The sequence below is a fragment of the Lactuca saligna genome, chromosome 2 (assembly GCF_052625555.1).
Source record: "Lactuca saligna cultivar CGN05327 chromosome 2, ASM5262555v1, whole genome shotgun sequence".
Lineage (NCBI taxonomy): Eukaryota > Viridiplantae > Streptophyta > Magnoliopsida > Asterales > Asteraceae > Lactuca > Lactuca saligna.
This window is the reverse complement of record NC_136418.1, coordinates 140,324,840-140,396,928: the sequence shown is the minus strand read 5'-3', so window position 1 is coordinate 140,396,928 and position 72,089 is coordinate 140,324,840. Positions and strand designations below refer to the sequence as shown.

The following is a 72,089-nucleotide window of genomic DNA, read 5'->3' as shown; positions in this document are numbered from 1 at the left end:
AGAATGATGTAGTCTCCGAATTGGACGAATTTTGCACAGTGTATTTAGATGATAAAACTATACATCATTTCATCATCACCAGCGATTTTATTTTGGCCATTAGGGACTTTTTAGGATGTCAAAATGACATTTTTCGATTTTCGGGAAGCGCGCGAACTTTTCAAGTAGAATGATGTAGTCTCCGAGTTGGACGAATGTCGCACAGTGTATTTATATGCTAAAACTATACGTTACTTGGTGATCACCTGCAATGTTATTTCATCCATTCGATACTATTTACGGGGTCAAAATGGCATTTTTCGGTTTTTGGGTGGCACATAAAGTTTTCGAGTAGAATGATGCAGTCTCTTAATTGGACAAGTTTTGCACAGTGCATTTAGATGATAAAACTATACATCACTTTGTGATCACCAACGATGTTATGTCTGCCGTTCGTGACTTTTTAGGGGGTCAAAATGGCATTTTTCGGTTTTCGGGTGGCCCACAAACTTTTTGAATAGAATGAGGCAGTCTCCGAATTGGACGATTTTCACATAGTGGATTTAGATGATAAAACTATACATCACTTTCTGATCACCTGCGACCATTCGGGACTATTTAGGGGATCAAAATGTCGTTTTTCGGTTTTGGGCTGGCGTGCGAACTTTTCGAGTGGAATAAAGCAGTCTCCGAATTGGACGAATTTCGCACATCTTATTTATATGATAAAACTATAAATCACTTTGTGATCACCAACAATGTTATTTCGACCATTCGGGACTGTTTAGTGGCTCAAAATGTCATTTTTTGATTTTGGCTAGCGCGAACTTTTCGAGTGCAATGATGCAGTTTACGAATTGGAAGAAATTCGCACATGTTGTGTATGTTCTAAAACTATAAATCACTTTGTGATCACCGACAATGTTGTTTCGATCATTCGGGACTATTTAGGGGCTCAAAATGTCGTTTATTAGTTTTGGGATGGCGCGCGAACTTTTCGAGTGGAATGATGCAGTCTCCGAATTGGACAAAATTCGCACATCTTTTTTATGCGATAATACTATAAATCACTTAGTGATCACTGACGATGTTATTTCGGCCATTCGGGACTGTTTAGTGGTTCAAAATGTCGTTTTTTGGTTTTCGGGTTGCGCGCGAACTTTTCGAGTGGAATGATGCAGTCTACGAATTGGATGAAATTCGCACATCTTGTGTCTATGCTAAAACTATAAATCACTTCTTGATCACCGACGATGTTATTTCGGCCATTCGGGACTGTTTAGGGGCTCAAAATATCGTTTTTCGGTTTTGGGCTAACGCGCGAACTTTTAGAGTGAAATGATGCAGTCTCCGAATTGGATGAAATTTACACATCTTATTTATATTCTAAAACTATATAACACTTTGTGTTCACCGACGATGTTATTTCGGCGATTCGGGATTGTTTAGGGGCTAAAAATGTTGTTTTTCGGATTTGCGCTGGCACGCGAACTTTTAGAGTGGAATGATGCAGTCTCCGAATTGGAAGAAATTCGCACATCTTATTTATATGCTAAAACTATAAATCACTTCGTGATCACCGACGAAATATTTCGGCCATTTGTGACTGTTTAGTGGCTCAAAATGTCATTTTTCGATTTTGTGCTGGCCCGCGAACTTTTCGAGTGGAATGATGCAGTCTACGAATTGGACGAAATCCGTACATCTTGTGTATATGCTAAAACTATAAATCACTTTGTGATCACCGACGATGTTGTTTCGACCATTCGGGACTGTTTAGGGGCTCAAAATGTTGTTTTTCTGTTTTAGGCTGGCGTGCGAACTGTTCGAGTGGCATGATGCATTCTACGAATTGTATGAAATTCACACATCATAATTATATGATAAAACTGTAAATCACTTTGTGATCACCGAAGATGTTATTTCGGCCATTCGAGACTGTTTACGGAATCAAAATGTCGTTTTCCGGCTTTGGGCTGGCGCACGAACTTTTAGTGTGGAATGATGCAGTCTCCGAATAGGACGAAATTCGCACATATTATTTATATGCTAAAACTATAAATCACATAGAGATCATCTACGATGTTATTTCGACCGTTCGGAACTGTTTAGTGGCTCAAAATGTCGTTTTTCGGTTTTGGGCTGGCGCGCGAACTTTTAGAGTGGAATGATGCAGTCTCCGAATTGGACGAAATTCGCACATCTTATTTATATGCTAAAACTGTAAATTACTTTGTGATCACCGACGATGTTATTTCGGCAATTCAGGACTGTTTAGGACATCAAAATGTCGTTTTTCGGTTTTGGGCTCGCGTACGAAATTTTAGTGTGGAATGATGCAGTCTACGAATTGGACCAAATTCGCACATATTGTGTATATTCTAAAATTATAAATCACTTCATGATCACTGATGATGTTATTTCGACCATTCGGGACTGTTTACGGGCTCAAAATATCGTTTTTCGGTTTTGGGCTGGCGCGCGAACTTTTCGAGTGAAATGATGCAGTCTCTGAATTGGACAAAATTCACACGTCTTATTTAGATGATAAAACAATGAATCACTTTGTGATCACCGACGATGTTATTTCGACCATTCAGGACTTTTTAGTGGCTCAAAATGTCATTTTTCGGTTTTGGGCTGGCGCTCGAACTTTTCAAGTGGAATGATGCGGTCTACGAATTAGACGAAATTCGCACATCTTGTGTATATGCTAAAACTATAAATCACTTCATGAGCACCGACGATGTTATTTCGACCATTCAGAACTGTTTAGGGGCTCAAAATGTCGTTTTTCGGTTTTGGGCTGGCGCTCGAACTTTTTGAGTGGAATGATGCAGTCTCCGAATTGGATGAAATTCACACATATTGTGTACATCCTAAACCTATAAATCACTTTGTGATCACCGATGATTTTATTTTGACCATTTGGGACTGTTTAGGGGCTCAAAATGTCGTTTTTCGGTTTTGGGCTGGCGCGTGAACATTTCGAGTGGAATGATGCAGTCTCCGAATTAGACGAAATTCGCACATCTTATTTATATGTTACAACTATAAATCACTTTGTCATCACTGACGATGTTATTTCGACCATTCGGGACTGTTTAGGGGCTCACAATGTCATTTTTCGATTTTGGGCTGGCGCGCGAACTTTTCGAGTGGAATGATGCAGTCTACGAATTTGACGAAATTCGCACATCTTGTGTATATGCTAAAACTAAAAATCACTTTGTGATCACCGACGATGTTATTTCGATCATTCGGGACTATTTAGGGGATCAAAATGTCGTTTTTCGGTTTTGGGCTGTCGTGCGAACTTTTCGAGTGGAATGATGCAGTCTCCGAATTGGAAGAAATTCGCACATCTTATTTATATGCTAAAACTATAAATCACTTCGTGATCACCGATAAATATTTTGGCCATTCGTGACTGTTTAGTGGCTCAAAATGTCATATTTCGGTTTTGTGCTGGCGCGCGAACTTTTCGATTGGAATGATGCAGTTTACGAATTGGACGAAATTCGTACATCTTGTGTATATGATAAAACTATAAATCACTTTGTGATCACCGGTGATGTTGTTTCGACCATTCGGGGCTGTTTAGGGGCTCAAAATGTCGTTTTTCGGTTATGGGCTGGCGTGCGAACTTTTCGAGTGGGATGATGCAGCCTACAAATTGGATGAAATTCGCACATCTTATTTATATGATAAAACTATAAATCAGTTCTTGATCACCGACGATGTTATTTCGGCCATTCGGGACTGTTTAGGGGCTCAAAATGTCGTTTTTCGGTTTTGGGCTGCGCACGAACTTTTAGAGTGGAATGATGCAGTCCCCGAATTGGACGAAATTCGCACATCTTATTTATATGCTAAAACTATATATCACTTTGTGATCACCGTCGATGTTATTTTGACCATTCGGGACTGTTTAGGGGCTCAAAATATCGTTTTACGGTTTTGAGCTGGCACGCGAACTTTTCGAGTGGGATGATGCAGTTTTCGAATTGGTTGAAATACGCACATCTTATTTATATGCTAAAACTAAAAATCACTCTGTGATCACCGACAAAATATTTCCGCCATTATGGACTGTTTAGGGTCTCAAAATGTTTTTTTCGGTTTTGGGCTGGGGACCGAACTTTTAGAGTAGAATGATGCAGTCTCCGAATTGGACGAAATTCGCACATCTTATTTATATGCTAAAACTATAAATCACTATGTGATCACTGACGATGTTATTTCGACCATTCGGGACTGTTTAGGGGATCAAAATGTCGTTTTTCGGTTTTAGGCTGGCGCACGAACTTTTAGAGTGGAATGATGCAGTCTCCGAATTGGACCAAATTTGCATATCTTGTGTATATGCTAAAACTATAAATCACTTCATGAGCACTGACGATGTTATTTCGACCATTCGGGACTGTTTAGGGGCTCAAAATGTCGTTTTTCGGTTTTGGGTTGGTGCGCGAACTTTTCGAGTGGAATGATGCAATCTGCCAATTGGACAAAATTCACAAATCTTATTTATATGATAAAACTATAAATCACTTTGGGATCACCGACGATGTTATTTCGACCATTCGGGACTGTTTAGTGGCTAAAAATATCATTTTTCTATTTTGGACATCCGCGCGAACTTTTCAAGTGGAATGATGCAGTCTACGAATTGGACGACATTCGCACATATTGTGTATATGTTGAAGCTATAAATCACTTCATGATCATCGACGATGTTATTTCGACCATTCAGGACTGTTTAGGGGCTCAAAATGTCGTTTTTCGATGTTATTTCGACCATTCAAGACTGTTTAGAGGGTCAAAATGGAATTTTTCGGTTCTCGGATGACGCGCAAACTTTTATCGTAGAACGATGCAGTCTCCGAATTCGACAAATGTCGCATAGTGAATTTAGATGATAAAAGTATACATTACTTCGTGATCACCTGCGATGTTATTTCGAGCATTTGGGACTTTTAAGGGGGTCAAAATGACATTTTTCCGTTTTCGGGTGGCGCGCGAAGTTTTTGAGTATGATGATGCAGTCTCCGAATTGGACGAACTTCGCACAGTGTATTTAGATGCTAAAAGTATACATCATTTTGTGATCTCCTGCGATGTTATTTCGGCCATTCAGGACTTTTTAGGGGGTCAAAATGACATTTTTCGGTTTACAGGTGGTACGCGAACTTTTCGAGTAGAATGATCCAATCTCCGAATTCAATTAATTTCGCACAATGTATTTAGATGATAAAACTATACATTAATTCATGATCACCTGCGATGTTATTTCGGCCATTTGAGCCTTCTAGGTGTGTCAAAATGACATTTTTCGGTTTTCGGGTAACGCTCGAACTTTTCGAGTAGAATGACGCAGTCTCCGAATTGGACGAATTTTGCGTAGTGTATTTAGATGGTAAAATTATACATCACGTTGTGATCACCTGCGATGTTATTTCGGCTATTTGGGACTTTTAAGTGGGTCAAAATAACATTTTTCGGTTTTCGGGTGGCACACAAACTTTTTTTCGTAAAATGATGTCGCCTCCGAATTGGACGAATATGGCATAGTGAATTTAGATGATAAAACTATACATTACTTTGTGATCACCTGCGATGTTATTTCGGGTATTTGGGACTTTTCAGTGGGTCAAAATGACCTTTTTCGATTTTCGGGTGGCGCGCGAAGTTTTCGAGTAGAATGATGCAGTCTCTTAATTGGACGAATTCCGCACAGTGCATTTAGTTGCTAAACTATGCATCACTTCGTGATCACATGAGATGTTATTTCGCCATTCGAGACTTTTTAGGGAGTTAAAATGATATTTTTCGGTTTTCAAGGGGCACACGAACTTTTAAAGTAGAATGATGCAGTCTCCGAATTAGAAAAATTTCGCACAATTTATTTAGATGATAAAACTGTACATTATTTCGTGATCACCTGCGATGTTATTTCGACCATTTGTGACTTTTAAGTGGGTCAAAATGACCTTTTTCGGTTTTCGGGTCGCGCACGTAGTTTTTGAGTAGAATGATGCAGTCTCTTAATTGGACGAATTTCGCACAATTGCATTTAGATGCTAAAACTATGCATCACTTCGTGATCACATGAGATGTTATTTTGGCCATTCGGGACATTTTAGGATGATGTCCCAAATTTGTTTTCGTAGAATGATGCCGTCTCCGAATTGGACAAATATGGCATAGTGAATTTAGATGATAAAACTATACATTACTTTGTGATCACCTGCGATGTTTTTTCCGACAATGCATTTAGGTAGTTAAAATGACATTCTTCGGTTTTCAAGTGGCGCGCGAACTTTTAGAGTAGAATGATGCAGTTTCTGAATTAGAAGAATTTCGCACAATTTATTTAGATGAAAAAACTGTACATTATTTCGTGAATACCTGCGATGTTATTTCGACCATTTGGGACTTTTACGTGGGTCAAAATGACATTTTTCGGTTTTCGGTTAGCTCACGTACTTTTCGAGTAGAATGATGCAGCTTCCGAATTGGACTAATTTTGCAAAGTGTAATTAGATGCTAAAACTATACATGAATTTGTGATCAGTTGCGATGTTATTTCGGCCATTCGGGACATTTTAGGAGGTCAAAATGGCATTTTTCGGTTTTCGGGTGGCGCACAAACTTTTCGAGTTGAATGATGCAGTCTACGAATCGGATGAATTTCACATAGTGAATTTAGATGATAAAACTATACATTACTTCATGATCACCTGTGATGTTATTTCAACCATTTAGGACTTTTAAGGGGGTCAAAATGACATTTTTCGATTTTCGGTTGGCGCACGAAGTTTTCGAGTATAATGATGCATTCTCAGAATTGGACGAATTTCGCTCAGTGTATTTAGAAGCTAAAACTATACACCAAATCGTGATCACCTGCGATATTATTTCGGCCATTCGGGACTTTTTGGGGGGTCAAAATGGCATTTTTCGGTTTAGGGGTAGTGCACGAACTTTTCAAGTAGAATGATGCAGTCTCTGAATTGGACGAATTTCGCATAGTGTATTTAGATGGTAAAACTAAACATCACTTTGTGATCACCTGGGATGTTATTTTGGCCATTCGGGACTTTTTAGATAGTCAAAATGTTGTTTTTCGGTTTTCGGGTGGCGCACGAACTTTTCGAGTAAAATGATGCAGTCTCGGAATTGGACGAATTTCGCACAATGTATTTAGATGATAAAAGTATACATCACTTCGTGATCACCTGCGATGTTATTTCGGCAAAATGATCTTTTTCGGTGTTCGGGTGGCGCACGGTTAAAGTAAAACGGGCAAATAAACAAGACTCGTAGCTCTACCATGAGATGTTGCGTTTTTTGGCATTCGGGACTATTTAGGGGGACAAAATGGCATTTTTTTGGTATTCGGGTGGCACGCGAACTTATCTCATAGAATAATGCAGTCTCCGAATTGGGCGAATTTCGCACAATGAATTTAGATGATAAAACTATACATTACTTCGTGATCACATGCGATGTTATTTCAACCATTTGAGACTTTTAAGGGGGTCAAAATGATATTTATCAGTTTTCAGGTGGCGAGCTAAGTTTTCGAGTATGATGATGCAGTCTCCGAATTGGATGAATTTCGCATAGTGTATTTAGATGCTAAGACTATACATCACTTTGTGATCACTTGCAATGTTATTTTGGCCATTCGGGACTTTTTAGGGAGTCAAAATGCCATTTTTCGGTTTACGTGTGGTGAGCGAACTTTTCGAGTAGAATGATGCAGTCTCCGAATTGCACGAATTTCGCATAATCTATTTAGACGATAAAACTATACATTAATTCGTGATCACCTGCGATGTTATTTCAGCCTTTCGGGACTTTTAAGTGGGTTAAAATGACACTTTTCGGTTTTCGAGTGGCCTACAAACTTTTCGAGTAGAATGACGCAGTCTCCGAATTGGACGAATTTCGCACAGTGTATTTAGATGGTAAAACAATACAGAACTTTGTGATCACCTGCAATGTTATTTCGGCCATTCGGGACTTTTTAGAGGGTCAAAATGTCAATTTTTGGTTTACGGGTAGCGCACAAACTTTTCGAGTAGAATGATGCAGTCTCTGAATTGGATGAATTCCGTACAGTGTATTTAGATGATAAAAGTATACATCACTTCGTGATCACCTACGATGTTATTTCAGCCATTTGAGACTTTTAAGTGGGTCAAAAAGATATTTTTCAGTTTCCAGGTAGCAAGCGCAATTTTCGAGTAGAATGATGTAGTCTCTGAACCGGACGAGTTTCGTAAAGTATATTTAGATGCTAATACTATGCTTCACTTTTTGATCACCTGCGATGTTATTTCGGTCATTCAGGACTTTTTAGGGGGTCAAAATGACTTTTTCATTTTTGGCGTGGCGAGCGAAATTTTCGAGTAGAATGACGCAGTTTCTGAATTGGATGAAATTCGCACGATTAAAGTAAAACGGGCAAATAAACAAGACTCATAGCGTGACCATGGGCTGTTGCGTTTTTTGGCCATTCGGGACTGTTTAGGGGGTCAAAGTGGAATTTTTTAGTATTCGGGTGGCGCGCGAACTTTTCTCGTAGAACGATGCTGTCTCCGAGTTGGAAAAATTTCGCACAGTGAATTTAGATGATAAAACTATAGATTACTTCGTGACCACCCGCGATGTTATTTTGACCATTTGGGACTTTTAAGGGGGTCAAAATGATTTTTTTTCCGTTTTCGCGTGTCGCGCAAAGTTTTCGAGTATAATGATGCAGTCTCCGAATTACATGAATTTCGTACAGTGTATTTAAATGCTAAAACTATACATCACTATGTGATCTCTGGCAATGTTATTTCAGCCATTCAAGACTTTTTAGGGGGTCAAAATGGCATTTTTCGGTTTACCGGTGATGAGCGAATTTTTCGAGTAGAATGATGCAATCTCCGAATTCCATTAATTTTGCACAGTGTATTTAGATGATAAAACTATACATTAATTCATGATCACATGCGATGTTATTTCGGCCATTTGAAACTTCTATGTGTGTCAAAATGACATTTTTCGGTTTTCGGGTAGCGCTCGAACTTTTCGAGTACAATGTTGCAGTCTCCGAATTGCACGAATTCGCAAAGTGTATTTAGAAGGTATAACTATACATCACGTTGTGATCACCTGCGATGTTATTTCGGCTATTTGGGAGTTTTAAGTGGGTTAAAATGACATTTTTCGGTTTTCGGGTGGCACACGATTTTTCTCGTAAAATGATGCCGTCTCCGAATGGGACGAATATCACATAGTGAATTTAGATGATAAAACTATACATTACTTTGTGATCACATGCGATGTTATTTCGGCCATTCGAGACTTTTTAGAGGGTCAAAATGTCAATTTTCGGTTTTCGGGTGGCATACGAACTTTTCTAGTCGAATGATGCAGTCTCTGAAGTGGACGAATTTCGCATAGTGTATTTTGATGGTAAAACTATACATCACTTTGTGAACACATGCGATGTTATTTCGCCATTCGAGATTTTTTAGGGGGTTAAAATGACATTTTTCGGTTTTCATGTGGCGCACGAACTTTTAGAGTAGAATGATGCAGTCTCTGAATTAGAAGAATTTCGCACAGCGTATTTAGATGGTAAAACTGTACATTATTTTGTGATCACCTGCGATGTTATTTTGACCATTTGGCACTTTTAAGTGGGTCAAAATGACATTTTTCGGTTTTTGGGTAACGCAAGTACTTTTCGAGTAGAATGATGCAGTTTCTGAATTGGACGAATTTCGCATAGCGTATTTAAATGGTAAAACTAGACATCACTTTGTGATCACCTGCGATGTTATTTTGGCCATTCGGGACTTTTTAGATGGTCAAAATGTTGTTTTTCGGTTTTCGGGTGGCGCACGAACTTTTCGAGTAGAATGATGCAGTCTCTGAATTGGACGAATTTCGCATAGTGTATTTAGATGATAAAAGTATTCACTACTTCGTGATCACCTGCGATGTTATTTCGGCCATTTGGGACTTTTAAGTGGGTCAATATAACTTTTTTCGGTTTTCGGGTGGCACGCGAACTATTCGAGTACAATGATGCATTCTACGAATTGGAAGAATTTAGCATGTTGTATTTAGATGCTGAAACTATAAATCACATCGTGATCACCTGCGATGTTATTTCGGCTTTTCGGGACTTTTTAGGGGGTCAAAATGGCATTTTTCGATTTTCAGGTGGCGCATGAATTTTTCGAGTAGAATGACGCGGTCTCCGAATTGGACGAATTTCGCACAGTGTAATTAGATGATAAAACTATACATTAGTTTGTGATCACATGTGATGTTATTTCGGCCATTTGGAACTTTTAAGGAGGTCAAAATGACATTTTTCGGTTTCGGGTGGCGCGCAAACTTTTCGAGTATAATGATGCAGTCCTCAAATTGGACGAATTTCGCACAGTGTATTTAGATGCAAAAATTGGGGATCACTTTGTAATTACCTACGATGTTATTTCGTTCATTCGGGACCTTTTAGGGTGTCAAAATGACATTTTTAAGTTTTGGGGTGGCACTGAAATTTTCGAGTAGAATGATGTCGTCTCCAAATTGGACGAAATTTAGACTGTTAAAGTAAAAAAGGCTAATAAACAAGGCTCATCGTCCCCACCATGAGCTGTTACGTTTTTTGGCCATTCGGGACTGTTAAAGGGATCAAATTGGCATTTTTCACTATTCGGGTGGTGCGCGAACTATTCTCGTAGAATGATGCAGTCTCCGAATTGAACGAATTTCGCACAATGAAATTAGATGATAAAACTCTGCATTACTTCGTTATCACCTGTCATGTTATTTCGACCATTTAGGACTTTTAAGGGGGTCAAAATGATATTTTTCAGTTTTCGGGTGGCGCGCGAACTTTTCGAGTAGAATAATGCAGTTCCCAAATTGCACGAATTTCGCACAGTGTATTTAGATGCTAAAATTATACATCACTTCGTGTTCACCTGCGATGTTATTTCGGCCATTCAAGACTTTTTAGGGGGTCAAAATGGCATTTTTTGGTTTACGGGTGGCATGCGAACGTTTCTCTTAGAATGATGCAGCCTCCGAATTGGACGAATTTCGCACAGTGAATTTGGAAGATAAAACTATAAATAACTTTGGGATCACCTGCGATGTTATTTCGACCATTTGGGACTTTTAAGGGGGTCAAAATGACATTTTTCGATTTTTGGGTAGCGCGCGAACTTTTCGAGTAGAATGAAGCAATCTGCGAATTGAACGAATTTCGCATAGTGTAATTAGATGATAAAACTATACATCACTTTGTGATCACCTGCGATGTTTTTTCGGCCATTCGGGACTTTGTAGGGGTTAAAATGGCATTTTTCGGTTTACGGGTGGCGCACGAACTTTTCGAGTAGAACGATGCAGTCTCCGAATTACACAAATTTCGCACAGTATATTTAGATGATAAAAACTATACATCACTTTGTGATCACCTGCGATGTTATTTCGGTCATTTCGGACTTTTAAGTGGGTCAAAATGACATTTTTCAGTTTTTGGGTGGCGTGCGAACTTTTCGAGTAGAATGATGATGTCTCCGAGTTGGATGAATTTCGCACAGTGAATTTAGTTGATAAAACTATACATTACTTCGTGGTCACCTGCGATGTTATTTCGACCATTTGGGACTTTTAAGGGGGTCAAAATGATTTTTTCCGTTTCTGGGTGTCGCGCGAAGTTTTCGAGTGTAATGATGCAGTCTCCGAATTGGACGAATTTCGCACAGTGTATTTAGATGCTAAAACTATACATCACTTTGTGATCTCCTGCGATGTTATTTCGGTCATTCGGGACTTTTTAAGGGGTCAAATTGACATTTTTCGGTTTACCGGTGGTGCGCGAAATTTTCAAGTAGAAGGATGCAATTTCCGAATTCCATTAATTTTGCACAGTGTATTTAGATGATAAAACTATACATTAATTCATGATCACCTGCTATGTTATTTCGGCCATTTGAAACTTCTAAGTGTGTCAAAATGACATTTTTCGGTTTTCGGGTAGCGCGCGAACTTTTCGAGTAGAATGTTGCAGTCTCCGAATTGGACGAATTCGCACAGTGTATTTAGAAGGTATAACTATACATCACATTGTGATCACCTGCGATGTTATTTCGGCTATTTGGGAGTTTTAAGTGGATCAAAATGACATTTTTTTGGTTTTCGGGTGGCGCACGAACTTTTCTCGTAAAATGATGCCGTCTCCGAATGGGACGAATATCGCATAGTGAATTTAGATGATAAAACTATATATCACTTTGTGATCACATGAGATGTAATTTCGGCCATTTAGGACTTTTAAGTGGGTCAAAATGACCTTTTTTCGGTTTCGGGTGGTGCACGAACTTTTCGAGTAGAATGATGCAATGTCCGAATTGGACGAATTCCGCACAGTGCATTTAGATGCTAAATCTATGCATCACTTCGTGATCACATGCGATGTTATTTCGCCATTCGAGATTTTTTAGGGGGTTAAATGACATTTTTCGGTTTTCATGTGGCGCGCGAACTTTTAGAGTAGAATGATGCAGTCTCCGAATTAAAAGAATTTCTCACAACATATTTAGATGGTGAAACTGTACATTATTTTGTCGGTCAAAATGACATTTTTCGGTTTTTGGGTAATGCACGTACTTCTCGAGTAGAATTATGCAGTTTCCGAATTTGACTAATTTTGCACAGTGTAATTAGATGCTAACACTATACATGAATTTGTGATCACCTGCGATGTTATTTCGGCCACTGGGGACTTTTTAGGAGGTCAAAATGGCTTTTTTGGTTTTCAGGTGACGCACAAACTTTTCGAGTAGAATGATGCTGTCTCCGAATCGGACGAATTTCACACAGTGAATTTAGATGATAAAACTATACATTACTTCATGATCACCTACGACATTATTTCAACCATTTGGGACTTTTAAGGGGGGTCAAAATGACATTTTTCGGTTTTCGGGTGGCGCACGAAGTTTTCGAGTATGATGATCCAGTCTCCGAATTAGATGAATTTCGCACAGTGTATTTAGAAGCTAAAACTATACATCAATTCGTGATCAACTTCGATGTTATTTCGGCCATTTGGGACTTTTTGGGGGGTCGAAATGGCATTTTTTGGTTTAGGGGTGGTGCACGATCTTTTCGAGTAGAATGATGCAGTCTCTAAAATGGATGAGTTTCGAATAGTGTATTTAGATGGTAAAACTATACATCACTTTGTGATCACTTGCGATATTATTTCGGCCATTTAGGACTTTTTAGAGGGTCAAAATGTCATTTAGGACGCACGAACTTGTCGAGTAGAATGATGTCGTCTCTAAATTGGATGAATTTTGCACAGTGTATTTAGATGACAAAAGTATACATCACCTTGTGATCACCTGCGATGTTATTTCGGCCATTTGGGACTTTCAAGTGGGTCAAAATGATCTTTTTCGGTGTTCAGGTGGCGCGCGGTTAAAGGAAAACGGGAAAATAAACAAGACTCGTAGCTCGACCAAGAGTTGTTGCGTTTTTAGGCCAATCGGGACTGTTTAGGGGGACAAAATGGCATTTTTTTGGTATTCGGGTGGCACGCGAACTTTTCTCGTAGAATAATGAAGTCTCCGAATTGGACGAATTTCGCACAGTGAATTTAGATGATAAAACTATACATTACTTCGTGATCACATGCGATGTTATTTCAACCATTTGGGACTTTCAAGGGGGTCAAAATGACATTTATCGATTTTCGGGTGGCACGCTTAGTTTTCGAGTATGATGATGCAGTCTCCGAATTGGACGAATTTCGCATATTGTATTTGGATGCTAAGACTATACATCACTTTGTGATCACTTGCAATGTTATTTCGGCGATTCGGGACTTTTTAGGGAGTCAAAATGCCAGTTTCAGTTTACGTGTGGTGAGCGAACTTTTCGAGTAGAATAATGCAGTCTCCGAATTGCACGAATTTCGCACAGTCTATTTAGATGATAAAACTATACATCAATTTGTGATCACCTGCGATGTTATTTCGGCCTTTCGGGACTTTTAAGTGGGTCAAAATGACACTTTTTGGTTTTCGGGTGGCCCGCAAACTTTTCGAGTAGAATGACGCAGTCTCCGAATTGGATGAAATTCGCACAGTGTATTTATATGGTAAAACTATACAGAACTTTGTAATCACCGGCGATGTTATTTCGGCCATTCAGGACTTTTTAGAGCGTCAAAGTGTTAATTTTCGGTTATCGGGTGGCGCACGAACTTTTCGAGTAGAATGATGCAGTCTGTGAATTGGACGAATTTCGCACAGTTTATTTAGATGATAAAAGTATACATCACTTCGTGATCACCTACAATGTTATTTCAGCAATTTGAGACTTTTAAGTGGGTCAAAATGACCTTTTTTAGTTTTTAGGTGGCGCGCGAACTTTTCTAGTAGAATGATGCAGTCTTCGAACTGGACGAATTTCGTATAGTGTATTTAGATGATAAAACTATGCAACACTTCGTGAGCACCTGCGATGTTATTTCGGGCATTCGAGACTTTTTAGGGGGTCAAAATGACATTTTTCACTTTTGGGGTGGCGCGCGAAATTTTCGAGTAGAATGATGCAGTCTCCGAATTGGACGAAATTCGCACGATTAAAGTAAAACAGGAAAATAAACAAGACTCATAGCGCGACCATGAGCTGTTGCATTTTTTGGCCATTCGGGACTGTTTAGGGGGTCAAAATGGAATTTTTCGGTATTCAGGTGGCGCGCGAACTTTTCTCGTAGAATGATGCAGTCTCCGAGTTGGACGAATTTCACTCATTGAATTTAGATGATAAAACTATACATTACTTCGTGATCACCTACGATGTTATTTCGACCATTTGGGACTTTTAAAGGGGGTCAACATGACATTTTTCCGTTTTCGGGTGGCGCGCGAAGTTTTCGAGTATGATGATGCAGTCTCCGAATTAGACGAATTTCGCAGGGTGTCTTAGATGCTAAAACTATACATCACCTTTTGATCTCATGCGATGTTATTTCGGCCATTCGGGACTTTTTAGGGGGTCAAAATGGCATTTTTCGGTTTACGGGTGGTGCGCGAACTTTTCGAGTAGAATGATGCAATCCCGAATTACATTAATTTTGCACAGTATATTTAGATGCTAAAACTGTACATCAATACATGATCACCTACGATGTTATTTCGGCCATTTGAGACTTCTAAGTGTGTCAAAATGACATTTTTCGGTTTTCGGGTAGCGCGCGAACTTTTCGAGTAGAATGATGCAGTCTCTGAACAAGACGAATTTCGCATAGTGTATTTAAATGGTAAAACTAGACATCACTTTGTGATCACCTGCGATGTTATTTTGGCTATTCGGGACTTTTTAGAGGGTTAAAATCTTGTTTTTCGGTTTTCGGGTGGCGCACGAACTTTTCGAGTAAAATGATGCAGTCTCTGAATTGGACGAATTTCGCACAGTGTACTTAGATGATAAAAGTATTCATCACTTTGTGATCACCTGCGATGTTATTTCGGCCATTTGGGACTTTTAAGTGGGTCAAAATGACTTTTTTCGGTTTTCGGGTGGCGCGTGAACTATTCGAGTACAATGATGCAGTCTACGAATTGGAAGAATTTAGCACGTTGTATTTAGATGCTAAAACTATAAATCACATCGTGATCACCTGCGATGTTATTTCGACTTTTCGGGACTTTTTAGGGGGTCAAAATGGCATTTTTCGATTTTCAGGGGCACACGAATTTTTCGAGTAGAATGATGCGGTCTCCGAATTAGACGAATTTCGCAAAGTGTAATTAGATGATAAAACTATACATCAGTTTGTGATCACATGTGATGTTATTACAGCCATTTGGAACTTTTAAGGATGTCAAAATGAGATTTTTCGGTTTTCGGGTGGCGCACAAACTTTTCGAGTAGAATGATGCAGTCCTCAAATTAGACGAATTTCGCACAGTGTATTTAGATGCTAAAATTAGGGATCACTTCGTAATCAATTGCGATGTTATTTCATCCATTCGGGACTTTTTAGGGGGTCAAAATGATATTTTTTACTTTTGGGGTGGCGCGTGAAATTTTCGAGTAGAATGATGTCGTCTCCAAATTAGACGAAATTCAGACGGTTAAAGTAAAATGTGCTAATAAACAAGGCTCATCGTCCCCACCATGAGCTGTTGCGTTTTTTGGCCATTCAGGACTGTTTAGGGGATCAAATTGGCATTTTTCAGTATTAAGTTGGCGCGCAAACTTTTCTCGTAGAATGATGTAGTCTCCGAATTGAACGAATTTCGCACAATGAAATTAGATGATAAAACTATGCATTACTTCGTTATCACCTGCGAGGTTATTTCGACCATTTTAGGACTTTTAAGGGGGTCAAAATGACATTTTTCGGTTTTCGGGTGGCGCGCGAACTTTTTGAGTAGAATAATGCATTCCCCAAATTGGACGAATTTTGCACAGTGTATTTAGATGCTAAAATTATACATCACTCCATGTTCACCTGCGATGTTATTTCGGCATTCAGGACTTTTTAGGGGGTCAAAATGGCATTTTTTGGTTTACGGGTGGCATGCGAACTTTTCTCGTAGAATGATGCAGTCTCCGAATTGGACGAATTTCGCACAGTGAATTTAGAAGATAAAACTATAAATAACTTTGTGATCACCTGCGATGTTATTTCGACCATTTGGGACTTTTAAAGGGGGTCAAAATGACATTTTTCGGTTTTTGGGTGGTGCGCGAAGTTTTCGAGTAGAATGAAGCAATCTCTGAATTGAACGAATTTCGCACAGTGTAATTAGATGATAAAACTATACATCACTTTGTGATCACCTGCGATGTTTTTTCGGCCATTCGGGACTTTGTAGGGGTCAAAATGGCATTTTTCGGTTTACGGGTGGCGCACGAACTGTTCGAGTAGAACGATGCAGTCTCCGAATTACACAAATTTAGCATAGTATATTTAGATGATAAAAACCATACATCACTTTGTGATCATCTACGATGTTATTTCGGTCATTTCGGACTTTTAAGTGGGTCAAAATGACATTTTTCGGTTTTCGGGTGGCACGCGAACTATTCGAGTAGAATGATGCTGTCTCCGAATCGGACGAATTTCGCTCAGTGTATTTTGATGGTAAAACTTACGTCACTCTGAGATCAGCTGCGACGTTATTTCGTCCATTCGGGACTTTTTAGGGGGTCAAAATGGCATTTTTCGGTTTTTTGGTGGCGCACGAACTTTTCGAGTAGAATTATGCAGTCTCTGAATTGGAAGAATTTTGCACAGTGTATTTAGATGATAAAAGTATACATCACATCGTGATCACCTGCGATGTTATTTCGGCCATTTGCGACTTTTAAGTGGGTAAAAATGTCCTTTTTCGGTTTTCGGGTGGCTCGCGAACTCTTCGAGTAGAATGATGCAGTCTACGAATTGGACGAATTTAGCACGGTGGATTTAGATGATAAAACTATACAGCACTTCGTGATCAACTACAATGTTATTTCGGCCATTCGGTACTTTTTAGAGGGTCAAAATGGCATTTTTTGATTTTCAGGTGGCGCGCGAACTTTTCGAGTAGAATGATGCAGTCTCCGAATTTGACAAATTTCACATACTGAATTTAGATGATAAAATTATACATCACTTTTTGATCATATGCGATGTTATTTCGGCCATTTGGAACTTTTAAGGCGGTCAAAATGACATTTTTCGTTTTCGGGTGACGCACAAACTTTTCGAGTAGAATGATGCAGTCCCCGAATTGGATGAATTTCGCACAGTTTATTTAAATGCTAAAACTAGGCATCACTTCATGATCACCTGCGATGTTATTTCAGCCATTCACGACTTTTTAGGGGGTCAAAATGACATTTTCACTTTTGGGGTGGCGCTTGAAATTTTCGAGTAGAATGATGCAGTCTCCGAATTGGACGAAATTCGGACGGTTAAAGTAAAACGGGCAAGTAAACAAGACTCATCGCTCCACCATGAGTTGTTGCATTTTTGGCCGTTCGGGACTGTTTAGGAGGTCAAAATGGCATTTTTCGGTATTCAGGTGGCGCGCGAACTTTTCTCGTACAGTGATGCAGTCTCCGAATTGGACGAATTTCGCACAGTGAAATAAGATGATAAAACTATACATTACTTCGTGATCACCTGTGATGTTATTTTGACAATTTGGGACTTTTAAGGGTGTCCAAATAACATTTTTCGGTTTTTGGGTGGCGCACGAACTTTTCGAGTAGAATGATGCAGTGTCCGAATTGGATGAATTTCGCACAGTTTATTTAGATGCTAATACTATACATCACTTTGTGATCACTTGCGATGTTATTTCAGCCATTCGGGACTTTTTAGGGGGTCAAAATGGCATTTTTCGGTTTACGGGTAGCGCACAAACTTTTCTCGTTGAATGGTGCAGTCTCCGAATTGGACGTATTTCGCACAGTAAATTTAGATGATAAAACTATACACAACTTCGTGATCACCTGCGATGTTATTTCGACCACTTGGGACTTTTAAGCGGGTCAAAATGACATTTTTCTGTTGGGTGCACGTGAACTTTACGAGTTGAATGATGCAGTCTCCGAATTGGACGAATTTCGCACAGTGTATTTAGATGCTAAAACTACACATCACTTTTTGATCACCTGCGATGTTATTTTGGCCAGTCGGGACTTTTTAAGGGAACAAAATGCCATTTTTCGGTTTTCGTATGGTGCACGAACTTTTCGAGTAGAATGATGCAGTTTCTGAATTGGACGAATTTCGCATAGTGTATTCAGATGATAAAAGTATACATAACTTCATTATCACATGTGATGTTATTTTGTCCATTTGGGACTTTTTAGGGAGTCAAAATGACAATTTTCCATTTTCGGGTGGCGTGCAAACTTTTCGAGTAGAATGATGTAGTCTCCGAATTGGATGAAATTTGGACGGTTAACGTAAAATGGTGAAATAAGCAAGACTAATTTCTCCACCATGAACTGTTGCGTTTTTTTGGCCATTTAGGAATGTTTAGGGGGTCAAAAAGGCATTTTTCGGTATTCGGGTGGCGCACAAACTTTTCTCGTAGAATGTTGCAGTCTCCGAATTGGACGAAATTCGCACAGTGAATTTAGATGATAAAACTATACATTACTTCGTGATCACTTGCGATGTTATTTCGACCATTTGGGACTTTTAAGGGGATCAAAATGACATTTTTCGGTTTCGGGTGGCGTGCAAACTTTTCGAGTAGAATGATGCAGTCTCTGAATTGGACGAATTTCGCATAGTGTATTTAGTTTCTAAAACTATACATCACTTTGTGATCACCTACAATGTTATTTCTACCATTTCGGACTTTTTAGGGGGTCAAAATGGCATTTTTCGGTTTACGGGTGGCACGCGACCTTTTCGAGTAGAATGATGCAGTTTCCGAATTGCACAAATTTCACACAGTGTATTTAGATGATAAGACTATACATCACTTAGTGATCACCTGCGATGTTATTTCGGTCATTTGGGACATTTAAGTGGCTCAAAATGACATTTTTCGGTTTTCGGGTGGCGTGCGAACGTTTCGAGTAGAATGATGCAGTCTCCAAAATGGACGAATTTCGCACAGAGTATTTAGATGGTAAAACTATACATCACTTTGTGATCACCTGCGATGTTATTTCAACCATTCAGGACTTTTTAGGTGGTTTAAAATGTTGTGTGGCGCACGAAATTTTCTAGTAGAATGATGCAGTCTCTGAATTGGATGAATTTCGCACAGTGTATTTAGATGATAAAAGTATACATCACTTCGTGATCACCTACGATGTTTTAGTGTGCATAAACTCTCTCAAAAGTCATCCTTTGTCTAAGGTGTGTTGTGAACCATTTGAGGTGCAACATTTTGGGGCACTAAGTTCTTAAATGCCAAATACAACAAGTTCTACAAGCTACATAAAGAGGTAAACTCTTAACTATTATTTTATGTTATTTATGTCAATTGCATGCTAGTTGTAGGCTTAATGCTTTGGAAACAATATTGCATTTATATTTAGAGAAAAACATAGATCCAAAGCATTTAGGGTTGTATGTGCACCATTGGATGTTGTAGTATAAGAACCCAAAATCTACAACCATCACAGTTTCATATATACCATTACAAGACAATGCTTCAAAATAAAATATGCCATTATAATAAGCATTAATACTACCAGTCTCAATATTAAATGAAAAGGTAAAACCTTGTTCATACAAACCAGGAAAAGAAATAATATTTCTCACCATATCAGACGAGTAGCAATAATTATTCGATTCTAAATTTAACCCACTACTAAGCAATAAAAATTAAACTCCAATCTTGGTGACAAATGACTTTTTTTCCTATTCATCATGATCAAGTTCATCTTCTCGTGCTCAACATCCACGCTTCTTTTTAGACCCTACAAATCAGAACAAATGTGAAAACCACATCTTGTATCAAGGAACCAAGAATTAGCATGTGATGACTTATTAGACAGAATAGTATAAATACCTACAAAGGTGGGCTTGATCTTCCTTCCTTTTTGTCCTGCAAGTATTTGGGGCAGTTTTATTTTCGGTTCCCTTTTTCATGACAATGGAAACACTCTGCTTCCTTTGGGTTAGGAGAGGGTTTAGTAGAACCAACTTTAGTAACACTATAAGAGGATCCATCAAGGGACTTTCCCCTGTGGATTTTAGAAGGAGCCTTCTTTTTCTTTACCTTCCCATGCCCAATTGCCAAGACAGGGGCAGCAACAGTAGAAGTAGGTACAACAGATTTGCCTTTCAAACTACTTTCAGTAGCTTTCAAAACGCCTTGAAGCTTTCTTAGAGTGACCTCCTCCTTGTTCATTTCATAAGTCATACGAAACTGATCGTAATAATAAGGCACAAAGTGTAGGATAATTCCAATGGCAAACTCTCCATTGAAGTTGATATTCAGCTTCAACAAGCGATCCACAAACCACTTCATCTTTTTCAAGTGGGTCGTGATGGACTATCCATCCTTCATTTTGGTTTTGATCAATGAGGCAATGATTTCATACATTTCCTGCCGAGCACTTTGATGGTACCTTTCCATCAAATCTTGGTGCATTTTATAAGGCCAAAAGTCCTCATAAGACTTTTGAAGCTCAACATTCATGGTAGCAATCATAATACATGACACCTTTGTCGTGTCCCTCTCATGATTCTTATACTCAGCAATCTGTTCGGGAGTAGTAGTGTTTTCCTCAATATCCTTAGCTCTTTATCGATAACATATTCTTTGTCCTCATACCGAATGGCCATTCAAATGTTTCAAATCTAATCATTGAAGTACGATCCATCAAAGATGACCCTCCCACATAGGTTCATGAGGGAGAAAGAGCCGAAAGAGTTTGGGTTTAACGCGGTGTTTGAAGTACACATCCGAAAAGAAAAACAAAGTTTAGATTAGATGAGGATCCTTAATATAACACCCAAATGAAATATTAAGGCTAGGACCTAACACAATATTTCACAATTCAGAAGAAGGATGTCGTAATCCAATTGCAAAATATTTGAAGGTAGGTAAATGATGATTTACCAATTTCCACAATGAAAAACGAAATTGATTATTAAGTTTTAAATGAATTCAAATTCCTAGATTCTTTTGAGATTCATTGAACTTTTCAATGGCATGTTTAAATCTCGATTATGCCCTTCAAGTTTGTGATTGGGATACCGATGATAAAAAAAAACAATGTATGAATAACCATGCAAATGTGCTTGGTACTCTTGATGTTACATATCACCTAATCAATGTGTCGGTTAACCACACATGATCTATCGATCTATAATTAACATTAAGCTACCCTTTTCCACCCTTGTTAGTCCCAAATTAGTGTGTCAGTTAACCACACATGCCCCACTAATGACTTAGCAAAGTGCAAAGTGCAATTTCATGGAATATCACCATTTTCACATTTTTCCTAAAGTAACTAAGATTGAGAATTTATAAAATTTTAGTTACTTTATAATATCATTATACTTATTAATGAGGATTAATGTCCTATCCTACCTGTTTGGCTAACAACCCTCCGCTAGTTAAGAGTACAGTGGATAAGAGTGGATACCTAATGGCGGTCATATTATAGGCTGCTTCCTTAAACACCCCTTATTGACTAGCTTTGTGAATGAGGTTTACTAACGGTAAGACTTACTTGTCTTATACATACATATATATATATATATATATATATATATATATATATATACACACACACACATATATATATATATATATATATACATATATATATATAAGTAATAAACTTTAATATTATAATATTATAGGGTTGAATTTTAAACTTTTAAAATTATAGGGTTGGGAATTAAAGTTTTATACATGAGACTTTTTCAAATCCCAAAACTTGAGGGTAAGTTTTGAAACTCTTAAAAAACTCTTGAGTTTTAGAATTTATGTTACATAAAAGAGACTTTCCAAGTTCCATAACCCGAGGACAAGTTATGAAACTCTTCAAGACTTTTGGAATTCTATAACTTAAAGATTTAATGTTTCATGAATAAGAATTTTCATATTTCATAACTTGCGGACAAGTTATGAAACTCTTCAAGAAACATTTATATCAAATTTAAACTAATATAATTTTCAAATAATATGTCATTTACCAGTTTGGCCTAATTTAGTTCATGTAGCATGACAATTTCTAATTCTACAAATAATAAGATTTTTTACAAAATCAAGTAATTATCTTAAAATTGTCAATCATCATCTTATTGGATGGGATAATCATTACCATATTATTAAAATCAAATTTTATAAACCAAAACAATTTGTGGTAATGATCCTAATCCAAAACAGACCAAAAACTCGAAAATTCTGCCAACAGATGATCCAACTCGTCGAGCCAGGCAATGGACTTGTCGAGTTCATGGACAAATTCATCCAACTCATCGATTCCCTCTTAGGACTCGTCGGATCCATCAGGCAGTGGCCAGAAATGTCATTTTTTCAACTTTGAAAATCAAACAATTGCATCAATATAATTGAAAACAACCATGGCTCTGATACCACTGATGGGTTTTATGTACTCTAACATCCCTATGGTGCACATACAACCCTAATGCTTTTGATCTAATCTTTCTCTAATTATACATGCAATATTGGTTTTCCAAAGCATGAAGCCTAAACTAGCATACAACTTGACATATGAATCATAAAAACTAGTTAGAAGATTACCTCTTGTTGTAGCTTGTTTGTATTTGGCCTTTAAGAGCTTAGCACCCTAAGTGTGTTGCCTCAAATGTTTCACAACACACCAAGAACGAAAGGAGGCGTGTGAAAGAGAAGCTAGGAAGCACAAAATTAACTAGTATTCTTCTTTAGGATGCATGAACCGATTTTAAGGAGTTAGGGGTTACTTTTATAGCTTAGGGTTTCATCCATGCAAACCCTAATTCACCACGAATCTTCACATTTCATAGGCCTTTTGGGCTAAACCTTCATGGACTCTCATAAAGGTTTAGTCCAACCCTAATCAACATGGATCATTGTTTCAAACTATAAGTACTACTGATTTACCAAATCAGTCCCCGTAAATTTAATCAGTCTCTTTTGATCACTAAATTAATTCCAAATTAATTCTTGATCAATACTAATTAAATAATGTGATTTCTTAATTAATATATTACACTTATAATATATTAATAAATCACAAATAACCTCTTTCTCAAATATCCATCCTATCTAATTGTTCCAGTGAATTGCAACCCAAATGTATCATACTACTTTCGGGTCAAGTACATACCAATTATAGTTATGGGCTTAGACACCTAATCCAACACTATAATGCAATCCTGAGCACATCCTTAGCCCTAGTCTAGCATGCAATTCACAGACTCACTATCAAAACATGTATGGGTATTTTTGTTGGGTTTTGGTATAATACAACATCCTATGGTGCACATACAACCCTAAATACCTTGGATCTATGTTTTCACTAATTATACATGCAAATGGTTTCCAAGGCATTAAACCTATAACTAGCATGCATTTGACATAAAACATATAATATACTAGTTAGGGAAACATACCTTCTATGTGGCTTGAAGTCTTGATGTATTTGGCCTTAAGAGCTTAGCACCAATAGTATGAAATGCCTCAAATGGAATCACAACACACCTAGGACAAAGGTGGCTCTTGAGAGAGAATTCCATGCACCAAAACACCTCTATATTTCTCTAAGAAAAGAAGTGGTGATTTTGGCTATGGAGTAACCTATTTATATGTAGGATTCCAAGGGTCATGGGTATAACCCATAATCCATACCCATGGGTTTTATGATCCATGGTTCATGTGGCCCAACTCTTTATGTATCCATACATAAACTTGGTCCAACATGGATCATAAGCCCAACACATATAAATATAACTAATTTTCATAATTAGTCCCCATAGATTTAATTAGTCTCTTTTGATCACTAAATTAATTCCAAATTAATTCTTGATCGATACTAATTAAAACATATGATTTCATATTAATATATTATAACTTATAATATACTAATAAACCATAAATAACCTTCTCTCAAAAGTCCATCCTAACAAATTGTCCTGATGATATGCAACCCAAATGGACCATGCTACTCTCGGGTCAAGTACATACCAATAATAGTTATGGGCTTAGACATCTAATCCAAATCGTAGCTCTTAAAGCCGCTGTCGAACTCTGAACAAATCAATGACGCGTCCATTAGATAAGGGATCATATATTCCTCCATTCTAAATATCATATGGACTGAGACATGGATTATAATCATTCTCTCTGTCCATTTGTTGTTTCCCGATTTCCGATTTATGACGACTGACTAATTGAACAAATCAAATCAGTCCTGGCCCGGCTGAGCACTTCCATTTATCATCATCAAATCATCGAGGGGCCCATAGATATCGCTTTTATCCCGAAGGTAAAAGGAATGGATAAACTTCGACTCATATGGCTTGTTCTACTACTTGTTGAATCATACACAAAGGCACGTTTTATAGCACCGAGTTACCAAATGCGTTTTCATGCAATCAATGTACAACCAACTCATAGTAACAACTCATATCTCTAGGTTTGAAGAATATAAGATATTATCGTCTCATGATCACTCGTGATAAAATCCATGAAGTGATTCCAATGAGCGCGGGTTGAATCCAATACTCAGAACTTATGAGCACTCATGAGTGTTGTAGCCCTTTGTCCAACATCTTAGACCTCTACAAGCCAACCCATGACAGTCTTGATTCATATCTACTTCCAACATATGACCGAATGTGGATGGTTTGAATAACGTAGTCATTCCGGAAGAATAACCTAGTTTATTCTGGAAGTCAAAACATGCAAAATGAAACACAAGAATAATTGAATCCAATATGGTATCAAAACCTATGAACATAAATAAAACACCTTTTATTTATCACCATATGATTACACATTATTCATTGTATACTGTTTCAACTATCAACTTTATTCTTGAATTTAAAACAATAGTTGTCCCATGCTCCAAGCATGTACACTATGTTTTCTAAACACTAGTCATGCCATACACCAAGTATGCATACTATGTTTGTCTATGATCTTTACTTTGTGAAATAGATCAATTAAACATAACTCCAATGATCCTCTTTTCACAGTCCCAAATCTTTACTGCAAATGCAAGAATTCCAAATTCATGCCATTTACTGAAATCTGTTAGATTCTAAACTTATATGCATTGATCCTCTAGTAATGATTATGCACAAAGTCAGAAAGACTTGACAAAAAATATTACAGAGCATTTCAAAGGAGATTAGCTCCTTGGAAACATCCTTCTTGCATTAACTTTCCTAATCTTACACAGATAGAATAATTTCTAACTTTGAAACATTTCCAAATTCCATTTTGACTATCACTTCTGAACAAGAGTTGCCTCCTTACAGATTATGTCAATATTGTCCGTCCAGAATTATCACTATACTTCCAACTGTCCTTGAGCAACCAATCTTTGGAAAACCTTAGATTTTCCTTGACAATTGTTTAATCCTTTTAGTCATATCCAATTCTAGACCTTTTCCCTTCTTAATGCCCCAGGCATTTGGAAAATTTTAGAATGGATGAATATAGCACATGTAATCGATCCTATATTCGAAGCATATGGGACACGATTCATGATGTCTCACATAAAGACTACACCAGTCTTTTGCTATACTATATGCATTTCAATTTGCCAAGTTCTCATAATTCAGATTATGAAAAAGGGATGCCGTAATCATAACCGAATTTTAGAACGCCAATAATGGACCCATATACAGAATTTCCTTATGTTGAGCCATTCCAACATGAAATTCATATATATATCCTTGACTAAATACGATTAAAACCTCAATCTAAGCTTTTAGATTTGAGATGAAGTATAATTTCCTCTCCCTTAATTATAGCAAAACAACTTTTCCCAATTGAAACCTTTTGTTTTCTATAATTAACATTGCTAACTTGCAATACTTATCATAATTATCATGCTCCCACTAACATGATGATTATTTGTCTAACACTTATGCTCCCACTAGCTTTGACATGTACCCAGAAATCAACTGAACTTCTAGAATTCAATACTTTATTGACTTTCTTACCAAAGTTCAGATTTCTGATACTAGATTGCCTTGATAAGACTTTATCAATATCATACACCTATCTTAGATAGCTCACATGTGTGTCTAAATAATTATGAAGAGGGATGCCGTAATCATAATGTTTAGACCTTTTGTCATTCCCACAATTGCTATCTACTCAAAATCTACTTAGTGAAAGAGTTTCCGTACCATCATTTTCACGAAGCGAAGAGCAACCTTATGACACTTAGATTTAATGGTGTATGTGTTCTTATCCATGTGAATTGTCAAAACCATATTCACAAGACAAGGATAATGACAAATCCAAACTCATATGGACTAAACTCAATCTTAACTTCTTGCCACCTAGCAGCTCAAGGGCCTGCCATTGCTTCTAAGTTGTTTTGCAACACATTGAGAACTCTAAGAACTCATATGCAAAGCCAACTTTAACTGGAATGGGCACAGAATATGTCAACACGATAGGTTATAAACCTCAAGTCGTGTGCTAGTGAAGAACTTCAGGTTCTATTCTTGATTAGTTCTTGAGACTTTCAAGACCTTTAAGACTCCTACTGTCCTCTTGACCTATAAGACTCCCTTGTCAAACATCCAAGAGACAGTGTGGATTCTAACCAAGACAAACACTTCACACAATTGGCCTAAGTTGGTCTTTGTTTTATCCAAAACATCACAACTTACCAATTTCAAATGTACAAGAGTATAAAACTTTTACTCTTACATTTGAAAAGTGTTTTAAACCTTCTTTAAGACATGTCACTCAAGTTACAATCTTGGAGTATGACTCTAAGAATTGTTTTTGGAACGAAGTATGAATCATCTTCTTGATTTAACCACTTCAACAATTCATAGTTCCTCTTCTTAGCTATAAGAAAGCACTTAGAGGATGAATTGTGATAAGGTCTCTAAATCATTAAGATGATCATAAAAACTGATACGAAAGTACTCTCCCATCTTTTCAGATTTGAGAAACTTCTATCCTTCTGCCTAATTTGATTCTTCTTATTCGCTCTGCCTTACATTGAGACCTTTTTCCAATGTCTCAAAATTACACTTAAGCTTGTAAGTATAACCATATTTACTGAACTTTAGTAAATTTTGACGAATAATCTTATTGATCTTTTGTGGTGGACTTGACCAATGCATAAGAATGTGTACTCGACCCCTTAGTCCTTTACTTGACTCACACATCCATGTGAACAAGTAATTAGTCTTAATTTTCCAATACTTGAAAGTTCTCATTCATTATGCTATACAACTTACATGATTCCAAATTCCGGTCCAATTGAGACTTGGGTGATGAAAATCTTTCCTTATTTGGTAAATTTAGACATTACCACAAATGAAGGAATCAATTTCATATTTCCACTCTTGCTATTAATGGTATCATATAAGCAACAATTTTTCCTCAAATGCCATTGTAAGGATATTTTAAAATAAATAAAATCAAAAATTTTCTTTTATTTTGAAACTATGCGGAAAAACTTATCCTTACAATCCATATGAAAACTTGTTGTTATCTATTCCTAAGCAATACCGCATAACTCTTAAGAAGTAGCTCAAGAATCCGATCTTCAATGTACGCGATAGAAATCCATCTATGTGATCAGATTCAGCGTATTCTTTCTTTAAGTTTCTTCACTTTTCTTTGATTCTTAAAACATTACCATGTGACCTAGTCACATCATGTATCAGGAATCTCAGAATAGAAACTTAACAGAGTTAGATAGTGGACTTTACCTGAAGTAGAATCAAACTTGTTGACTTTAACCTCCTTAGGTAAATTTGGCAGCTTCGCAACCAATGCCCCTTCCTTTGGAAATATAAACATATGGACCCTTTGATAATGGTACACGGGACTATCACAGACTTAGCTTTTCTCTTTACCATTTGGTCAACCGAGTTGACTATGGCCGATCCCTTTCCATTGGGAAGAGAATGCTTTTTTGGATTTCCTATGTCCCTATTGTCAATGTCCATCTAGTTTTAAGGAATTTGATCTTAACAAATAGGTAAGATCATTAAGGGTCATGTCATAGTCTGTTTCATAGGTGTCCCAAAGGAACTCACTATGTGACTTAGAAAGTGATTGAACCACCAACTTTTTCAAGACTTTGACACCCAACTGTCCCGGCTTGTCAATATGTGACTACATCTCCAAGATGTGACCACACCTAGACCTTGCCTTGCCAATAGGGCTTGAGTGATCTTAAACTTTTCAAGAACTTGTGGGTTAGGGAGAATAATTGGAGGAGGTGCAAGAAGTATGATTTCCAAGGGACATCATCTTCATTAGGAAAGCTTGTTTCAAGAGATTTGGGAAGATCATAAATGTCTAAACTAGACATCTTTTGGGAGATATTCAAGATAGTTGATTTAAAGTCCTTAATATGACACCCAATATGAAATATTAAGGCTAGGACCCAACAAACTATTTTATAACTTAGAAGAGGGATGCCGTAATCCAAGCTATAAAATATTTGAAGGTAGGTGAATGACGATTCACCAATTTCCACCAAGATAAACGAAATATATTATTAGGTTTTAATTGGTTTTTGAAACTCCTAGGTCTTTGAGATTCATTGAACTGTTCAATGGCATGTTTCAATCTCGAGTGTGCCCTTCAGGTTTTGTGACTGGGATGCCGAGGATCACAAAACAAGGTGTGAAGTAACCATGCAAATTACTTGGTACCCTTAATTGTTTACCCCTCTATCGATGTGCCGGTTAACCACACACGCTCCATCGATCCTATGATAAACATTAAGTTACCCTTTGCCTACCTTGTTAAATACGAGTTAGTGTGCCGGTTAACCACACACGCTCCACTAATCGACTTAAACAAAGTGCAAAGTGTAATTTCATGGATTAGCACCTTATTCACATTTTCCTAAGTAACTAAGATTGGGTATTTATAAAAGGTTTAGTTACTTAGTATTTATCATTAATACTTTTAATGAAGGGAGAATTATAGTCCTTGTCCTACCCGTTCGGCTAACGACCCTCCACCAGTCAAGGAAGCGGTGGGTGAGAGTGGACACCCATTAAACTACCATTTTATAGGTTGTAACCTTATACCCCTCTTATAGACCGGCTTCGTGAATGAGGCCTACTAACGGTAAGACTGACTTTACTCTTATACATATATATAAATATTATTAACTTATAATATTATAAAGTATAAGGGTTGAATTTTAACTTTTAAAATTCTAAGGTCTAGTTTGGAATTAAAGTATACATGGGGGGTAACTTTACAAATTCCAAAACTTGAGGACAAGTTTTGAAACCTTTCAAAACTCTTGGATTTTTCATAACTTATGAGTTTAATTAAGGTTTAATGAAAAAAAATCAAGTTCCATAACTTGAGGACAAGTTATGGAATACATTAAATCATTTAATGATGACATTAAAAATAGAGACTCTTCTATTTTCATAACCTATGAGTCTTAATGACACTTTAAAAAGAAAAACTCTTCACTTTCCATAACTTGAGGACAAGTTATGGAGTTCATAAAAAACCATTAAGATCAAATATTCCAATTAACACAATAATTACATAATTTTTCTATGATCAAGATTAAACTCATAAGTAAAGATAATTCATATCAACAATTTTCAAGAAATTAGATAATCATATAAACTAATACAAATCTTGAAACTTTGATAATTATCCTTTGAAGACTCTTGGACTTCATAACCTAAAGAGTTAATAAATGAGACATTTCACATCCATAACTTATGGAAGTTTCAAAACTCTTAAGATCATAACTTTAAAAAAAACTTTTGAGTTCCAAAATTTTATGACAAAATTTGTAACTCCTTAAAACCACTTAGATCAAACCTTTAAAACAAATAAAATAATCATATCATTCTATCTTTTAATAAATTGATCTAATTCAACTCTTGTAGTAAAGTGACTCAAATTTTACAAATTATTAGTTTTTCATAAAATCAAGTAATTATCATAAAATTTGACAAACTTCATGTTTTCTTTTCTTTTTTTTTTCCCATCAACTTGAATAAAAAAATACATTTGCATCAAATATAGTAGAAAACAACCCATGGCTCTGATACCACTGTTGGGTTTTGGTATAATACAACATCCTATGGTGCACATACAACCCTAAATACCTTGGATCTATGTTTTCACTAATTATACGTGCAAATGGTTTCCAAGGCATTAAACCTATAACTAGCATGCATTTGACATAAACCATATAATATACTAGTGAGGGAAACATACCTTCTATGTGGCTTGAAGTCTTGATGTATTTGGCCTTAAGAGCTTAGCACCAATAGTATGAAATGCCTCAAATGGAATCACAACACACCTAGGACAAAGGTGGCTCTTGAGAGAGAATTCCATGCACCAAAACACCTCTATATTTCTCTAAGAAAAGAAGTGGTGATTTTGGCTATGGAGTAACCTATTTATATGTAGGATTCCAAGGGTCATGGGTATAACCCATAATCTACCCATGGGTTTTATGATCCATGGTTCATGTGGCCCAACTCTTTATGTATTCATACATAAACTTGGTCCAACATGGATCATAAGCCCAACACATATAAATATAACTAATTTTCATAATTAGTCCCCATAGATTTAATTAGTCTCTTTTGATCACTAAATTAATTCCAAATTAATTCTTGATCGATACTAATTAAAACATATGATTTCATATTAATATATTATAACTTATAATATACTAATAAACCATAAATAACCTTCTCTCAAAAGTCCATCCTAACAAATTGTCCTGATGATATGCAACCCAAATGGACCATGCTACTCTCGGGTCAAGTACATACCAATAATAGTTATGGGCTTAGACATCTAATCCAACAATTTTGGCAAAAATTACTTGAGCTCAGCCAATTGCATGCACCACAACCCTTTCTTTTATTAGAAAAAACTCTTTTTATAAAATATTTCTTTTTATGAAAAATATTCCAAACCCTCAGTTTGAGTTCAGATATACCCGAGAGTATGTCTGAATCCCTCAAACCAAGGCTCTAATACCAACTTGTAATGTCCCAAAATTTAAAACCCAAAATTTTATTTTCATAATAATAAAACCATCAACCAAAACATGTTCGTAAAACCATAAAGAACAACCAGAGTATGTCAATCAATCATCTCAATACATTAGAGTCAAATAAAATAGAAATTGTGGTGTGCGCGATGCAATCATCCCAAGATCTTCCCATTTGATCTAGATGTAGCTGAAACATAAAGTTAAAATCGTAAGCGCTAAGCTTAATTAGTTCCCCAAAATACTGCATACCATACATATGTAGTAGCTCAGGGTGTCTATTTTAACTCATGCATCGGCCCAAGGCCATACCGGGACTATTTCACCCTCGGGTCTATTTCACCCCTGAGTCTATTTCAACTCATACAGTGATGTGTCAACATAAGGCTATACTGGGTCTATTTCACCCACATACATATAGCAAACAGGCACACATGCATATAACACATACATCAGGAGTCACAAAGACTACAAACACATAACATATCCTAGTTTCCTACTTTATAGTGAGTAAGCTCACCTCAGTCTGTTATCAATCAAACAAATGATTGGGCTGTTGAACCGGAAAATCACCGTAATAATCAATCAAATTAATCCCCACTTTATAATTAGGCGATCAACCATAACTAGCAATCTAGTTCGTTTGTCCAACACCTAGGGTAAAAGACCATTTTACCCTTTCCTCACATGGTGCAATAACCAAGGCCCAACCTAATGGTACCAAAATCCCAATATGGCCCAAATTCCTAAATGATACCAAAACCCATTATGTGTGCAAATCCAAGAAGACTAAAAGCTTAACGATGACTCAAAGTCAGAAAGACTAATAGCCCAACAAGGCTCAAACCCCTAATAGTCCAAATATGGCCCAAACCATAAAAGTCAATAGCTACTGACTACGCCCAGCGAACTCAGACTTACGCCAGGTGTATGACACTTTTTTCCAGTATGCAATGTGTACGATCTGGGTACGTCCATCGTACTCCGCATCAGCCCAAACCCACCATTAAGTGGTTAATTGGTTAAGTCAATTAGTTCACTTCTCAAATCTGATCCTAAATGATGTCTTAACATGTAAAGTTGGAAACTTTACTCCTTTGCATGTCTTAATGGGACCCAATACTTGTTTTTGACCAATAAAACCCATAATAAGAGCCTTAACTCATGCATGGTCCAATATAACAAATCAAGATTGCATTTTCATGCACAAGGAACCTCAAAAATGTTAAGATATACCATCCCTAGCTTTTGGAGTAGCTCATACTCTCAAGCATGACTTAAGGGACCATAAAATGCACAAAAACAAGCCCTAACTAGATCTATCATAATGAACAATCAAGTTAAGACCTTTATACCTCCAAAATCTTTCCAAGTTAGTGATGATTCTGGATCCACAGCTCCAACCACACCAATGCAACTTCCAAGAGCTCTTCATCCTTCAAAATCACCAAAAACACTCTCAAATATCACTTCCAAGCTTAAGATACTAAAATGGCAATTAGGGTTTTGTTATCGGGGTTTGGAGAGGTAGAGGTTGGTCATAAGGTCCAAAAGTAACATAAGGTATTTAAATAGGGCTCAAACCCTAAAAATTAGGGTTTGCCCCAGGTTGTTGTAAGCCCTGCGTACGTGGATGCCTCCACGACTAAGTTTTCGACCCAGTATGCCCAACGTACTCCTAGTGTACGCCCAATGTACTGGCTAGGGATAAAAAATGCAAGGGTTTTAAGTTGAGGGAAAAAAAAGGAAAAATACCTAAAATGCAAATGTTACAATTGAAATATTTTTTGGGAATAGAAGTTGCTTGATCTCAAAAAGGGTTCGTGATTGGTCAACGCAAGTACACACTTGATATTTTGGAGGATTGTGGAATTCAAATAGAATGCCCTAGTGAATTTCCCATGGAATAAAATCTTCGTTTGCACAAAGATGATGATAATCCATAAGTTGATGCTTCATAATATCGTCAGTTGGTAGGAAGATTGTTATATTTGACCGTTATGCGTCCAGACATTTGTTTTTCTATGAACCAACTCAATCAGTTTCTGAGCAAGCCTCGGAAGTCTCACATGGATGTGCATTTAGAGTCATGCGTTACCTAAAAACTACGTTAGGGCAAGGATTATTTTTGCCTTCAAACGGGGATCTTAACCTTATAACTTATTGTGAAGCTAGTTGGTTAAGTTGTCCACAAGATGCTCGTGTATTGGTTACTTCATTAGCTTGGGTGGTGCTCCCGTTTCTTAGAGAGCTAAGAAGCAAAGTGTTGTGGCTCGGTCTTCAACTAAAGTTGAGTATAGGTCCATGGCTAGTACCATGTGTGAAGTATTATGGCTTCCTCAAGACCTATGTGTTATGCAAGAGGGAGCTACACCATTAATGTGTGATAGTGAAGCAGCTCACCATATTGCTGTTAATCTTGTTTATCACAAAAGGACAAAACATGTGGAGATTGATTGTTTTTTTTTTCGTGAAGAGTTAACAATTGTGAAATAAATTCGTGTTCAACTCGTTCTAAATTACAGCTAGCTGACATATTTAGTAAAGCCTTGGGAGCTGAACGATTCAAGTATCTATGTGGCAAGTTGGGTGTTCGTGATCTACGCAGTCCAACTTGAGAGGGAGTATTGAGAATCATCCAACTGTCTTCCAGATGGTTCCTTGGATTGCTTCCTTATCAAGTCATCTATCTATTAAGGATTATAGCTATTTATGTTTCTTTTTATTAGAGTTTGTTTTTATTTCTAATTTCAATAGTATATATATATATATATATATATATATATATATATATATATATATATATATATATATATATATATATATATATATATATATATATATATATATATATATATCAGGTGTAATCTCCATATTTTATTGATTAAGAAGAATAAACAGAAGTTAATTTGATATGAGATTTTTTATTTTGCAATGTCTTAATTGCAAAATACATTATTTCTTGGGTCAACATAAAGAATTTTATTAAAATGATTAGGATTGTGAAATCACTTTTAGCCACGAAACAAAAAATAAATATAACTATGTGCTGCAAAATTCAAAATTTATTGTCCATATTTCTTATGAAATCTATGTTTTCAAATTTTTTTATAGTAAGAATCTACACTGTATATCTTAATAATTATTAAAAAAAAAACTTTAATTCCCAAATAAAGAAATCAGAACCCTTGATTTCATTTCCTTATAATTAGGTTTCCACCCTTGGATCATTATGCTCACATCACACCATTGTCACATGTCTCTTTTCCAACCTAAAGAAATTACTATCATATTATCTTGCATCCAGATTTCAAATAATTTTAGAAAAGGTTACCATAAATCTTATACTCTATAATGGCATAAACTCAAGAAAATGATTTGGAGTTACAGATTTTCCTATTTTAAATACTCTATAATGGCATAAAATCAGGAAAATGATTTGGAGTTACGGATTTTCCTATTTTAAATTGCTACACAACCATTTAAGTTCCTCGTCTTTAATTTTCTCTCTAAAATTATAGCTTCGAGAAAGAACACAAATGGCAAACCCTTCAATTTGTGCTTGGACTGCTGCTATTATGCTATTCCACTTATTGTTCCTTCTATTGTAAATCGATTTGAAGTTATAGCAAACAACCGCCTCTTAGCACAGGTAACAAACTCAATTGGGGTTTCAGTTTTAGGGTTTTACGTTTGTGTAATCGATTCAAATCACAAACTCGATTACCTGCTTCCGTCTCTCATTTGGCCCCCATCTGATTTCCTACAATTTGATAGTTGATGACAGGTATAAAATTTCGATTTAATTGACTTAATCACTTTTATGTTCTTCATTTTTCAGATGATGGCGTTTGTAGGAACCAAGAATAAACATTTTGCCTTTTTTTCAAGAAGAAAGAAGGAAGATTTGCCGGTGTGGTGCTCATGAAGGAAGGAATGGAGTAAGGGGTTGTTTCTTTTTTATGTAATGCACTTAATTTATATATATAAAAAATTAATAGATTTATGTAGGTGTTTCTTTTTTACTTAATCTTAATAAAATCTCTTATAAAATTAAGTGAAGAGTAGGGTGTCGTTAACGTTCAATGGTAATTTCATGTTTAATCTACCTAAAACGCCCTCACCTGATAATGTTTCCTACAAAATTAGGAGAGTTCTCTGTCACATGTTAATGAAAATAACATCAAAACAAGTAATCATTGAGCATACTGTTATATATTCCAAGCTACTTATCTTCCCCGTCTTACATCTTCTTTGTCTATACATTTCATGTATCATGTTCTTCCCTAACAGCTTGAAATTGAGGTTAATTACTCCCACATATGCTTTCTTTCTTCTCAAGGTACACTTTCTTTTTATTATTTTGTATCGATTTTCTTAATAAAAATGTTGGATCTTGCCTGATGCATTCTTGTATCCTTTTATCTCTTGCATGGAAGTTAAACATCATAACTAATTCTTGAAAGTGACTTTTCTTGAAATTGGCTTATGATATTGTGATGGGTTATTATTTTTGCAATTAACCAAGTTCATGTTATAAGATTTACATTGTTAGTTCGTCATTTATTTAATGAAATTGGTTCTTGTGGGTTTAGGTGGCTTCCATTTTAACAGTATTATATATTTATTTAGGATGCATATTAGTTGTTTGATAAAATGTCTGAACCAAAAGACTTTCAAAATCTTCAATTTTCATGAAATCTTCTATCCAAACGAACATATGCTTGTTTTATTTTTCTGTTCAAAGAACTTTTCCAAAGCCATATATAGTCGCTTGGTTTATTGAAGACCACATAACCAAAAAATGCATATATACTTTTTTGATGCTTTGTAATAATTGTTGTATTAGTTATACATGAAAACTTTACAACATTTCCTTTTCATATACCACCAAATACCCATTTTCCTCTTCAAACTACAATATTCAGTTTTAGTAAATTGGTAGGAAATGATTATGGTTTTCATTTTCTAATTATATAGGGTCTAAGTATTTTACTGATTGGTAAATAATGCAGATTATCTTAACTTTCCATAACTTTAATCAATTGATTATTAAATGAAAAAAGTTTGGTGGTCACAAATGGTTAGCAATGATGGATGGACTATACCAGTAAATAAAATCAATAAGCTCTCCCACAACATTTTTATTGACCAGGAGATTTCATTTCATCTTTATTATGTTGGTGCTGCACAATACAGAGGTATTGTTCCTTTTCAAAGCCTATTCTATCTCTTTGTGTTTCAATTCAAATATGAACGTTAACATATTTCTCTAGATAGAGTGAACACGTTGAAATACCTAATAAAGTTGGGTTTTAATTTTCTCAATATATGATATTTGGTTTTTTTTTTTTAAATCCTAACCTCTGAATTTTGATTTCATGTACAGGTTCACATCTCATACACACTCAATCTTGTAAACGAGCACCGCCTTCTTCCATTATTCAATCTTTGAGAAAGAGATTTTTATGTTTGGTTCTCTAGAGAAACGAGTAGATGGCCCCAACTAATGAATAAAATTAAGTTTCTATTTCTTGCATTTAGTTTGGGTTGATTGCAAGAAGTAGAAACTTAGGTGTTGTTTGATTTTCTGAAGCAAAAATTCATGAAGTCTGCGGACCACCTCTGCAACCCTCTGCAGTAGAAGAGGTGGACCAAACGGCTGCAGACTATAATAAGAAGCGTGTTTGTTTTTTTAACATCTGCATACTGCTGCAGATATTAAAAAATTAAAATAAACTAATTTTATAAACCGAAAATATTTTTTTAATACGTAAAATTTAATAATGTATAACATTTCGGTAAAAATTAATGATATTTCAGTAAAAAAGATTGATATTTCAACAAAAAATAAAGATATTTTCAGTAAAAAATAATGATATTTCATCAAGAAATTATCATTATTGAATATAAAAAAATGAAAAATAAATTCAATAAGAATAAACGAAAAAAAAAGGGGAAAAAATGTGAAATAAAATTTTAATAACATATAATCAAAATTTCAGCAATAAAAAAAGAAGAAGAAGATGTTGGAAGAGGCAGTACAAGTGTTACGCCAAACAGAGCACGCGCAGAGGTTTTTGACTCAGAAGACTTCAAAAAAACAAACAGTTGCGAGATGAAAAGTGTTGTGCGTGTGCTGCGCCGCGCAGCAGTAAGAGGTTTGAAGAGGTTTTTTCCAAAAAACAAACAACACCTTACTCTCATTAATTTCTTTATTATACTATATTTTATGGACTAGAAAGAAGAAAGGAGAATACATGCTTCAATTGGTTTGAGTCATCAGCTGAGTTTGCCAAGGAGTTCCTCTAAGTTATCTATCGTGGAATAATTATTGTAGTTTCAAGACAATAGCCTTTAAGGAGTAGGCTAAAAGGGGTTGTGCCACCCATCCACAAAGCATAATAGAAATTTAAAACAATCTTAACTATTTGTCATTTGGAACTTCAAACTTGTCATGAGGATGATAAAAACTGTCATTTTTGTACTTTTTTAGGTAAGACGAACATACATAAATGAAAGAATCTTTGTATAGTTGTTGCAAAATCTTATATTCTTATTGTTTTTTACATGAGTTGTTATAATAAAGTTAAAAACACAATCACGTTGGAGGAGCATTTTCCACAAAAAAAAAATAAAGACAAGCTTAAACTTCCATTTTAAAAAAGTTGCATTAAACCATTAAAACTAACATTTTATTTGATAACATTCTAAGTATTTACATTCCATTCATTTATATTAGTTTTGTCAATTTACCCCTTCTATATTGAGTGGATTATTTAAAAACACATATTTTAATAAATTAATTAGAAAGTAACATTGTTATTAGCTTATTACCTATAAAACAATGCAAGTTCGTCACACTTATTGTAAAAAAAATAAAGTTGGTTGTTATTTCTTGTAACTTTTGTCCTTATTTCTAGTAACCAACATTTTGATGTTGCTTAATAATGGATAGTATTTGTGCCCTGACAATGTGGTCAACTTTGTGGATACTTTACTTTCTTTTTCTTTTATTTTAAGATTTTACGTGTTTTTCAGACGTTGATGTCCAAACAGGTGATGCAAAGGATGCAATGGCAGAGGCGACAAGATTGATGAATATGTCGATGATCTTGTCATCGTTAAATAATAGATTGTAATTATTTTGTTTTTTTATTGAAAGAGTTTTATAGTTACAGTTTCACTCAAATTGTTATTAAAGTTAAGGTTGTTGTCTCTGGATTTTTGAAGTAAAAAGGTTGTCTTTGATATAGATGTCAATCATTCTATATTGTTTTAATGTTTTCTCCATGGTTTTTATTGTTGCTACTACTACAAGTAGATGAATTCATTGATTTTTCTGTGGTTTTTTTTGTGCATTGTTTATTATTTTTGATAATTACAACCATCCAGCTATGTTGTTCATTCTTGTGTTTTTTTAATTACTCAAATTAATTTATTTTTTCAAAGAATCAATATTTGTAATAATTAAATTGTTGATTTATTTTAGTTACTCCTTTCAGTTGAATTTTCTAAACATTATATGTTGCTAAAGAGTTTTTTTTTTTTTTTTTTTTTTTAATAGTTGTTGGATTGTCTTGGATACCTTATATGTTGCTAAAGAGTCGTTTTTTCTGAGTAATTGTTTTTCTAAATAATTTCTAAAGCACCTCTTTTTACCAACATAGCAACATACTTATGGCTAATTGCAAAATAGCAATTTATTATAATTATCATTGATTTTTTGTTTGTTTTTCAAGTTTTTATTTTTTAATTTTTTAATTTTATATAGTCTATACTCAAGAGTTTATATGTTTTTTAAATACACATCTTATATACCAAAGGAAAATAAAGCTCATTTTGACCCATAAAAACATCATACATATGACTCTTTACCAATAATCGCAATGCAAGAAAACATAACATAAATGGTGCATGTGTAGAAAAAGACTACATAATTGGTCCTTGTGGTGAAAAAAATACATAATTGGTCCTTAGGCAGAAAAAGATTATGTAATTGGCCCCTAATTCCGTAAGGCAGAACAACGTTATAGTAATATATCATGTGTCAAGAAAAATATTACATAACTAGTTACTAATGATGAGATTTTTTTTTTTTTTTTTTGCTATTTTAAAAGGTGGAAGTATGTTACTATAACTATAATTGATAGATTTGTCATAGTACAATTCTATAATGATGAAGCATTGATTGGTCTTTGTCATTAATAAGTTAATGACGAACATTATCAAATTTTGGATATCCTACTTGCATAGGCTCGTTCACTCATACTAGTTATATGTTGTTTATCGCATCACAAGTAAAAAAAATGATTGAAAGTACTCATATGTAACGATGAAGGTCGTCCAACTAATAAAACAAAAAATGTTGTTTATAAAGAGATTATTCAACGATTATATTATAGGTATTTATGTATTTCATTGTTTTTTTTTTCAAACATTTCAATGTTACCAATAACATTAAGTCTATTGTTATTAATTTATCTTTTTTTTTTTATTATTATACCAACTTTTTTTATACCTTTATATATATATATCTATATATATATATATATATATATATATATATATATATATATATATATATATATATATATATATATATATATATATATATATATATATATTCTCCGCGCATAATCTAATTTTTATAGTAAAATAGAGTTTCATATTAAAAAAATGCGTTGGGATCACATGTTGGCCTATTTCGTATTTCCCAGCCCATTTCATTGTGTGCTCATTTCAAAATGAGTGGTAATATTAATATTTGTCTATTTGTTGCCACATTATTAAATTTTGTCATTTTCTCTTTTTGTTTCCAGAACCAGAAGATATTAGTTTATAATTTTTTTTATATGATATATTATGATTCTTAGAATACTAACGAAAGATTAAATGCAAATAAACGTAATTCTATAACCATTATATTTATGGTCAGCTTTTTGGAAATTGAATATTGCTCGAAGTTGATTGAACTCATATATTCTTAATATTTAATATAATTTTCCATTTCGTCAATTTTCTAATTTATTGTTGTAGTTTGTAATTATGATAACTAACAAAATATAAACACAAGTATTTATTCCATATACACTTGAGAATCGAGATTGAACTAAATTGAAATGTAAGTTACAAATCCACAGCACAAGTACGTAATGTAGATTATTTTGCTTTTGTCCAACAAGATGTTGACATTCCCTCTATCATCATTATTCTGAGACTATATACGTGTGTTTCAATTTGATTTATAATTTATAATTAAATTAATAAAGTGATTACTAAACATTTTTATCAAATAAACGCATATTATTGTAACTAGAGATGATAATTTTCACCCATGTAGTTATACTAATTAAAGTTATATTTTATCTTTAAAAATTAAATAGTAAAATTGAAAACCTTATTGGGTCAAAATTGTCCTCAAAATGTATTAAAATGGCTAGGAACGCATGAGTCACTGTATTACAAATTTGATGATTGTTATCATTGCCAAAACTATATATGAAGCCAATAATAAATAGACATTCGTCAAAAAACAGTTTTATGACATTCTGAAATGACTTGACTTTTGTTGATGAATAAAGAATGACCAAACCCATATATGTAATGTGGTCCTAACCAGACCAGATTCTTGTTTCCATAAGATATTAATGACGTAGGAATACAGTTTTCAGTCAATTTTATTTGCAAATATATTATAATAGTTAAATTATATTTATTTATATATAAATAACCCGAGGTACAAAAAATAAGTAATATTATAATCATCATATTTATAATTCTCTTTTAGTATTTAAAGAATGCTTAATAAAACTGAATTTTTTTAGTTTGTTCTATGTTTAGATGATTAAAAAAAAATTTATGTTCATACGTTGTTATGAGGTATATCAAACGCATTGATTGGTTCAGATGTAACATCTGAATAGTCATAGTCAAATGTTATAACTGTTTTTATTATATTATATTAATTTTCTAATTTCAATAGTTGTGCAATAATAAACACAATTGTGGTTTGTGATTACGATAACGTTAAAGTTAAAGTTGTTTTATATCTAATACAATAGTTAAAATGTTCAATTATTGCATTACCCAAGTCCTTAATAAATAATAATTACTAGGATTATTATCATAAAAATTCAACAAGGTTTGATTTTAAAAAGTCCTTAAACTAATGTTTGTTCCTTTTGAAGGTATAAACTCAAAAATGACATGTTTATAAAGAGAATATAACCTATTGTTTCCGATTAACAAATAAATTCAGCCAAAACTTAAATGACATGGCATATGTTATGGCACATGGACCTTAACCTTTGTTTGACTCTCTTGTAATAAATTCCACGTGTATTAGATAATCTTTATTTCTTTTCCATCCCTCCTGCCGCCGCCTCCTCTTCTTCTTCACGCCACGCTTCTCCTCCATTGCACCGCCGCTCTACTCCTCTTTGCTCTCTAATTTTGGCCCTTGTTCTTTGATCTTTAACATACATCTGCAAATTGATTCTAACCTACTCATCATCTTATTTTCTTTGATTCACACATGATTTTTAGAGAGAATGGAACTGAAGTTGCCATGTTCTCTAATTTTTACCAGGCACGAAAATATGAAGTATGTTCATCGTATTTGCACTTGAAACCCCTGTTTTTTTTTTCTTCTAAGGGGGTGTTTAGATAGGTAAAAAAGGGTGTTTATTGTTTATTGTTTATTCCCACCACAATAAACTAACTTTGAGTGTTTCGATAAAATCCTTAAAAATCAGTTTATTAAGCTACATAAGCTAATTTTAATAAGCATCTCTTCCCATGCTTATTGTTTATTACTTATTCCCACCACAAATAAGCTAATAAGCAATAAGATAATAAGCTAATCCAAACACCCCCTAATTTCTTTCACCGAAGCCTTGGTAATCATCTGATAGAGGGAAATGAAGAGACACGAAGATGGGAATGGCAAACTCCCTCTCTGCACACCATCACTGTTCTTGAATTTTGAACAATCACATTCATCGTTCCTGCTTTTGCTAATTCATTCTCATCATGGTCGGCGAGTATTTTACCTTTTTTAATAGAGATGTACTCCTTAAATATCTCAACTTGTCAGCTTAATGACAGGGTGTGAGTAAATGAGTGGATGAAAACGGAAACACATGCATACACTGTGTGTGTTGGTTTTCATCGATTTTGAGTTTGTGCAGGAATGGAGAAGCGAATTCTTAAATTGTTGTAACTTAATTTGTTGAATTGATTAAACGAGATGATAAAAAACTGAAACACACACATACACTTTGTGTGTTGGTTTTCATCGCCTTTACAACACCAGTCATTTTAACTCATTGAATCGATTTGATAGAACATTCCATCGCAATTCACAAATCATCCCAAAACAGAATCAATTAAAATCGGAAACTTGAATGCTTTATTAATGGTGGTGGAAGTGGTGTAGTGGAAGTGGTGGTTTTTGATTGATGTAGACCTTGGAAGATTTTGAGAGAAAATTAGGGTTCAATTATCGCAAAAAAGAGAGAAAGGATAAAATAGAAGGGGTTGAATGGGTGGACAAGGTTGTGGTGGGGGAACCTTTGACAATCAGAAATCAATGTACAATCAACAATTATAACTGAGAAACCTGATAATTATAAGTAAAATGATGATTTAGATAGATAAATTTCGAGTTTGATGGTTTAAGGGGTAGAAAAAAGGTAAATGGCCATTTAAAACCAAGAAATTTCATCAAATAAACATTAATTTTGGGGGGGGGGGGGGGGGGGGGGGGAGGGTGTAACAATTTGACCACAAAAATAAAGGTTTTCTATAATGACCACAAGATCCACACAGGGTGCTCTGCGGATCAATTAAAGCTTCTGAGAATCGATCTACACCTATGCGGAAATGAGGTGGTAATGTTTTTTTAGGGATTTTAAGTATCCGCAGAGGCGTCTCTGCGGATCTTTTATTTGCTCTGCGGATCTTCTGAGGATCAGTCGAATACCCCTACATTACGAAAACAATCACATACCGCATACCCTATTGCAGAAAGACGATGGAGACGAGTAGAACACGCTTAATTGATCATTTCAATGGTGCGTAAATCGCGGCTTGTGGAACAACTACACTCCGATGTGTTAGTCGATGGCTATGGAACACATGTAAGTTTATTTTTCCTCCATTTGAATCGTAATTGCCCGTTTTTTAGTTAATTATATGTTCGTAGGTTTATTTTTCCTCCATCAATGGTGCGTAAATCGTGTATGATAGTTTGTATTAGTAACTCCCAGAATGTTTGCCCGATTATTGCCATGGAAGTATATTTTCTGTGAAGAACAGATCCGCAGAGCCCCCCCCCCCCCCCTTCTGTTCATCGATGTTCATCTCTGCAAAAGTTATTTATTTATTTTGATTTTGATTTTATATGCAAAAAGGATTATTTAGTAACAAAAATTATTAGAAAAGATTATCAAAGTACATTGCTATTAACAAGTTTAGAAAGTAAGGGCATTATTGTCCATTTACTGTTTTTTTCAATTATAATGATTTAAAATTATAAAAAAGATTATTAAATAACACTAATCATAAAAAATTATAAAATAGGATTACTAAGTGATTTTTCACATGTTAATAAAGAATTAACTGAAAGTACCTTGCTATTTTTTGTTTTGTTATAGCATTTTACTTTCATTTTTGTTACTACAACATTATACATTGCCACACACACACACACACACACACACACACACACACACACATATATATATATATATATATATATATATATATATAACAACAACAAACATATTTGTTTTAATTGTGGTGTTGGTGGTCATATAGCTAGAAATTGTCAAAATCGTATGTTTATACATTTCGAATTTCCAAGAGGAGAGAACGAATCCAGAGGAAGGTCTTTAACTAGAAAGTCCTTTAGAAATCGTTCCTAGAATGATGATTGGAAAGATGATCGGAGTAGAAAACGAGCCATTTTTCAAAAGCATAAAAAGGTTTTTTTTATCACAAAGTCCCAGGCAATTTGCCAAAGCCAAGCATGGCCAAGCCAATGTCGGTTTCGTCAAGAAGCAGCAGTGAGTCTTCTACCAAATCTGGTAGAAAACCCACATGCCTTAAGCAAACTAATAAACATTCAATCTCAAAAACACCCGAGACTATTAGAAAACCCAATTATCCCAAATCTAATTAAACCCGCACATTTTGCAGGGACAGTTGTGGGGGAATGTCGTCAGACCCTGGTTCGTCGACAACAGCTATTCCCAGCATATGATAGGAGATATCACCCAATTGCACAACATTCAATCATTTAATGGGGGATACATCTCCTTTGCGGGTGGAGATGGTGGCAAGATCACTCAAAGAGGAACTGTCACAAATGGGGTTTTAAGTTTCGAGAATGTTAATTTTGCTACCGAACTGAAGCATAGTTTGTTAAGTGTATCTCAGATCTGTGACAAGGGCTATTCTATGCATTTCACTGATAAGGAATGCATGATTCTCAAGCCAGGCTTCGTTATCCCAGAAGAGTGGATTCTCGTAAAATCTAAACGGGATGAGAATGCCTATATCATTGATATGAATAGCAATCTTCCAGAACAAGTTACGTGCCTTTTCTCCAAGATCTCCGAACAAAATGCAATGTTGTGGCACAGAAGACTAGGTCATGCTAATGCCAAGAACTTGAATCGTCTTGCGAAAAATGAGATGGTCCGTGGATTGCCTATCAAGGACTTCATTACGTTTGAAAAATGTGTGTCATGTCATTTCCGTGTATGCTGGTCTTGTAAGTGACAAAGCTATCGTTAAAGGACGTGAGATTATTACTAATCAAAGCTTTATCAGAGATACGTTGCTGATTGATGGATCAACCTAATTTTCCTACGGAGATTGGGATTGAAGACACTCAGAGAATTCTCAGGAGGATGGGTTATGAAGGCACTTCACCTCCAACTTTAAAGAAGCTCTTACCTCCATATTGGAGATTTTTAACACACGTGTTCGTTAGCTGCATTTCAGGGAGAAGATCGGGAGCAGATGAAATTTCTTAAAGGAATACTGGTGCAATTGTTTCTCTCACCGCAGGAGTGAAGTTCAACTTTTCGAGATTCATCTTGGATGAGTTTGTTGTAAACATTCGAGCTTCAACTCGGGATACTTTCTTATTGTATCCCGAATTTATTCAGTTGTTTATCAATACTCAGTTTCCGGATGTGAGAAAAGAAGCTGATACTTTGGATATGAAATCTTTGGGTCCTCACACAGTAGGATTCATCAAACAAAATCGCAAAGGAAAGGTTATTTTTCAAGGAAAATACCCTCTTGAAAAGTTTGGAAAGTTCACTGAACTAAATGAACCTGCAGAGTCTTATGGTTTATCTGACCATGCTTCTTCTGAGCATGCATCTTCTGAGAAGTCATCTCCAAACGACGTTGTTATTGATGTATCTGATGATGAGAGTACTGAAAAGGAAGATACACCTACTCCTGATGCTCATGTAGTAGAAGAACATGGCTTAATGTCAACTTGTGCCCAAGGTGATGTTGAAGGAATGAATGTGGAGTCTGAAGCGAATGTTGAGGGAGATAAAAATGATTCTTTTATTGATCTTGATCTCACTGGTTTTGATAATGATGATATTGCAGCTTCTCTTGCCAGTAGCGCTAATTTGGTGACGAATGAGAATCTTGACACGTTCTTTAACAATGTCGATGAAGTTGTTCCTCCAACAACAGAGACAAGGGAGTCTAATGAAGTTTTTGAAACGGCAACCCCTATTTCAAACCAAATGGCGAATATTTCCACTCCAATGGAGATGGTTATGGGATTTCCTCCTCCTATTTCTGTTCCTCTTACTTCAGAGCTATTTGTGAGTGATTCTACAACAACACAGACTGGTCAACCCTTGTTGAAAAGTGTCACAACAAGAAATTTTGTGTCTTGTAATCACTATACTCAAGTAAATGTTGAAATCAAAAACTCAAGAGCATGTATGATGCTTACTCAATGGAAAACTAAACCCTAATTCACTACATCAAGCAATTGGAAACCCTAGAAGTTCTTGATTAGGTCCATTTTGGACTAGGACTTCCTTATTGGACCTAAATGGACCAATAAGCTTCCAATTTGACTATCATGGGCTTAGAACCCTTAAATGGGCTCTAATTGGACCCACATTTACTTATTTCAATATTTTGGGCCATATTGGGCCTAGAATGAAATGAATTAAAAGCTTTGATCCATGATTAACTTAAACTAGCCCAACCAAGTGTGAAGATCATATTATGTTTCTTTTAGATCAAAACTCATCCAACTTAACTTCTATATGGGCTTGAGGGCTTTAAAGCCCAAATCTTTCCTTTTTCCATCCAAACTCTTAGCCCAAGGCCCAAATCCAAGAAGAGGAGAGGAAGGGTTGACTAATGCATGCCACCTCTTTATTATATAGTGGTTATCCATGCATTACCCTCCAAACCTCCATGCCATCTCATTTCTCCATGAAACTCTATCTCTCTCTTTCCCTCTTCTTGTTCGGCCGAGAGTAGCACACACACACACACCTCACAAATTCTCTCTAGATTACTTAAGAAATCCTCCTTCCTCTCCACACAAAAATCTCAAAAATTAGGAGGCTTTCAAGAGGAAAATTCTCCAATAAAATCATCATCTAAGGTAAGGCTATACTTGGATCCATGCTTTGGACTCTTTCTTATTTTCAAAAATCTCTTCTTAACTCTCATGAAATCATAAACTTGTGTCTTAGAACTCCATAAACTCGAAATCTTCATCAAAGGGTGCTAGGGTCAAAAATCACCAAGTTTTCTTCCATCCTTTCTTCAAAAACCGAATCAACATCCAAAGGTGAGCTTCATACCCCCTTATTTTCGGTTTTTATAAGTTTTTGTGGGGGAGAATACAAGCAAAGGTGTAGATCTATCATTATGTGTATGCTTTGTATGATTTCTATGCTTATATGTGTGTTTTGTATGATTATGATGTTACATCTAGTCATGAATCACTAAAAACCGAGATATATTTTATGTTAAATGATACTAGCATAAGATATACTATTACATACAAAGTATACCAAGAAAAATAGCTAAGTGGCTTAACAATACATACTTTGGGCTAAAATCTCATTTTTTTTGACATAAAATGTTAAAAATACAAAGTTGAAGGACCTAAAATGAAATATTTCGAAAGCTGATGGGTGAGATGAGTCAAAACAGTTTCCATAATGTATTTTCTGATAATATACTCTTTTGGAGGATTAAAAATATAGATTTCAAGCTTAATGGGTTAAATATGACAATTTCGGCCCAATAGGGCCCATTATGCGAAATTTTCTGTTTTGGAGGGCCAAAACTGTATTTTTATGTAAAACAGTGGACTATTAGTGTTACAAGTACTTTTCAAAGGTTTAAAATGCTTTTCAAATTTAAAAAGGACCAAAGTTGCAAAAATTTTCCAATTGGGGCCAAAATTGTAAAAATTGCGAAAAAGAGGGGTTATAACCGAGAAAACTGCAATTTCAGGGACTTAAGCTGTTTTCAATGAAAAATATGCTGAAAAATATTAATTTCAATAATTTTTGGTGTTAAAATGTCAAGAAAAATGATTTAAGGACCAAACCGGAAAGTTATTTAATTAGAGGGTTGAAAAGGTAAATTTTACAAACAATGAGGGGCTGAAAACAGAAAACTTTCAAGGCTAATTCAATACACGCCACTCGATCAAATATTGACACCGCGACTACCGACACAATACACAACAATACCAAAAAAATCGTTGTTAAACGAATTGATTCGGTCTCGAATCAATAAAAAAAATCCAAAACTACTAACACTACAACGCGCAATACACATATGGAACTCTCGGAACTCTATACTCTCGCGGAAATTACTCAATACGTCGACGTACACTCCTTAGGCCTAAAAGTTGCAAATCATGCTTGTTGAGCCTAGCTAGCCCAATGACATGATCTTTAGGCCCAAAGGATACTTGCTTACATGTAGTTAGGTCTAATACGACTTAACCACGTGTAAAAGGACTTTCAATGGCAAACGTGTTGTTGGTCCCCAAGGGTCCTTCGGTGCTGCTAGTAAAGTCGGGAACTCACGATTGCGGGATGGGCTTCGGGCCCTTCGCAATTGCAATGGTCTTGAACGACGTAGGGAAATACCGAGGGTTTCGTACCTTCACCTTTTCTCCTCGGTCGTGGGACTACACAAGTCCGGGAGGATTGAGTTGTGTGAATAAGTGCGAGTGACGCCTAAGGGATCGCTAGTACGGTTGTCAACTGGACGTTTTCATTAATGTACGTTACAACAATTCACCACCCACTGTATACTCAATGCCTCCGGAGCTCCACGAATACCTCAAATGTAACGGAAAAACAACACATAAACTAATTCAAGCAAAGTGATAGGAAAACGTCGGGTTTTCCTAGGGTTTTCAAGTAGTACACTTATGAACTACATGTCGAATTTCACAACTCGTACGCTTACATGTATAGAAAACAAACAAGCATACTCACGGATCTTCACATATTTTTACGCTATACTATTTTCAGAAAATATCGGATTTTCTGGTGGTTTTCAAAACAATACAAACATTGGATTTTAAACATTTCTTATGAACTCACCAACATTTCATATGTTGACGTTTTTCCAAAATACTTGTATTCTCAGGTAACAGATAAAGTGACGAAAGGATTGTACTCTATGATGTTTTGCGGTTGTTTAAGTAACAATGAACAATTTATTTTTGGGCATGTAATATTTTAAGACAATGTAACGGATGTAAACGCTACCAGTTGTATTATTCCAATGCTTGGTGATGTATGATGTTATGTTTCATGTATATTCATTGTGATGGTATTCAATTGAGTCACAACAGCCCCCGGACGTTTCCGCCGTCTGGTTTGGGGGTGTGACAGGTTGGTATCAAAGCTTTGTTTATAGTGAACTAGCATATCTAGCCACACATTGATATGCAACTATAAACCAAAAGAGGGACTAACATAACTCTGAACAAAACAAGTAAATAAAACACTCTTGCTTGCATTAGGAATAGGAACATAACGCCGAACCAAACAAAAATAATACTAGTATCTCGGTTAAATTCAGGACTGTTCTTAGTGGTACCAAGGAGTGGATGTAGCCTGATCAACTACACTCTCTCCAAAGTATAACTAACACATGTCTTGACGAGATCGGGATAGCTAGGGAACCTAAAACTATACCCCTACTACCGAAAAGAGGACGCCTGTTTAGCTTGTGCAATAGCGGTAGAGTCGTAGGAAAGTGATAGCTTATTCGTATACTTTCTCCCAGTCTTCATGGAGGGAGAGCATCAGGGCATTCAGTTTCACCAAGCCCTAGGGGCACACGGGATACTCGAAGACGAACCAGAAGGGAATCAAGAGGGAGTCCACGGCGTTGAACCTGACGAGTACATGGACACCGACTATGAGTTCGAGGATTCCGACGATGACATGGAGGAGGATCAGGCCCCGGACGTGGATCACGTCGCATCTCCTGTTAGCGAAGTGCAACAGGATCACCACGTCCCACCAGTGAATCCCGCGAGGGATAATCGATCCCCAGAAGCCGAAATTGCCGACTTGAAGCAACAACTGTTCGCCATGGAAGCACGTGTCGTGCAAGCAGAGCATGAGAGGGATGAGGTCATTGTAGACATGACTGAGATGGCTCAGCTGTTGGCTCAGCACTTCGGCATATGATTTCACCGTTATAGTAGGACGCAGCTCATCGCGGTTAGGGATAGACTTATCTTAGTAGGTCGTTAGGAAATATGCTATGTACTCCGACTCTATGTTAAAGTGACTACACTACTCATAGAGCCGTTATGCTGTCGAACTAGTATCACTCATGTATGCTCTTACGAGCAAAATTTTCATGTATCAAATGCGGATAATATTAATAAATTTTTACGTGTTTTGTTACGATATTACAAATTGCTATGTGTTGAGAAATTATGATTGATTGGTCAATAGTAGTAGTGTTTAAGTTCGTACCATGCACCTAGTCAGTAGGATCACGACCTCACAGAAACCACATACCCTCAACATCTTTCCGTTTTGTGACAGAAAGATGCCTCCCCGACCTACTCGCGGAAACCCAGGACCAACCCCACCTGAAGTTGACTCAGCCGGGTTCCAAGCAGCTGTATCTGCAGCAGTCACTGCCGCGATTGCGCAAATTCATCAAGGGAACAATGGAGGGGTCAATGGACAAGGAGCTGGAAGTTCGAACAACGGAATGAATCAAGGACCCACCAAGACATGTACCTACAAGGACTTCACAAACGCCAAACCACGAACTTTTAATGGCACTGGAGGGGTGATCACTCTGAAGAGATGGATCGAAAAGGTGGAGTCGGTATTCGAGATATGCGACTGCCCTGAGCAGATGAAGGTGAAGTTCGCGGCCTGCACTCTTGTCGATCAAGCGCTCACCTGGTGGAACGGACATGTAGAATCCATGACGCTCCCTGTAGCCAACTCTATGCCGTGGGCAGAGATGAAAGAAATGTTGATGGCTGAGTACTGCTCACGAGGCGAAATACAGAAGATGGAGCAAGAGCTATGGAACCTCACTGTGCAGAATGCGAATATCGATGCCTACATATCGAGATTTAGCGAATTATCTCTGCTGTGCCCGGGTATGATCACCTCGGAAGGAAAGAAGATTGAGCGATTCATCTGGGGACTAACATCACCAATTCAAGGGAATGTGATAGCTGCAAACCCCGAAACATTTGACAGTGTGAAAAGATTGGCAAAGAAGCTGTATGACCAAAAAAACAAAAAGGGAGAGAAGCCAGTGGAGACTGAGAAAACGAAGGAAGGTGATGGCAAGAGGGGAAAGAACAATAAGAGGAAGGGGGGCTAGGGCCCCGACACCTCCAAGAAGCAGCAGACAGTGGCGGTTAATGTTGTTACCGCACCGGTTCCAGCCGCACCACATGCTCCAACCTCAGCCACTTCAAATGCTTCCAGACCTTATTCCGGTAATCTTCCCAAATGCAACAAGTGCGGTTTCCATCACAATGGAGAATGCAAGGATTTTCAGTGCACCAGTTGCAACCGAATGGGACACACTGCAAAATACTGCAGGACTTACCCTCCCCAGAACCAAAATCAGGGAACCAACAACAACAACCATCGCAGCAACAACAACATCAATGCCGGCGGCAACAATGCAGGGCCTAGCCACACCTGCTTCGGGTGTGGGAGGACTGGACACATCCGCCGAGACTGTCCTAACAACAACAATTTAAGAAACGGAGGAACAGGAAGGATGTTGACCATGGGACAGGGTGAGGCTATTCAGGACCCCTCTGTTGTTACCGGTACGTTTCCCTTAAACCACACTTATGCATGCATCTTATTTGACACCGGAGCGGAGCGAAGTTTCGTAAGCAATAAGTTTAAGCATTTATTAAAACAACTGCCCCAAAAGCTAAATGAAACCTATACTGTGGAAATGGCCAATGGGAAAACCGAATCTACTGGGGAAATCTACACCGGATGTACCCTAACCCTTAATCGACACGTCTTTCGAATAGATCTAATGCCAGTGTCGATTAGGAGTTTCGATGTGATCATCGGCATGGACTGGTTAAGCCCCCACCATGCTGAAATTATGTGCCACGAGAAGGCTGTTCGTCTTCGTCTCCCGAATCACGAAACCCTAGTAATTTACGGAGACAAATCTAGCATGAACCTTCGCCTCGTTTCGTGCATCAAGGCACAAAAATATCTACGAAGGAACAATCTGGCGTTCCTGGCTCACGTGGTGGATAAAACCAAGGAGGAGATTAACGTTCGAGACATTCCCGTAGCGTGTGAATTTCCGGACGTGTTTCCTGAAGATCTTCCGGGAGTACCCCCCGAGAGACAAGTTGAATTTCGAATCGACCTCATTCCAGGAGCAACTCCTCTCGCTAAATCACCCTACCGGCTAGCTCCTGCCGAGATGCAGGAATTATCCAGCCAACTCAGCGAACTTTTGGACAAGTGATTTATTCGACCTAGTTACTCGCCATGGGGAGCTCCGGTGCTCTTTGTCAAAAAGAAGGACGGATCTTTTAGAATGTGCATCGATTACAGAGAGTTAAATAAACTCACCATCAAAACCGCTACCCACTCCCACGAATCGATGACCTATTTGATCAGCTCCAAGGAGCTAGTTATTTTTCTAAAATAGATCTACGGTCCGGATACCACCAACTCAAAGTCCAGGAATAGGATATTTCAAAAACCGCTTTCCGAACTCGCTACGGACATTATGAATTTGTCGTAATGCCCTTCGGTCTAACGAATGCCCCTGCCGCATTTATGGACCTAATGAATCGAATCTGCCGACCGTTCCTGGACAACTTTGTCATTGTTTTTATCGATGACATCCTCGTCTATTCTCGAAGCAAGGAAGCGCATGGCCAGCATCTTCGACAAGTCCTAGAAACTCTGCGATCAGAAAAGCTTTATGCCAAAATCTCCAAGTGTGAGTTCTGGCTGCGGAGTGTGAACTTCCTAGGTCATGTAGTCAGCCAAGATGGAATCCATGTGGATCCCTCTAAGGTCAAAGCCGTAGAAGGATGGGCAATCCCGACGACGCCCACATAAATTCGTCAATTCTTGGGTTTAGCAGGCTACTATAGGAGATTCATTCAAAACTTCTCTAAGATCGCCAAACCACTTACCTCGCTTACGCAAAAGGGCGTACCATTCAAATGGACAGACAAACAAGAGATTGCGTTTCGAACCTTGAAACAAGCTCTCTGTAGCGCACCCGTGCTAGCTCTGCCTGAAGGAACGGAAGATTTTGTAGTCTACTGCGACGCGTCAAATCAGGCTTAGGTTGCGTTGTCATGCAACGTGGGAGAGTGATAGCCTATGCATCCCGCCAACTAAAGACGCATGAAGTAAACTATACGACCCATGACCTAGAGTTGGGAGCTGTAGTCTTTGCCTTAAAGATTTGGAGGCATTACCTTTACGGTACGAAGTGCACCGTCTTCACGGATCACAAGAGTCTCCAACACATCTTGAACCAAAAGGAGCTGAACATGAGGCAAAGAAGATGGGTTGAATTGCTAAACGATTATGAGTGTGAGATTAAGTACCACCCAGGCAAGGCCAACGTGGTAGCTGATGCATTAAGTCGGAAGGAGTACTCTAATCGCTGTACGAAAACTCTCTCGATAACCATTCAATCTCACTTGGCCACTCAAATTGCAGTAGTCCATTCAGAGGCCATGAAGACGGAAAATGGAGCAAGTGAAGCATTGCGCAGAATGGAAAAGAACCTGGAGGCAAAGGAGAATGGAGTATACTATTTCATGAACCGTATTTGGGTCCCTAAACTTGGAGGGTTTAGAGATGTTGTTATGAAGGAAGCCCACAAGACGCGATACTCTATTCATCCCGGTTCCGATAAGATGTATTTGGATATTAAACAACGCTATTGGTGGCCTAACATGAAGGCGGAAATCGCGACCTACGTCAGTAAGTGCCTTACGTGCGCCAAAGTAAAGGTGGAATACCAGAAACCCTCAGGATTGTTACAGCAACCGGCAATCCCTGAGTGGAAATGGGAGGGGATTTCTATGGATTTCGTGACCAAGCTATCCAAAACGCCGGATGGATTAGACACCATATGGGTAATAATCGACCGAATGACGAAATCTGCCCATTTCCTGCCAATTAAAGAATCTTACAAGATGGAGAGATTGACGCGTTTATACATTCGAGAGATCGTGAGACTCCACGGAATACCAACATCTATCATCTTGGATAGGGACAGTAGGTTCACGTCACGATTTTGGCAATCACTCCATAAGGCGATGGGAACAAACCTCGACATGAGCACCGCTTATCATCCACAAACGGATGGTCAAAGTGAACGAACCATCCAAACGCTCGAAGACATACTCCGCGAATGCGTGATAGACTTTGGGAATTCTTGGGATACCCACCTACCCTTAGTCGAGTTCTCATATAACAATAGTTATCATTCGAGCATCAAGGTGGCTCCTTTCGAAGCACTGTACGGGCGTAAGTGTAGATCACCATTATGTTGGGCCGAGGTAGGTGACACCCAGCTAGCAAAAACACATACGTCGGACAAAGCACTAACGGGACCGGAGATCATTCGTAAAACCACGGAAAAGATCGTTCAAATCAGAGCTCGATTGCAAGCATCGCGTGACCGACAAAAGAGCTATGCTGATAAACGGCGAAAGCCCTTAGAATTCCAGGTCGGTGATCGAGTACTGTTAAAAGTCTCGCCCTAGAAAGGAGTTATTCGTTTTAGGAAGCGGGGAAAACTAAATCCACGATACATTGGACCTTTCGAAATCATCGTCCGAATTGGTCCGGTAGCATACAGACTGCAACTACCCACAGAGCTAAACGGTGTACACCCTGTGTTTCATGTCTCTAATCTGAAAAAGTGCCTATCAGATGAAACCCTTGTCATTCCTCCTCCTATTTCTGTTCCTCTTACTTCAGAGCTATTTGTGAGTGATTCTACAACAACACAGACTGGTCAACCCTTGTTGAAAAGTGTCACAACAAGAAATTTTGTGTCTTGTAATCACTATACTCAAGTAAATGTTGAAATCAAAAACTCAAGAGCATGTATGATGCTTACTCAATGGAAAACTAAACCCTAATTCACTACATCAAGCAATTGGAAACCCTAGAAGTTCTTGATTAGGTCCATTTTGGACTAGGACTTCCTTATTGGACCTAAATGGACCAATAAGCTTCCAATTTGACTATCATGGGCTTAGAACCCTTAAATGGGCTCTAATTGGACCCACATTTACTTATTTCAATATTTTGGGCCATATTGGGCCTAGAATGAAATGAATTAAAAGCTTTGATCCATGATTAACTTAAACTAGCCCAACCAAGTGTGAAGATCATATTATGTTTCTTTTAGATCAAAACTCATCCAACTTAACTTCTATATGGGCTTGAGGGCTTTAAAGCCCAAATCTTTCCTTTTTCCATCCAAACTCTTGGCCCAAGGCCCAAATCCAAGAAGAGGAGAGGAAGGGTTGACTAATGCATGCCACCTCTTTATTATATAGTGGTTATCCATGCATTACCCTCCAAACCTCCATGCCATCTCATTTCTCCATGAAACTCTATCTCTCTCTTTCCCTCTTCTTGTTCGGCCGAGAGTAGCACACACACACACACCTCACAAATTCTCTCTAGATTACTTAAGAAATCCTCCTTCCTCTCCACACAAAAATCTCAAAAATTAGGAGGCTTTCAAGAGGAAAATTCTCCACTAAAATCATCATCTAAGGTAAGGCTATACTTGGATCCATGCTTTGGACTCTTTCTTATTTTCAAAAATCTCTTCTTAACTCTCATGAAATCATAAACTTGTGTCTTAGAACTCCATAAACTCGAAATCTTCATCAAAGGGTGCTAGGGTCAAAAATCACCAAGTTTTCTTCCATCCTTTCTTCAAAAACCGAATCAACATCCAAAGGTGAGCTTCATACCCCCTTATTTTCGGTTTTTATAAGTTTTTGTGGGGGAGAATACAAGCAAAGGTGTAGATCTATCATTATGTGTATGCTTTGTATGATTTCTATGCTTATATGTGTGTTTTGTATGATTATGATGTTACATCTAGTCATGAATCACTAAAAACCGAGATATATTTTATGTTAAATGATACTAGCATAAGATATACTATTACATACAAAGTATACCAAGAAAAATAGCTAAGTGGCTTAACAATACATACTTTGGGCTAAAATCTCATTTTTTTTGACATAAAATGTTAAAAATACAAAGTTGAAGGGCCTAAAATGAAATATTTCGAAAGCTGATGGGTGAGATGAGTCAAAACAGTTTCCATAATGTATTTTCTGATAATATACTCTTTTGGAGGATTAAAAATATAGATTTCAAGCTTAATGGGTTAAATATGACAATTTCGGCCCAATAGGGCCCATTATGCGAAATTTTCTGTTTTGGAGGGCCAAAACTGTATTTTTCTGTAAAACAGTGGACTATTAGTGTTACAAGTACTTTTCAAAGGTTTAAAATGCTTTTCAAATTTAAAAAGGAACAAAGTTGCAAAAATTTTCCAATTGGGGCCAAAATTGTAAAAATTGCGAAAAAGAGGGGTTATAACCGAGAAAACTGCAATTTCAGGGACTTAAGCTGTTTTCAATGAAAAATATGCTGAAAAATATTAATTTCAATAATTTTTGGTGTTAAAATGTCAAGAAAAATGATTTAAGGACCAAACCGGAAAGTTATTTAATTAGAGGGTTGAAAAGGTAAATTTTACAAACAATGAGGGGCTGAAAACAGAAAACTTTCAAGGCTAATTCAATACACGCCACTCGATCAAATATTGACACCGCGACTACCGACACAATACACAACAATACCAAAAAAATCGTTGTTAAACGAATTGATTCGGTCTCGAATCAATAAAAAAAATCCAAAACTACTAACACTACAACGCGCAATACACATATGGAACTCTCGAAACTCTATACTCTCGCGGAAATTACTCAATACGTCGACGTACACTCCTTAGGCCCAAAAGTTGCAAATCATGCTTGTTGAGCCTAGCTAGCCCAATGACATGATCTTTAGGCCCAAAGGATACTTGCTTACATGTAGTTAGGTCTAATACGACTTAACCACGTGTAAAAGGACTTTCAATGGCAAACGTGTTGTTGGTCCCCAAGGGTCCTTCGGTGCTGCTAGTAAAGTCGGGAACTCACGATTGCGGGATGGGCTTCGGGCCCTTCGCAATTGCAATGGTCTTGAACGACGTAGGGAAATACCGAGGGTTTCGTACCTTCACCTTTTCTCCTCGGTCGTGGGACTACACAAGTTCGGGAGGATTGAGTTGTGTGAATAAGTGCGAGTGACGCCTAAGGGATCACTAGTACGGTTGTCAACTGGACGTTTTCATTAACGTACGTTACAACAATTCACCACCCATTGTATACTCAATGCCTCCGGAGCTCCACGAATACCTCAAACGTAACGGAAAAACAACACATAAACTAATTCAAGCAAAGTGATAGGAAAACGTCGGGTTTTCCTAGGGTTTTCAACTAGTACACTTATGAACTACATGTCGAATTTCACAACTCGTACGCTTACATGTATAGAAAACAAACAAGCATACTCACGGATCTTCACATATTTTTACGCTATACTATTTTCAGAAAATATCGGATTTTCTGGTGGTTTTCAAAACAATACAAACATTGGATTTTAAACATTTCTTATGAACTCACCAACATTTCATATGTTGACGTTTTTCCAAAATACTTGTATTCTCAGGTAACAGATAAAGTGACGAAAGGATTGTACTCTATGATGTTTTGCGGTTGTTTAAGTAACAATGAACAATTTATTTTTGGGCATGTAATATTTTAAGACAATGTAACGGATGTAAACGCTACCAGTTGTATTATTCCAATGCTTGGTGATGTATGATGTTATGTTTCATGTATATTCATTGTGATGGTATTCAATTGAGTCACAACAGCCCCCGGACGTTTCCGCCGTCTGGTTCGGGGGTGTGACAAAAAGAAGAAGAAGGGCTCCGAGGCAAAGTGAGTTAATTGCAAGTCTTGTTAGCGGCCTCCTAGTACCACCTACCACTACTCCCAGTCTTACAACAACCAAACTATTTACTGTGGGTCTAGAAACCACTTTTGAAGTTGGTAGTTCTTCTATTCCACCAGGGTTTTCTCCTCCTCGATCTGATCACGATGACACTTCTGTAAGATTAGCCATGCATTTGGCTGAGGAGCAATTTTTGATGCCTCCCCCACGCGGTAAAGGTATTTCTATTGGGGATGGCAGTTCTGGAGGAGACAATCTCACTATTCCTGGGCTACAAAAGGAGATATCGGTGCTTAGTCAGAAGAACATTGAGCTTGACATTCGTGTTTCAAATCTTCAAGTTGAAAATACAAAGCTTAGTGTTCAAGTATCTGAACTTCAATCTGACAATTCAAAGCTTGGTGTGCAAGTGGCTGGTCTTCTTAAGGACAAAGCATTAAAGTCAAAGCAGATTTTTGATCTTCAAGATCATTTCAATATTTAGACTTCAAACTATTTTGAGCTAAAGAAGAAGATTGAGGAAGAATTCGGTGATAAGTATCAAATGTCTGCTGATGAACACCAAATCAATCTTCATGTTCAAGCCTTTCCTGTTTCCATGCCAACTGGTTAGACATAAGGGGTTGTTGATCATGTTGAAGATGAGCCTCTTCAAGCCCCTCATGTTTCAGCAATAATTCATGATGCACAGGAGGAAGCAGCTAAGAAAGGGCAACTGTTGTTTAAAAGAAACTCTAATCAAAATACTTCTTGGGATGAACCTGCAATTACAGTGACTGATCTTGAGGTTGTTCGATTCAGAGATACTTTTGGTGATAGATCGGGAATTGTTTCTTGGGGATTTCATGATCCTCTCAAGATGTGGATCGTGCTAAGGAAAAGTGGCAACTATGAGATTTACAAAGATAGTCATGATTTCAGTTCATGGACTAGGGTCGATCTGACAGAATTATCATGATCTCCTTCTCAAATCTCACAAACAATCCACAGGCGACCCAGTTCAAGCACTTCCTTGAAGATCAGGTTAAAAAGGGGTTTCCTGCCATGAAAACTGCCGAGTCCATTATAATAGAACATCCTGATATCATTGATCCTAAAACTGACAAACCTCTGCAAGTTGTGATGTAGCCTGCAACAAAGTAGGTCAAACAGTTCCCTGTGCTTCAGAATTATCAAGATGGATCTCTCGACTCTATGGAGTGTTGGGTTTTTGATGAGATTACTTCAGCTGCTGTAATCAAGCTCAAGAATGGATGCATCCGACTCTATGACCGAAGGGATTTGTTATAATTTCGAAAGTGGGACATTCATCACCTAAGCAACTATCAGATTTTGGTTGCGGAGGATACTTTTGAAGATGTTGTGAAGGTATACATGACTATGGTTGCTGAGATTCTTAACAAGCGCATGTGGAATGGGGTAATGGGGCAAGCAGACGTTATGTTAATCAATAAAGGTTAACTTCAAGCTAGCACCAAACCAAGGGGGAGATTGAAGGGCCCAAATTAGTGGTTTGGTCTAGGCTTTGCATTGTAATAGTGGTTTGGTATAGACAGAGTATTTTAGTAGGTGTAATAGCCGTTTACGGTTTGTAATGAGTTTACGGCCGTAAACACCTTACGACCCTAAACCCTTCTCGGTCGTAGTTCCCTATAAATAGATGGCTAGTCAAACATGTTTAGTTGTTGATGCCTAGCAGTTCCTGGCTGTAACCTGAGTTGTACCTGACGATTATTGAATATAAGCGTGTGCAAGCTCAGTTTCTCTTCATCTCTTTCTTACTTTGATTGTTTATCGTTTGATTACTGGTAAAGATCCTAATTCGGACGTTACAGCTTGAACCTGAAATCCACGATCAGTGAATTGTGAACGGAGTCCATAGTGCTTGACAGTATCATCAAACAACTTTTAGGGTTAGACTTAAACAAAGCATCTATAACAAGAAATTCTCAATCTCCAAAAACCCTCAAAGATGGTGATATCCAGGTCATAAAGAATATAACCTTGCATCCATCTTTAAATAATTCTTGAGCCTGTTACTTGAATCTTCGAGTCAACGGGGTTAACTTCAGAATATCGAATTTAGGAAGCTTTTCTTTGAAACCATTAATCCTTTTCTTTCCTGGTGTGATTGAATGGTGAAGCCAACAAGTTCTGATCATCTTCTAAAACAGTTTTTTGAGCATCTTCTATAATCGTGTGGACTGGTTTATGGATGGAATATGAAGTGATAAAAAGCAAAAAAAAATTGGTATTGAGAGGGATACATGTTACTTTTTAGCGTCTAGAAATCAGAAACCTCAATTTTTGAGAGAGAAAAACAAGGCTGAAGGCGTGGAAACGGATGTTCATTTTGCTGGTGATTTTAGATCAAATGGGGAGGAAGAAATGGCGGAGATGAGGAAGAAGTGGAGGCGGACATGATCAGGAAGGCAGTCGAAACCACGACTAATCGATTAAAGAAAAAAACAAAAAGAAAAAAAAGCTTATTGATTGATTCGAGAAGGATAATCATCATCTGGTCCTGGGTTTTAAATGTTGACGATCGATTGTAAAAGAAGAAGAATCGATAGATCAGAAACAATGGCGACTTTGTTTTAGATCTTGATGATCGATTGGATCTTCAATTTAGGATCAAAAACAGTGGACTAAAAATGATAGTGGCTTCAATTTAGGGTTTTGAATCTTGATGATCGATTCAATGTTATACATTTATCTGTGCTTCTTGCGACTTATCAGGAATACAAATAATATCCAATTATATCTCTATTATAACATAATTAACTAATAATAAGATTACTATAATACCATTATATTATCTATTAAATAATTTAATTTACCTAAAATCTGATTAGTGCATACATTCATACAATAAATACTTAGAATACTTGAACACACATACACACACACTCCCTCCGTCCCAAAATTATTGTCCACAGACAAAAAGCACACAAATTAAATAAACATTAATTACCAATAACGTTATACAATAAAATGACAGTTTTGTCCTTACTTTGCATTTAATGTTCCATTAAATGCTTAGTTGGTTAACTAATAATAAGGGGGTATTTTGGTAAAAATATTATTTATTTTTAGAAGCGAACTATTATTATGGGACATACCAAAAAGGAAAGATGGACTATAATTTTGGAATATAGTAAGTATATATATAAATTAAGTTTAATTGAGAAATCAAAAATGTTGAGAATATTGAGAATTATCACTACTAGAAAAACAGCCTTTTACGACGCGCAAATCACGACACTCATTAATTTACGTTACACAAGAGAGAGTGGCATTAAAAAAAGTGTCATCTCTTCAAAAAATTTAAGGATTTAGGTCATGCATTATTGCGTACCCTTAAATTAATGCCTCATGTAAAAAAATTAAAAACATAGAAGACACTTTATCTAAAATGTGCGTCCTCTATGAATGTTGTTTTATATTTATTTTTTTTAAGAAACGCGTGTATCCTTAGACTTAGAGGGAAAATGAAATCCCCAAAATTTTTAAACCCCAGCCTTCTTCTCCCTCTTCTCCACCCCTCACCCACATCCATTGCCTTCAATCCTCGTTGCCTCTTCTAGCCTTAGATTGTGCCAATTAACAACTACGATTCATCAACCGTCAATCGAAGCTACCAATTGAAGAAGCCCTAATCGACACCTCCACCTTCTCGTCTCTCCTTCTCCACCAAGTTTTATTGCATCTCTATCCTCCTCCTTCTCGTCTCTTCTTTTCCATTGACAACACCAACACCATTGTCACGATCTATTCTAACACCCACCACAGTCGAAATTGATTAAACCATACCTCATCCTGCTTCCAGCATCTCAAAATGGATTGTAGATGTCGATGCTTTTTTTATTATCCCATTTCTTTCAAAATCAAATTGATCCAAAACCCTAGTTCTTATTGTTTAAATCAATTTCAATGGTGAACCTCCGACTTCATTGGCTCGGAAGACTTCGTGGCTGGGTAATCTTCTATTCGTGAAACAAAAAAAAGGTCAGCGCTTTTTTTCCCTTATAATTCAATGATTATTATCTTCTGGGGTTTGCTCGTTTTCATCCTCGTTAACTTCACCTTTATTCATTTCCTGGATTCATTTTCATTATCCTATGATTATGAGTTCACTGGAGGTAAATAAATCAAAACTTTTAGTTATGATAATGGGTTTTAGATTAATGATATAAAATTACTATCCATTTGGTTGAATGTTTATAATCTTTAAAATTATTTTATATACAAAGATCAAAGAATAGTTCATCTTCTCAGTCAATCATTTATTTTTCTCGCAAATCCGTCCATTGTACCGACGGAAATGGGAAATGAAAACACATTTGTTTGCCAACCCAAACATTTATGTTAAACTATCTACTCCTTACTTTAATATATACAAAAACATAGTTTTTTTAAGGAGCTATTTTTATCGAAAACTATTTTAGATATATCCAAATTCATAACTTTTTATTCTCTATTAATAGACACTCATACTGATATAATTTTAATATATATATATATATATATATATATATATATATATATATATATATATATATATATATATATATATATAGTTTTAGCTCTCGTTATTCATAACTGAATAAAAATTCATCAGATTTTATTACAGTAAATTCGGTATTCACTTATTAATAAAACATATACTTAATTTTTTTATAGTTTAAATATCATTAATATATGAATTAATATAACATGTAATAATTTTTTTATTACCTAAACAATATTTTTATTCATATGTAAATAAAAGTTATATTCATATGCGAATAATACATTTATAAAAAATTTATTATAGTTCATTTGGTGTTCATATATGAATAAGTAGTTTGAATTTTCAAAATATTTTATCTTTTATTATCATACTACTTTTTCATATGTGTATAAACGATGAACTGTCACAAAAATCTGATAAATATTTTATTATACATTAATATAACATATGGCGAAAGCAAATATACGCTTTATTCAAATATGAATATAACATATGACCAAAGCTAATTTAAAAAAATATATTCTTGGTAAAAAAAACTTTGTTACATATTATATTCATATATGAATATTACCTAAACAATAAAAAAAAATTAAGTATATCTTTTATTCATAAGTGAATTACAAATATACTATAAAAAAATCTGATAAATTTTTATTTAGTTATGAATAATAAGAGTTGAATCTATAAAAAAATTAATATTTTATTTTTTGTTAAAACTATATCAATATGGATATCTATTTATAAAAAATAAAAAATTATGAATTTTGATATATTTAAAATCGTTTTTCGTTAAAAATAGATCTGTAAAAATGAAAAAAAAAAACAAAAAACAAAAGAAAAAATCTATGTTTTTGTATGTATATATTAAGATAATGGTTTAAGTAAATATGTTTGTGTATACTATTGCCCAATTTTCGCCGTTAAGATAGTGTTTTGTGGCAAAATAAATCTAAGACTAGATTTATTTTTCCATTATCAACATTTTTTTTTCAATTGAACCTTCTTTTATATATATATATATATATATATATATATATATATATATATATATATATATATATATATATATATATATATATATATATATATATATAAAAGAGGGTTCATTTAAATTGTTTCCAATGAACTCTTGATGCATGATAGTAATGCTCAATAGAGTCATAATAAAAATTAATTGGATGTTGGGTTTTATCGATCGATAAACCAACATTGAAGCTGTATAAAACATAAAATTTATCTTATATAGCTATCTTTTGAAACTATGGTAAAATATTTGAATATTATTAGGTAGTTTTATTGATGATATTTCAAAGTATATATTAAACGATATTTTAAAACATTAAATTATATTTTCTTTCAACATCAACATGCTAATCATTGGGAACTATTAAAATATTATCAAAGAAATATACTTCAACAATAAGATATGTATCTTTTTTTGAACATCGATAATTTAAGGTACATCATAAAATAAACCCTTGTGGATAGAACAGAGACTCCAAAATATATACTCACCTATATCCTAATATCGTACTGATATGAGATACATTAACATCACCCTCAGATTTGAAAACTCGATGAGGATAGATGTAGATGTGCTGAACCATTGGGGTGCGGGATATCGACTCTAATACCATTTCATATATGTGGAGCTCAAGATTATCTCTCAAAAAGAGTTTTTATGGAGAGAAGAGAAACTCTAACATATATAACCATTTATATTATCGTGTGGCACCAATATATGTTACACTAATAAGCCTAAATAAACAAATTTTGTGATATAGGTTGCCACATAGAATTCAATGCTAGTTGTTGAAATCAACCTTAATGGTGTTAGAATCCCAAAACAATTATTGATATATTAAATCCGATAAAAAAAATGACTTTAAAAAGATAAATAAATGACCTAAATAGCAAATAGATGCATGATATTGATAGTTAATTTATAATCAATTAATAGTTGGTTGAATCAGGGTCTCGCATCAACCAACATTCTTTCTGATATGTTTATGTTTGGGTCGAACTACCAAACACTCACGTGTAACATTGAGGTAGGGGTGGTTCAATTAATTCGGGATCTTTAAGCAAACAAAAAATTTGAAGCCCTTTAGAATTGGAGTCCTAAGCTCTGGCTTATTTTTGCAAAGGGTAGAGTCGATCCTGTATTGAGGTTGTCTCGGTTGCTCGATTGCTTTCGCCTGAATTGTTTGGAGATACCAATGTGATAATGTTTTCAGTGGCAAGTTTCATTAAAAACTATCAATTGTTCGCTAGTGAGGTGAAGATGTTGGCGTTTGTTTGGAGTAGACATAGAAATTAAGGTTATTATGTTAACCGGTTTAATTAGTGTAATAGCCCTTCACGGGCATGTCTCAAACCGATGTAATTCTAGCTACTAGCTAGCTTCTTTTCAACAAATTTCTTGGTGTTAAAAAATGTCATTTTAGAATATTAACTCATTACTTCGCTATCTAACCTAAATAGCGAACTGCATGCAGGATCCTCTCTCTGTCCCTTGTACAACATTAAGCTTGAAACAGAAACCCATATTTTCATTTAGTGTTTCTACAGGATGTCCACGCAGTCCATTCTCAAGAATTGGTGTGTTTACATTACTATGTGAACTGACCCTGTTTAATCGGTGTTTTATGTTGATTCCGGTGCGGTTCCCCACCAAAAAAGCAGATTAATTATTATGTTGGTCCTCATGGTTTTTACGTGGATCATTTGAAATCAAACAAATGTAAAAGTGTTCAACAAGAAGGTGAAGAATAGTAAAGATTTGGCTTAAAAAATTAAAAAATTAGCTTTTAATTAGATAAAGATTAGAGCTAGGAAAGGTACACATCTTAATCCGATAAAGGAAAGCCTCTAATCCTCTATATCTTATAGGATGCTTCTCGCTAGATTTTCTTTAATAAATTTCTTATTGTTCAAAAAAAAAAAAAAACAAACAAACAAGGCTATTTAATTCATAGTTTATGGTTACACGTCGCAGGTTTATTTTTTGATGAACTTTCAATTTTTTTTTATCTCTTCACTACAAAAAGATTGAAAATGCCGGCTACTTTAGGTTGTTAGATTGTTACTAAAATTTACTTAATATATTTGATTAATAAATAACCAATTCTTTATATAGATCATATCAGACGTTAAACTGACGACCACATTAATATAAAAAGGTAGAAGAATTAAACATAGATCACACCCATAATTAGTACATGATAATTACCACATAATTACATACTTCACTAACTAAAATAGATAATATATCAGTTATAATATCCATACGAGTTGAGACTGAGCTCAAGAGAAGCACGGCCGTCCTTGCGGTACCAGTTTCCTCCGGTGTAGTAACCTCCCGTGGTATGCTCCGATGACAAATCTGCCGCCTTCATGCTGAAGAAATCATGGTGGGTGCCTCCATGAATTGGAAATAAAGGAAGCGTTTCAATCTGTGTTGAACTATCTCCTTCTTCTTGATGTTCTTCCTCTTGATGATGATTCTCTAAGATGTCGTATCTTTTTGGCTTGATATTTTCAAAGAAAGAAAATGATTCGACACCAACCCGTGATCTTGATCCGAAATTCCGGCCAATTGATCCAGTGGCCCTACTCTCTCCCGGCGGTGATATTGAACACTCCTATATACAACACAAAGGGCAGTTTTGTTATATCCTTTTGTCAATAGTAGTATTTGTTTACTTTTTCGGTGTTCAAAAAGTGGCATTATCTTTATCATTTTTACAAATAGCAAAAATAATCTTTTAAACCCTAACCCCAGAATATATTTTCACATTCCCCATGAAATTCTAATGAACATGTTCGACGAGAATATTTAAGTGTTTTGTTTAGAGAGTGTCTTATACATTAAATGAAGTGTGTGTAAAGTGTGTTTGTTTATATTTATATCTATAAATATATACCCTGAAACTCTTCTCCATGGCGACAGATCCATAGCCACACCCAACAGCCATCACTCCTTGTGAAGAAGAAGAACCAACCCCTGCGAAAGATCTCACAAAATTCAAAATTTAGCCACAAATTATTAGAAAAATACAATCTTTACAAGTGAAAAATCAAAACTAGCTAGAAAATGACTATGCATAATACAGATATATGTAACGGGATTTATTTTGATCATAAATTAATTACCAATGTGATGTGTGGTGTAGAGTTTGTGTTGGTGGCTATAGACATGTGGTGGTTCTTGATGGTGGTAGTGATGATGGTGAGACTGAATTTGCATGGCGGGGGCGGTGGGTAGATGGTGGTTGATATGATCAGAAAACGGAGATGGTGGTGGAGGAGCAGGAGTGAATCGTTTTTTCTGCCTTTCACGAGCTTTATGGTTCTGAAACCAATAAAACACATTCTTGCCTTCAATCTTTCCGTACTGTCTGAGTTGCGCAGCGATTCTCTGGATCTGATCAGCCGTTGGTGATCTGATCCCATTGTTGTAGTAAAGTTCTTTCAAAATTCTGATCTGATCACTTGTGGGTGTCCACCTCGTGCTGCTTTGCCTGCATACATAAGTGCTGCTGTTTTTGTTCCCTAAATCTTGAATATCTGCTGGTTGTTGTTGTGTTTCCATGGTGTTTATAATCAATTAAACAGCAACAGACTGATACAAAACCCTAATAACAAAACACCTAGAGAACCTTACACACACACAGAGAGAGAGAGAGAGAGAGAGAGAGAGAGAGAGAGAGAGAGATCATCAGTTCTAGTTTGTATGAAGTAGATGGTGGAACAGCAGCTGCTTATATAAGCAGAAAGGAAGGAGCGTGCACATGGAAGATGCAGCTACAAAAACACATACACTGTGTGTGTATGTGAGAGAGAGAGAGAGAGAGAGAGAGAGAGAGAGAGAGAGAGAGAGAGAGAGAGATCTGGAAGAGAAGGATTGAAGTTGACAGAGTGATGTTAAGAAAAAGGTTAGGGACAAAAGAGGGACTAGAAAGGTTGCTACACCCAAGGCTTTGCTTGGGTGAAAAGCCATTTATGAGCAGTCACTTATATCGATACTTTATAGGGCTATCCCTTGAGCTAATGAGCTGAATGTATCAAACAGAATATGATAATGTACAACTTGTGATACATGCTGTACTAGTGATCAGCTTTGGTTGTTATCATAAAAATTAAAGAATTCTTCTTCCAAGAAAGAGATTACCCATTATAGCATCATGCTATATGACATTTATCAGCATTGCTATCCACATCAAATTATACAGCATAAATTAAAAGTTATCCATTATATATTTTGGAATTCCCATCAAGATCGATCAATCTAAACTCGAATAAAAGTGTGGGTTAAATGATCAAAAGAAAATGTTTTTATGAGTGAATGAATGGCATAAGATTGTGTAAGCCATATTATTTCAGCTTGGAATAGTTATGGCGACGAAGTATGGCAACGGAGGCACAGGCAGGTGGATTCCGATCAAAATGGCAAAGAAGCAGGCCGAGAAAATTTTTATTCTCTGCAAAGGAGCGGAGGGTTGACCTTGACGTGTGGTAAACTCTTTCATAGTCTCTAATATTCCTAATAGTTGGGACCAATCGATTCTTTGGAAGATATTGTAGGATTACTAGATCGATCATTGTCTTTGTGGTCTACCTTAGTTGACATACTTGCTCATTTAAGATCTAGTTGTGTTAGCTCATTCAAGGAGAGGTTCCTCCTCAACTTTTCTTATCGTATTTGAGTATAATTTCCAAATACCAATACCAATCAAGGTAATTTGAGACATTTAATTTATCCTTCGTGTGGATAGTTGGCCGTGAAAATTTTGAGCCATAAGAAATTGTGTTCGTAGACAACTACTAAAACAATAATATTTATTAGCGTTCTGATAATTATCGTTTATAAATTTGATACTCAAAAAATTATTTTATGAAAGAATAAGATCCATAATTCACTTCTAATTGTGAAAAAGGTATGGCATAATCACAAATATAACTTATTTATATATGTAAAACTCATTACCAATACTAAACTTCATGGAAGTCTTAAATTTTTGTTGAATTTATGTAATTTTACTAAGTCAACATTGACATGTTTAATCTCTTCTATATGACGGTATGTCGTGGATCACAAAGAAATATTGTAAAGCGTCCATTTGAACATACGTGAAGTCCGACCCAATTCTCATTATGAACACTTAATCTTTATAATGTCAACGCATTTGGCAAATGCATTTCCCCACACCAAAATGTATAATGACCCAAATTTTCTACAAATAGTGAGTGCACAATTTCATTATGTTTTATTGAATTGAACTTTAACATGTTATAAGTTGTTATTCATAGGCCAAAAGTATATATAAAAAAAATGAACCTTGAACCTATACATGGGTCCAAGGGGTATTTTGACATAGTTTGAGAGCCAAAAGTGTAACTTATGACCTATTTAAGGGAGGCTAACATTAATAGTTGGGTTTGTAACCCTAATAGCAACCAACAATTCAACTTGCTACTTTGTGATGAAATTGGTGTAGTGTTCTTCTCATCCAATCTCTTATAGCATTCCTTAAGATTTATAAAGGCTAGTAATTTATCTTTAAACCTTTATTTATGTATTGATTCCTTAGAAATGGTTGTTGTTGAGTTGATGGTTAATTTAGGAGGTTATGGTGATGTTCGTCACAAATATAAGAAATTGGATAGATACGTTTACCTATCTTGCAAGGGTTATGGAGAACATTTTGGTCCGAATTAGAGAATATCACCACAAAAGAAAAGTTATGGGAAATTGAGTCTAGGTTCTAGAAACTCTAATATCAGCCAATTTGGAGTTGTGGATCTTGTTTAATGCTCAAAACACTAAACATGGGTCGGATTGGAAAATCCTAAAACACAACAAAGTAGCATGACTTGTAGTCAAGCTTGTGTAATTAGTATTCACTTGATAATTGGTTGTTATGTATGCTTTTAGAAGAGGTCTTGACAACTTCAAATGAGTGCACTACTTGAAGCGAACGGAGGGTGTTGTTATATGTGATATTGTCATCTAGCCATATGTGAAGTATGAGCAATACATCTTGTTAATAAAGTAACTACGGAATTTGTATGCTAGTTATTATGAAATGTTGATTTATGTATGTTTTGGGTGGATAAGTTCATGTTAGAAGTGAGAATTGATTTTGAAGTTTAAAATTAAAATGAGAAATGCATGTTATGATTCTATTATAACATGTTTGTTGGAATAAAGAAATCAATGCTTGAATGTATGTTGTTAAAAGGTGTATTTTATTACATGCTTTGTATGATAATATGCGATGTATTTATTTACATGCTTTTTATGGTATAACATGTGGTGTATTATGACTTGAATTAATAAACTAAATACAAGCATGCATACATAATGTGAATGATGAGGTGTGTGTTTGACCCATGTGAGTGAATTAATTAATTACAAATTAATTAAAAAGGAGAATACTTATAATGGGGTAAAAAGGGTAGTAACCTGAACTTATGTAACATCCTGATGTCAAGGTAATTTTCAATTTCAACCATATGTTTGAATAATATTGTATTTTAGCCCTTGGGATTGAAAATGATTGCAAAATGGCCCATAGTGGCAATATGGTAACCTGGTCTAGGTGTAGTAAGATGAGCGTACATTAAACATCCCAAAAATACGGTCCAAAAATTACATTTTTAAATCATAAATAAAACCATAGTTATCAAAATCATTCATTTAAAATCATAAGTCATTGTATCAAATCAGAGTATCATATCAAAACACGTATCAACGTATCAGAGTAAAACATCATAGGCTAAAACAAATGGTGTGTGCACTGCAGTCATCCTGAGCTCTTCCTCTTGTTATCGGAAGTTCCTGAAACCAAAACTGAAAACTGTAAGCACAAAGCATAGTGAATCTCCCCAAACTACCACATACCATACATATAATCACATAATAACATGCATTGGGCCTTGCCCGCTACATCATGCCCCGCCCGACATTAGACCGAAGTCCGACATCAGCCTCGCTCGACATCGGACCGAAATCCAACATCAGGCCCTGCCCGGCATCGAGCAAAGCTTGGTAGGCATATAACATATCAACAAATACACATACCATAAACATATAAACATTTCTCAGGTCCCGCCCGGCATCGGATTGAAATCTGAAAACATACAAACATTCCTCAGGCTTTCCCTGCGATCGGACCGAAGTCCGGAAAAACATAAAACAAGCACATGCAAGAATCATGAAGACATCAAGCATACAAAACCTCCTCGGGCTTTCCCTGACATCAAACCGAAGTTCGGAAACACATACACAACTACATCGGGAACTGGCCGACATCGGACCTTAGTCCGGAATATGCTAACATACATAAACAGGTCAGCATTGGTGCCTTCGACCCGTTCCTAATAGAGGAAAACTCACCTCAAATGTCAGGTAAAATAGCTGAAACATCTCTACTCCTACAACCGGCTCTACTCATGCCCTATACTGAAACAACCGCTTAGATACCATTCTATACTCAAGACCCTTTCATGGGTCAACCTTGGTCAAAGTCAAGGTCAATGTCAAAGTCAACGTCCAATCAAAGTCAAAGTCAACACCCGAGTTGACTCAACTCATCAAGTCATCCCTATGACTTGCTGAGTTTCCATGCTCAGTAGAATCATGATAAAACGAGTCAACTCATCGAGTCCCTCCTTAAACTTGTCGAGTTTTGCCCATTACAGAATCGGGAAAAATCGTCTTAAATTATCGAGTCCTTCTATGGCTAGCCGAGTTCTTTAGTCTGTTACTTCATCTTAATGGACTAAGCCCTATTCTTCAGATCTGGGCTTCATACTTCAAATATACTCTGAAAATGTCCTTTTAAGGGTAGAGTTTCCAACTTTACTGTGACATCCCCAAAATCACGGCCAGAAAATACCGATTTCATTTATGCTTTTTAAAATAATTTGTAACGACCCGTCTCTGGTATGTTGCTTTTATATTATTTATTTTAGAAGTTTGTAGAGGGACTCGACGAGTCTATGGCCCGACTCGTCGAGTAGAATCGTGATCTTGGGCAGCGTATAGATCGGCGACTCGGCGAGTCGGCCTGCCAGGTAGAAACCCTAAATCCCCGGGTTTGCACCCTATTTAAACCATCTTATGAGCCCCCAAACTCGTCTCCTTCACCCTCAAAGCATTATTTAGCAAGCCCTAACCATTCCATTGAGTATTTGAGCTTTTCTTG

General features: G+C 36.2%; 2 protein-coding genes across 11 annotated transcripts; one reads left to right on the top strand and one right to left on the bottom strand.

Moving 5' to 3' along the window:
* Positions 1–35,002: 35,002 nt before the first annotated feature.
* Positions 35,003–38,259, top strand: LOC145031833 (uncharacterized). 10 transcript variants are annotated; one of them, XM_078980465.1, is made up of 7 exons: positions 35,005–35,365; positions 35,555–35,654; positions 36,007–36,055; positions 36,729–36,914; positions 37,103–37,129; positions 37,719–37,874; positions 37,955–38,259. In XM_078980465.1, exons 4-7 carry the CDS (start codon positions 36,770–36,772, stop codon positions 38,023–38,025), a joined length of 399 nt encoding a protein of 132 aa, XP_078836591.1. In that variant the 5' UTR covers positions 35,005–35,365; positions 35,555–35,654; positions 36,007–36,055; positions 36,729–36,769; the 3' UTR covers positions 38,026–38,259. The 10 variants fall into 10 exon arrangements, 3 of the variants coding, with proteins under 3 accessions (XP_078836591.1, XP_078836592.1, XP_078836593.1); XM_078980466.1 differs by having other exon boundaries at positions 35,009–35,365; positions 36,869–36,914; positions 37,719–38,259; XR_013677037.1 differs by having other exon boundaries at positions 35,003–35,365; positions 35,555–35,677; positions 36,869–36,914; positions 37,103–38,259.
* Positions 38,260–65,984: 27,725 nt separating this feature from the next.
* LOC145029140 (protein WUSCHEL-like) lies at positions 65,985–67,862 on the bottom strand. Its single transcript, XM_078977754.1, has 3 exons — positions 67,033–67,862; positions 66,804–66,883; positions 65,985–66,521 (listed from the first exon to the last, which is right to left on the bottom strand). The coding sequence occupies exons 1-3, from the start codon at positions 67,469–67,471 to the stop codon at positions 66,150–66,152; spliced, it is 891 nt and encodes a 296-aa protein (XP_078833880.1). The 5' UTR covers positions 67,472–67,862; the 3' UTR covers positions 65,985–66,149.
* Between the last annotated feature and the right edge of the window lie 4,227 nt (positions 67,863–72,089).

Excerpts from the sequence above, each read along its gene's own strand:
- LOC145031833 (XM_078980465.1), top strand. The coding sequence starts at position 36,770 with ATGAAAAAAGTTTGGTGGTCACAAATGGTTAGCAATGATGGATGGACT. Across the intron at positions 37,130-37,718 it reads TCTCATACACACTCAATCTT|CAATAAAAAAAGAAGAAGAA; the intron begins GTAAACGAGCAC and ends TCAAAATTTCAG. Across the intron at positions 37,875-37,954 it reads GCGCCGCGCAGCAGTAAGAG|AAAGAAGAAAGGAGAATACA; the intron begins GTTTGAAGAGGT and ends TTTATGGACTAG.
- LOC145029140 (XM_078977754.1), bottom strand. The coding sequence starts at position 67,471 with ATGGAAACACAACAACAACCAGCAGATATTCAAGATTTAGGGAACAAA. Across the intron at positions 66,884-67,032 it reads CTACACCACACATCACATTG|GGGTTGGTTCTTCTTCTTCA; the intron begins GTAATTAATTTA and ends GATCTTTCGCAG. Across the intron at positions 66,522-66,803 it reads CCATGGAGAAGAGTTTCAGG|GAGTGTTCAATATCACCGCC; the intron begins GTATATATTTAT and ends TGTTGTATATAG.